Source organism: Condylostylus longicornis, unplaced genomic scaffold (assembly GCF_029603195.1).
Source record: "Condylostylus longicornis isolate FDR11 unplaced genomic scaffold, ASM2960319v2 ptg000018l, whole genome shotgun sequence".
In the NCBI taxonomy this organism is placed as follows: Eukaryota; Metazoa; Arthropoda; class Insecta; order Diptera; family Dolichopodidae; genus Condylostylus; species Condylostylus longicornis.
In genome coordinates this window covers 2,888,926-2,960,721 of record NW_026577987.1, presented here as the reverse complement: position 1 = coordinate 2,960,721, position 71,796 = coordinate 2,888,926, and the positions used below count along the sequence as shown (strand labels likewise).

The 71,796-nt window shown below is 26.7% G+C and overlaps 7 protein-coding genes and 1 long non-coding RNA gene across 11 annotated transcripts in view; 5 read left to right on the top strand and 3 right to left on the bottom strand.

Moving 5' to 3' along the window:
- Positions 1–4,751, bottom strand: part of LOC129606293 (DNA topoisomerase 2-binding protein 1) — a 5,863-nt gene extending 1,112 nt beyond the window's left edge. Inside the window, exons 1-11 of the mRNA XM_055516537.1 lie at positions 4,408–4,751; positions 4,186–4,343; positions 3,994–4,126; positions 3,350–3,884; positions 3,030–3,292; positions 2,678–2,974; positions 2,063–2,623; positions 1,749–2,004; positions 870–1,418; positions 717–808; positions 1–395 (exon numbers count right to left, since the gene is read on the bottom strand). The exon at positions 1–395 is cut by the window's left edge and continues 133 nt beyond it. Of these exons, the coding sequence (XP_055372512.1) occupies positions 1–395; positions 717–808; positions 870–1,418; positions 1,749–2,004; positions 2,063–2,623; positions 2,678–2,974; positions 3,030–3,292; positions 3,350–3,884; positions 3,994–4,126; positions 4,186–4,343; positions 4,408–4,506 (3,338 nt within the window). The 5' untranslated portion in view covers positions 4,507–4,751. The remainder of the gene's footprint in view (positions 396–716; positions 809–869; positions 1,419–1,748; positions 2,005–2,062; positions 2,624–2,677; positions 2,975–3,029; positions 3,293–3,349; positions 3,885–3,993; positions 4,127–4,185; positions 4,344–4,407) is intronic.
- Positions 1–4,890, top strand: part of LOC129606294 (glycosyltransferase-like domain-containing protein 1-like) — an 8,958-nt gene extending 4,068 nt beyond the window's left edge. The window contains exon 6 of the transcript XR_008696759.1: positions 4,772–4,890. The gene's annotated coding sequence lies outside the window, so the exon portion shown is untranslated. The remainder of the gene's footprint in view (positions 1–4,771) is intronic.
- A 5,193-nt stretch (positions 4,891–10,083) lies between these two features.
- Positions 10,084–15,277, top strand: LOC129606338 (DENN domain-containing protein Crag). The gene is made up of 2 exons (XM_055516610.1): positions 10,084–13,174; positions 13,238–15,277. The coding sequence occupies exons 1-2, from the start codon at positions 10,183–10,185 to the stop codon at positions 14,914–14,916; spliced, it is 4,671 nt and encodes a 1,556-aa protein (XP_055372585.1). The 5' UTR covers positions 10,084–10,182; the 3' UTR covers positions 14,917–15,277.
- A 2,188-nt stretch (positions 15,278–17,465) lies between these two features.
- Positions 17,466–21,378, bottom strand: LOC129606274 (E3 ubiquitin-protein ligase SH3RF3). The gene is made up of 7 exons (XM_055516505.1): positions 21,086–21,378; positions 20,927–21,035; positions 19,608–20,876; positions 18,980–19,550; positions 18,528–18,674; positions 18,283–18,456; positions 17,466–18,218 (listed from the first exon to the last, which is right to left on the bottom strand). Exons 1-7 carry the CDS (start codon positions 21,194–21,196, stop codon positions 18,044–18,046), a joined length of 2,556 nt encoding a protein of 851 aa, XP_055372480.1. The 5' UTR covers positions 21,197–21,378; the 3' UTR covers positions 17,466–18,043.
- A 3,545-nt stretch (positions 21,379–24,923) lies between these two features.
- LOC129606261 (uncharacterized) lies at positions 24,924–32,619 on the top strand. 4 transcript variants are annotated; one of them, XM_055516482.1, is made up of 7 exons: positions 24,924–25,041; positions 26,853–26,887; positions 26,951–27,247; positions 27,308–27,463; positions 27,519–28,108; positions 28,437–29,529; positions 29,635–32,619. In XM_055516482.1, exons 3-7 carry the CDS (start codon positions 26,953–26,955, stop codon positions 30,936–30,938), a joined length of 3,438 nt encoding a protein of 1,145 aa, XP_055372457.1. In that variant the 5' UTR covers positions 24,924–25,041; positions 26,853–26,887; positions 26,951–26,952; the 3' UTR covers positions 30,939–32,619. The 4 variants fall into 4 exon arrangements, with proteins under 4 accessions (XP_055372457.1, XP_055372459.1, XP_055372458.1 ...); XM_055516484.1 differs by having other exon boundaries at positions 25,000–25,114; XM_055516483.1 differs by lacking the exon at positions 24,924–25,041 and adding an exon at positions 25,180–25,835.
- Positions 32,620–34,780: 2,161 nt separating this feature from the next.
- Positions 34,781–35,249, top strand: LOC129606356 (uncharacterized). Its single transcript, XR_008696762.1, has 2 exons — positions 34,781–34,969; positions 35,080–35,249. It is a non-coding gene; the product is annotated as an uncharacterized LOC129606356 (long non-coding RNA).
- Positions 35,250–35,326: 77 nt separating this feature from the next.
- LOC129606355 (pre-mRNA-splicing factor CWC25 homolog) lies at positions 35,327–36,816 on the bottom strand. The gene is made up of 2 exons (XM_055516652.1): positions 36,631–36,816; positions 35,327–36,582 (listed from the first exon to the last, which is right to left on the bottom strand). Exons 1-2 carry the CDS (start codon positions 36,716–36,718, stop codon positions 35,348–35,350), a joined length of 1,323 nt encoding a protein of 440 aa, XP_055372627.1. The 5' UTR covers positions 36,719–36,816; the 3' UTR covers positions 35,327–35,347.
- A 9,790-nt stretch (positions 36,817–46,606) lies between these two features.
- Positions 46,607–67,793, top strand: LOC129606363 (sialin). The gene is made up of 12 exons (XM_055516667.1): positions 46,607–46,961; positions 63,530–63,611; positions 64,764–64,807; positions 65,748–65,843; positions 65,925–66,069; positions 66,152–66,243; positions 66,311–66,616; positions 66,687–66,809; positions 66,882–67,038; positions 67,095–67,184; positions 67,303–67,346; positions 67,433–67,793. The coding sequence occupies exons 2-12, from the start codon at positions 63,578–63,580 to the stop codon at positions 67,733–67,735; spliced, it is 1,434 nt and encodes a 477-aa protein (XP_055372642.1). The 5' UTR covers positions 46,607–46,961; positions 63,530–63,577; the 3' UTR covers positions 67,736–67,793.
- Positions 67,794–71,796: the final 4,003 nt, after the last annotated feature.

Here is a 71,796-nt window from a genome sequence, read left to right as displayed (position 1 = left end):
TCAGATTCATATCTTTGCGGTAAACCAACATTTTGAGTTTCTTCATCAGTGATTACTCTTGTTATTGGAGGATTTTTTATTGAATTTGATTTACGAGCGCTGTTATTTTTTTCTTCTTCACAGGTCTTTATAAAATCTTTTAAACGCTTTACTCCTGGCGAAGCTTCATTAATATTGTTATGTTTTTTTTCTAACAAATCAGAATCTAATACTGGTTTTGTAACGTTGATTTCTTTATTCTTAGTCATTGACTTTTCCTCTGCTGAAGTATTTTCTGTACTAAGTTGGTCTTTTTGTGCAGACATCTCTGAATCATTTCTAAAACTTTCCAAATGAGCTAAAAAGTCCGCAGGTAAAGTTTCTCGCCACAGACGTCTTTTAATTTCACTCAGAGGCTAAAAAAAGTATAGAAACACTTTGATTTCTTGATAATGGTAACTAAATTATTATATACACTACAATTTGAGAAATAATATGGTATTGAAATATATAAAATTTTATTTTGTCCATTTAACTGGGAGATGTTAACGATTTACTCTTTTCTGTTAACTAGATAAGGATATTTAAGAAAACAGAAAACATAAACAAAAGTTAGCCACAAAAAGAAGAAAAAAAGGGTTTACAAAAGCTATTTAAAGAGATTTTCATAAGTTCTTTTATTTTTATTATATATTCAAATATGTAAAAAATTTCAATTGATTGCCTTTTCGACTTACTGTATCAGGTTTTCGTTTTTCTACTGATAAGTGCCACCTCTTTTCAAGAAGATCAAACATTCTTTTTCTGAATTCTGGTGTTTTACAAAAATCTTTAATAAATAAAAGAACTTACAATATTTTCTAAATATTAAGTAAAGATTCAGCAAAAACCTGGAATTGTAACTGGAGAGCCAGGTGAATCTATTCCTCCTGGAGTTTTTACAAACTTTTTCAATCTCTCCAATTCCGGGGTCTCCGTATTTTTAGCTTTAAGTAATATTTGTTTGCAACAATCTCTTACATCTTCATTTGAAATATTACTCAAATATGCGTCCAAATCATCAAATACGTCAACAAAAGGTGACACAGGTGAAGATATTTTTGGCATTAAATTTTCATCTGCTAAATTTTTTTCATCAGTAGGAGATTGTTGATGTTGAGGTCCACCTGCTAGTTCCGAAACACGTCTATGACGTAAAGGTGTGACATAAATATCATCATTTATATTTTTTTGGGGACACCGGTCAGGTGTAGAAAGTTTTATTTTTTTGAATTTTGTTGACGTCGGTGTTTCTTCACCTAGACTGTTTATACTATTTTCATTATGCAAAGAATGTCGGTCATTAACTTTGCTTTCCCCAACTAAATATGGGTCCATTTCAACTTTTGTTCCCGTTTCAGCGCATTTGATGAGCCAATCACTTACAACTGCTGGGTAACCTAAAACAAAGTTCATATTGATAAAATTAATATGTTCCACATTAATTTAAACAACAACTAAAAATCAAAGAAAATATAATTAACTGGTATAGTACACATATTTGCCTTTTATATTATTTTCTCTTTTCTTAAAATAACGTTAAAAATATACTTAATAGAAAACACATAAATTATGTATTTGCAAGTAAATAAAAAGCACCAATTGTCCACAAATATTAAAAAAGTTTCCCATTTTGAATTTTTATTCTTAAGCAAAATAAAAGTACAAAATGTAAAAATTAATTTCAAGCGCAAAAGTTCTAGCTCATTTTATTTAAAAATATCATATACCCCACTTGATTGCAGCCTTATATTTCATTCCTTCTGGATACGGTACAACAAGTAAAGCTTTATCTTTTTTCATATAAGTATCTTTATACGTAGCCCCAAGCACAATACTTAATTGTTCTAAAAAACATCTTTGTGAGCCTCCATAAGAGCTTACTACAATTACCATGCCCTTTAGTGGTTTTTTATTTGCACTTAATGGTATTGGTTTATGGAAGTATTCAATAGGTACCAGTTCATTTGCAGTAATTGCATCATCCTAAAAAAAAATATTCAACATCAGTTTGTACAAAAGAAATTAAAAGTCAATTATATACCATCCAAAGCCCATTAACAATATTTTTTGCACTAACTGGAATTTTTGAGATATCTACTGCCATTTCATACGAAACTATAACATAATCAACTTGATCTCTGTAGCTATCACTTACAAGTTTTCCAAGAGCCTGTTCACAGTCACAAACTATCTGAGAATACAATTCTTGATCATAGTTTTTGTCAACATATATGGCTAAACCATCAAAAAAATTAACGTTACTAAGATCTTGAGTATTTGATTCAAAACAAGAATTTAATTCTGGAACATTTTTAGTTTTGCCACAATCTAATTTTATTTCTAAATTTTCGTTATTGTAAACTGTTTCTGATTTATTTGAACTCCCTGATATGTTTGATATGCAAACATTGTTTTTCGGAGGTACTTTATCCTTAGGAATGTGAGGCAATGAAGCATTATCAGGTGAATAATGACATAATAAGCCATTTACTTCTGCTTCATCAATTATGGAGTATTGATCTTTAGAAGTTGCTGTAGCTGCGAAAAGCTTTTTCCGTGGAAGTTCCGGTTTTTTAAAACTATGGTTTAAGACTTGTAAAGACTGTTAAAAAAAAAAGAAAAAATCTAATCCACTTTTATTAAAGCATTACCAAACCTTTTTACTCCTTGGAGAGGGAGCTTCTAATTCTCTTTGAATAGGCAATTTAGGACGGTACAATGAATCATTTAAAATTGGTTGTTTAGCTTTTATCGAGTCAACTATCCAATCCAACGTGACAATTGAAGCCTCTGTGGTCATAGCATTTAGTTCATTGAAATCACTCTCGCCCAAATCCCCAACTATTACGTGAGTTATTTTGTGATTCATTTCTGAGTAATAGTTTGCGCCACTAACGCCCAATATCTTATTTAATTTATCTTTTTCTTCATCAGTAAAGCCACATAAAAATATCTAAAAAGAAAAAATTTTAAAATAAATTTTTTTATTATGATTATATTTATCATACAGAACAGCCATCCAAAAAATTTCCAGCTCTTTTTGCTTGTTGCGTATTTATGCTACATAAAATTTTCTTGTATAATTTTTTATCAGCTGCCGCCGTTTTCTTTGCTTCATGATTTGCTCTAGTTGATCTATCATTAAGAAGCACGCTTTCTACGCTTGCATTACTGCAAATTGACATTTCATTCTCTATATGCTGATTCCCCAGACTTTCTACACGTGAAATATCAGATAATTGAGTAAAATTCCCCACAAAATCCGGTATACCTTAAACATTTCATCACATAAAAATAAAATTGGTCATATTATAAAGAAAATTTTTACTGTTATCAATTTTTGTCGGTGTTGATATTTTAAGACTTTTAACCCTATAATTAACTATTGGAAGCGCATAGCCTTTAGCTACGCTATCGAAAACCCAATCCGGCTTCAGAACATCTTTTTTGCATTTTACTGCTGCTTTGAATTTCTCAGAATGGGCACACTCTCGCACAGTAAGCAATATATCAGTTTGCGTTGATTTGAAAGTTCTTTGAAAGATTCCGCCATTATCAGTAACCAACTTCATTATTTTGTCTCGAATTTCTCCTGAAAGACCTGTTGTGGTTATATTAACTGCATAAAAAATTGGTAACTTGTATTTATCGAAATGTGCATCTGTAGCTGAAATGCTTTCATTCTTGCTTTTCTCCCAGACTGCAGTTACCCATTCGGGTAACATAACTGGGATTGAATTTAAAGTTGCTTGTTCATATTTCGTTGACTTAATTGTATTAGAAACAAGATACAAGTTATCTGTTCTTCTCAAATCTTTTATATAATGTCCTCCCATATATGATATTAGTGTTCTTAAATTTTGCTAAAAATATATAGTACATAATGTGTTAAAACATACATACATGTTATATGAAGTTATCTTAAATTTGGATTTGTAGTTCTAATCGATCTTGAAGCAAACCATTAGTCACCTTTTCACTGTCCTTTAAACCAGATATGCAAATTGACATGTCTCTCATTGATGTTGCAAAAATAGGAGAAGTTCCTAATGGTACAGATAAATCATCGAGTATGCATGATAATAAACATCGAGGACCAATTACACTTAAATAAAATATGATGTTTAAATATATCATTTTTTTATATCATGTTTAAGTACTTACAGCGCGGCTGTAGTTTGCAGTTTTTCAAAAACCTCCCCCTCAAAAGCCTGCAATACAAAAATATGTTTTTTGGTCAGAACTTCTTTCTCCACAAATTCGACAACATCTTTTTCAAGTATCCAAGTTATTTGTTTATTATCAATATAATTTTGCAAATACTAAAATAACGAAAAATTATGAAAATATCTACTTTATTTGTCAAGGTACTCAATTTAAAATTACTGTAAAAGCTGAGTTCATAACTTCAGTAATATTTGCTTCCAAAGGTTTTTTTTTATAGACAAAATATACGTGAACACCAGTATCTTGAAAGCTTTCCATTTTTAAAATAAAAATATACCCCGAAATTTAACTAAATATTAAATGTTGTCAAAAATGCCGCCAAAACAATGAAATGAAACTAGGTATGTAAGTTCGGTGCTGCCAACTAACTTTTTCGTTAATAAACCCCTAAGAAACTGATATCTATTTGTTGTCTAAATTTTATTTAAAAATTAAATTTTAAACTTGTTCTGCAAAATCTATGCACAAATATTGTAAACTTTTTATATGGAAATTGTTTTTGTAATACTTTTTTATTTAACAGGTCTGTCCGGGATAAAACTTGAAAAAACTTTAAAAAGAGAAACAGTGTCATTTCAAAGAAAGAAAAAAAATGTAATTTCAAAGAAAAATGAACCAGAAGGAAAAGTTGAAAACTTTTAGACTTTTTAAATAGGTGATATATGTGTGTCAAATTTCAATATATTTATCAAACATACACAAATAAGTTATACAAAAAACCGAAAATTTTTATTTTATATTATGAAAGTGTGAAACTTAGAAAAAAACATTTGTGAATCCATTTCGTTTCTTTTATTTTTAATTAAAATATTAAAAAAAAAATGATTGTTAAAGAAATTTTTTTGAAAAATAAAACCTTCTGACATAACCTAGAAAAAAATATTGCTTGACAGCTAAGATTTTAAAAGTTTCTAAAACACTAAATTTTACTTTACAAAACTTGAAAAAAATTTAAACATTGAAAATTGAGAAAATGTACATTTGATATTAACAAGTTTGTCAATTTTTTATGGTATGTCTCCCACAATGCATACTTCTTATATAATTACATATATATCTGTAAAATACACTATATTAGTCAAATTAATTTGCTTCATAATCACGGTTGACAAAAATACTGATTTTTTGTAATGTCAAGTTCATAATTCATAAAAATTATTGCATATGTTAATGTCTTTATATCTAACAAGTCCCAATACTCAATTTTTTTTACGAAATGTTATGAATTTTTGGCCTCGTTGTTGGTTTTTTCTTTAAATGCCACTGATCGTGTCATATTTTTTATTATTTTTTTCTTTTTTTTACGTAAAAAAGAGATTAATATTTTAAAAAATCTCAGGATATTATACACATTTTTTAAAAAGCTTCCCATTTAAATTCTATTGCACGAAAAAGAAAGAAAGGTAGGAGGAAAGAAAAAATGAAAAAAAATTTCAAATTCATATTTCAGTATGGTTTTAAATGTTAATGAGGAAGGATGTATGATTTTTTATGCACATTTTGTATTTCCCAATAAGGTAAGTTGAGTAGTGTCGGCTAACAAAAATGTTACTAAAAGTAATATAGGTTGACACATTTCAACAATTTGAATTATCTCATTTCGATTATTCATACGTTACTTATAAAATTGTTTCAAATAATTTCAGTTAGTTTTTAAATTATTAAAAATAAATATGTATGTACCTACTTCCAATAAATTTTCTTTTAAATAATTATTTTAAAACTATTTCAAACATGTTATATTGAGTGCTTCAAAAATTTTGCTGTGCTCTTTTTTCATATTTTATTAGCAGGTAAACAAGAACAATCTATTTATAAAATGTCCCTGCATGTGTATGTATGACCTATCTTAATTTTAAACGGAAAGAATTTTAAAATACCCGAACAAAAATTTTAAAATACCTGTTATTTTACAGTCGGAATTTTCGAGTCACTTGGTAAAATACCATTTATTTCAAAAATAGAAAAATATTCAAATCCGGTCATAAAAATATATGATTGTTTTTTCCAAACATTTTAAATATTTTTTTTTCTTAGGTAATTGATATAAATGATAGTAAGTTTTTAATATTTTTTCAAATAAAAATAGACGTAAAATTTTGAAGTTTATATAAAATTTGTATTTAACAAATAATATTTGATTGTATTTTAGATATTATTTTCTAATTCCCTCTTCAAATTTTTTCTTTACTATGTATTTATATCAATATTTAAGAATTATCTTTCATTAATTATATTTTCAACTTGACACCACAGGTACTTCCCATATCTTGCGTTAACTTACCCTATGAGAAAAAAAAGCTGTTCACTTAAAAATAATGAAATGCTTTCAGTAACAAATAAAATGTTGAAGGCGAAGGTTGTGTTTGTTGTTTTTCCGCTTTTTTTTAAATTTTAAAATAATTATCAATGAAAATATTAATATATTTTTTTGATTTTTCAAATATATGTTCTAAATTTTACCTGCTTTATAATAAGTGTGAACTTATTTTAATATTTCTTCTCAAAAAATAGCCACTTCGATTTAAAAAAGGCCATATAAAATAAGGTGTGCTTTCAAGTTTCTCTCTGAGCATTGGGACTTGTTAGATATAAAGACATTACATATGTGTATTCTTTTTATAAATATTAAGTCCATATTTATATGTAATTCTTTTTATGTATGTATGTGATTTAAGTTATATAAGGAATTATATTCAAATTGTTAGTGAAGCTGCATTAACTGGTTCGTCGTTTTTGAGCTGAGCTATTCCAAGTCGAACTATTTTTTCTCTTGATTGTTCATTGGTTCGTCTGAAAAAAACTGATCGTTTTTCTTGTTATAATCAGGACTGTCGTTTGGCTATGATCGGAACCCTTTGGCACCGATTTGAAAATTTGTGTCCCCTGCGTCTCCTTTTGCATTTCGCCTCAGATTTTTTTTTTCCTCAGTCAAACCCAACAGTATTGATAATTATTCTTGAAAAAATTTTTCAGTTGAGAAATATAAATTCTAAATAAAACAGGTAAAAACGTTTCAGTCGGTATAAACCGATTAAATTATACCTTGCATCTTTCATTGTTGAATAGTAATTACTCGAACCTGTGAAATAGAAATTTCATAGAAACTATAACGGATATTTCTGGCCTATAATTGGAGACACAATTGCCAAGTTTCATGAATCTGACTTTATTATTTTTGTAAATATTTAAAATTAGCTCTTAGTGTTGTATGGCAGGTACGCGAACCTGTCAAGCAATTCCGTTAAAAATTCAGAAATATATTTGGCCTAAAATTGGATACACGACTGCCAAGTTTGATTAATCTGGGTTTATTATTTTTCGGAACATAAAAAATTTTCTTTTGGAGTTGTATGCTGACAGCCAAACCGGTGCCGCCATCCCATTAAAATTTTTAGAGCATATGTAGAATGTAATTGGACATACGTATACAAAATTTCATGTTCATACCTTACTAATTTCTGAAATATTTAAAATAAGCTTTATGAGTTTTATGGCAGCTACCCGAACCCGTTGTCCGAATTAATCAAATTACAAAAGAGCCGTCCTTGGCACAAAAGAAGAAACGTATATGAGATTTCATGTAAAAAATATTATTTTAAGTTTAAATTTTTATTGTGATACTTTTTAATTCAAATTTATTTATTAATTTGTTTATAATTTTTGTTTTTCCGATTTTTTTGTATTCGTATGGTAATAAATTGTTATTTTATGAAATATAGGAATTGGATCCATTTTTTTTAAAACGGCTCCCTTTTTTGAATATGTCTGCTCCCCATCCAAAAAATCAAACGACAGCCATGGTCATAATGCATTTATCTTTTTCGACAAGAATTTTATGTAATTGCAATAGTTCAGTTAATGGTTTTATAATAATGTCTTTATATCTAACAAGTCCCAATGCTATAAGAGAAACTTGAGAGCACGACGTTATTTTATATGGGTTTTTTTAAATCGAAGTGACTATTTTTTGAGAAGAAGTATTAAAATAAATTCACACTTATTATAAATCAGGTAAAATTCCAAAAATATATTTAAAAATCAATTAAATATATTAATATTTTCATTCATAATTATTTGAAAATTTTTAAAATACATACAAAAAAGCGGAAAAAAGACAACCACAATTTTTATATGGTACTGAAAGTAATTTAAGTAAACAGGTAACTTAACAAAGAGGGTAAGGGTAAGTTAACTCAAGATATGAAAAGTAACTGTAGTGTTAAGTTGAAAATATAATTATGAAAGGATAATTATTAAATATTGACATGAATACAGAGTAATAGAAAATAATATTTAAAATGCAATTAAATATTATTTTACCAATACAAATTTTATATACACTTCTAAATTTTACCTCTATTTTTATTTAAGAAAAATTATTAAAACTTAATGTATTACCAAAGTAAAAAAAAAATATTTAAAAGGTTTTGGAAAGCTATTAAATATTTGAATGAATAATATTTAAATTTTTGGAAAAGCTATTTAATATATTTTAATGACCAAATTCGAATATCTTTTTTATTTTTGAAATAAATAGTATCTTAGCAAATCACTCAAAAACTCCGGTTGTAATGATGTAAATTTTTGTCCGTTTGCATTTACTATTATGATTTATACACAGGCAGGACCATTTTATAAATAGATTGCTCTTGTTTATCTGCTAATAAAATATGAAAGAAGAGCACAAAAAAATGTTTGAAGCACTCAATATAACGTGTTTAACATGTTTAAAATAATTTTAAAATAATTATTTAAAAAAAATTCAAAAAACCGAAAACTTTGATTTTACTTTTTAAAAGTGTGAAGCTTGGAAAAAACCATTTGGAAATCCATTTTGTTTATTTTATTTATTATTAAAAGTTTTGAAAAAAAAAATTATTGATATGAAAATTTTTTTTTGAAAAATAAAAATTTGTGACATAACCAGGAAAAACATGTGTTTTTACAGTTGTAACCCAGCATTTACACATACAAGTTATTTGCAAGCAAGTTTGTATAATATTAATTGTCAATTAGTTTTTCGAAATGTCAAATTACTTGCTATTATGACGTAGGCGTTTAGCAAGTTAATTTTTGAAAATGTCTTTGAGAAGAAAACAACTAGCAATATATATAATTATTTATAAATTTTAGAAACCATAAGTTTGCTAAGTTTAATTTTTTCAAAACAAAATTCAAAAATTTTAAATTAAAAAAAAAAAAAAATCAAAACAACAAATTTTTTTTTGTGAATTTCTCAATATGTCAAATTACTTGCTCAAATTACTAGCAGCAAAATTTTCTTGCAAGTTGAACTGCAAGTAAACAAGCAAGTAGAAATATTTCAATGTGTCAGTAAAATTTTTGTATATATTGCAACTTTCTTGCAAGTAACTTGTATGTGTAAATGCTGGGTAAGATCCAAAAGTTCTTAAAACACTAAATTTTACTTTACCAAACTTGAAAAAATTTTAAACATTGAGAAAATGAAAACGTCATCATTTTCTCTCATTTTTGTCCAAAAAGGCTTTGCATGCAAAAACTTTTTTAATAAATTTTTTAAAAATTTTTCATTAGATGACAAATATTATTTAAATATTTTTGTATGTCTATTAAAATAAGAAAAAAGATATTGCTGATACTTTACTAAGTCCCCGAAATTCACATATTTTCGTATTCGATTTCTGTAAAAGTGACGTTATTTTCGAAACAAATGATAATCAAGCATAACTGCAGAATTTACATCTTACATATTGTGCGAAATGTTGACCAACATTTGTATATGCTCTGCTTGAACACTATCAAATAATTAGTAACATTTCATTATTGCTAAAGTAAGTGTGTTTCGTAATTTTCGTAAGAACATTTTAGTTATTTATTGAAAAACAAAAAAAAAAAAACAACAATATTTTTAATTTTTATTTGACCTAATGTGTAAATAATTTATGGAAAATGGAAGAAAAACGTATCGCAGATTATTTTGTTGTAGCTGGACTGCCTGAAAATCCACAATTATTGCAAGAAAATATATTTAGTGACTCAGGTCATTTGAAATCGGCTGGTAGTGTTGAACCAATTACAGATATTGGGGTTTTTTTCCCCGACTTAGGAGAAGAGCCTCCCCAAGGTTTTGATGTTTTAAATGAAACTGTTTCAGGGTTATACGCAGATTTAAATTTTGGGTCAGTTAGATCTTCGCAGTGTCTTATATATTACCGACGCGGAAGAGAAAGTCCTCCTCTTGTTGATATTGGTGTTATGTACGAAGGTGCAGAAAGGATTATGGCCGATGCTGAAATGGTTTTAGAAACACCAGGGAAAAGGGTTGCAAATGTTAACAATTCCACAGCGAAAACTTATTTAACATTTAGAAGAGCCAAAGCGGACATGCCTTGTAACGAGCTAGTGGTGACAGATCTATGTGTTATTATTCCCTCAAAAGGTGAGAAACCGCCACATGCTTATTGCCAAATACATAAAACTCTCAATAAAGGCATGATGGGGTGCGATGTATATCTTTGTTATAAAAAATCTATGAATAGACCAAAACTTATAAGTTATCAACCTGAAATTTTACTGAGATATCCGACATCAGATTATTTAGATTTTCCTCTAAATTTATGCCCTAGTGTACCCCTGTTTTGTTTACCAATGGGAGCATCACTCGAAGCATGGCCACATGTTGAAAAAACAAAGAGAAGAAAAGCTAGTGCACCAATTTTTAGCACATTTGTTTTAACAGTAAATGATGGGACTTATAAAGTATATGGATCGGCGTTAACATTTTATGAAGATTTTGATCCACATTTGTTAAATGAAAAACAACAAGAATTATTAGGTTGGAATGACGAATTTCAGCAAACACATTCTTTTCATACAAATAAAGCTATTTGTTTGTTATCACATTACCCATTTGGAGACACATTTGAAAAATGGTTAAGATATTTACAACGTTTATCAATTTTAAATGAAAATTTGCCGATTCCCATTGAGAGATATATTGTGCAATTATTAGATGAAGTTCCATTTCCATCTCCAAGTATACTACTTCAGCTTTCCAGCGAAAGCAGTGACCGAATTCTGTTAACCCAACCAGAAGATTCACCTCTACCGCAAAGTGGAGCAGGATTCCAGCATCTATTGTCAAACTTAGGTCCCGAAAATTGTCTGCATATATTAATTCTAGCATTAACTGAGCAAAAAATTTTGATTCATTCATTAAGACCGGCTACATTGACAGCGGTAGCTGAAGCAGTCATATCGTTACTGTTTCCATTCAAATGGCAATGTCCTTATATTCCACTTTGTCCGTTAGGCCTAGCAGAAGTGTTACACGCACCACTACCGTATTTAATTGGAGTTGATTCCAGGTTTTTTGATCTATATGAACCTCCACAAGATGTAACATGTGTTGACTTGGATACTAACACAATTAGTTTATGTGAGTCTCAAAAACATTTAAATCCGAAGCTCTTACCAAAAAGAGCAGCACGGCTACTTAAACAATCACTAAAGACTTTAGAAGATCTCAAGCAACAACATAACATAGAGTCAACGAATAGTTTGGATAGAGATTTCAAAAAAAAGAAAAGAGAATTAGATTTAGAACAACGAATTCAAGAAGCATTTTTATTATTTATGGCTTCAATTTTAAGAGGTTATAGAGATTATTTAGTACCAATATCAAAAGCTCCGTCAATTGGGGCAACCGATCCTAGCGCTTTATTTCAACTTAATGCATTTCTAAGATCCCGCGATAAAGCTCATCAAAAATTTTTCCAGCTTCTTATGAAAACGCAAATGTTTATTCGTTTTATAGAAGAGAGATCATTCGTTTCTGAACACGATCATGGTTTAACGTTTTTTGATGAATGTGCTGATAAAGTTAGTCTATTCGACGAATCAACGGTTGATATTAGGCTAATTGATAATGAAATTGGACATAACAGTGAAAGGACTAAATATATTTTACCTCCGGAACCAGTTTCTAACAAAGATTCTAGCACAATGTATAATTATGGAACTTTTACTTTAAATCGGGGCTTATTAGTTGAGGTAAAAAAGAATCATTTTACGAAAATAGCTCAGCAAAATTTTAATCATATTCCTGGTTCACCGGTAGCGATTGCAAGACGAACGAAACATGAAATTAAATCGGCCCAAAAACTAGCTCGGGATTGTCAAAATAATCCAGAAACTTGGGCAAAATATCTTTTGGCCACGTGTTATTCATTATATTTTTTATTATTGCCAAGTATGTTAATAGAATCGCCCGGGAAAGTACATTCTATTTTAAGATCAGCCTATGATTTACTTGTCCGCGCCAGCAAACTTAAAATCAATTGTGATGAGTTCTGTTATAGAATTATGATGCAATTATGTGGAATGCACAATTTACCCGTATTAGCGGTGCGACTGCACTACTTGATGAAGAGATCTGGTGTCCAACCAAATGCTCTCACATATGGTTTTTACAATAGATGTGTTTTGGAATCTGAATGGCACAGCGATAGCACAACTCTAAGCCAATTACGTTGGAACCGGATAAAAAATGTCGTTCTAGGTGCCGCACATTTTAAGAAAGCCGGAAAAAAGCATGTAATAAGGAAAATGTATTTAGATTCGTGTGAAAACAATTTAAACACCTTGGAAGCGGTTGACGGGACTTCTCTGACTAGCTTAGATTCGGGAAACTCTACCCAAATAAATGAAAACAATGCTCAAATTTTGGTAAATTTTACTTCTTTTGAAAAAATTAGAGACAAACGCGGAGCAATTGTGCGAACTTCTATGCAACAAGAATCGGATAATGTTATAAGCAGTGCTGGACTTTTAATATCCGGAGAAATCAACACAAAATCGAATCCCGAAATCAGAATATCTCAACCAAAAATAGACTTTCCTGAAAATGAACCTACAGTAGAATATAGCTTAATTGAAAAAGGTAAGTAAACATATTAAAATTTTAAAAAACAAATTTTAAAGTCATAAATATTTTTATTTTTAGAAAATAATATCTCCAAGTGCTTATCAAGTAGATTGCAGAAAACTCGAATATATGACAAAATCGGAACATCTTTTGATAGCATAAATGAAGATAACGCCAATGGCTCAAGTCCAACAAAAATGTCTCCACGTACACCAGTTACTCAAAATGACCCATTAGGAGCTTTAAATGATGACATTGTGCAAACTAAGTTGGTTGAGGGAAATAAAGTAGAAGAAAAGCAAATAAATGTGAATCATAATTTATATTCTGATACACCAGTGCTTTTTAAAGGACAAAGAAGTGCGACCTTTGATGGCGGAACTTTCTTAAACAAAGGAATGCATCGATCCGAAACAATGCCAACTTCAAGAGTTACCTCAAGTCTGTCGAATTTTGGATCGTCCTTAAAGTTTAACTTTAGTCCCAGCAGTTTAGTATCTGGAAAAAAATCAAATGAAATTTTGCAGGGTAGCATCAGCAGTATTAAAAATGCAGCTACATCATTTTCAAAAAAATTAGATGAAATAAAAGAAGCAATTTCAACTCCTATAAAAACTAATTCTTCTTTGTTGAAAGATGTTAGCAGTGAGGACGATTTATTACATAATGAAGAACTGAACAGCATGAAATGCCGTCGTGTAACAAGTGAGCATGATTTAAGAGAGAAGCAAAAAGATTATTTAGCGAAAACTTCAATTTTGGTGGACGGAGGACCTTCATTGATATACAGTTCTTACCCTGCTTTACAGGAAAACTTTTATAGTCAGTCAAACGAAATTCAGGAGAATAGTGATGCCGAAATCTTAATTCAAATCACATCTTGTTGTCAATGCAGACAGTGTTCAGTTCTTTTATACGATGAAGAAATTATGGCTGGGTGGGCTGCTGAGGATTCCAATCTAAATACGACCTGTCATGCTTGTAACAATTTAACAGTGCCTTTTTTAACTGTAAATGTTTATAATAGAAAAGGGCCAATAGAAAGCCTTAAACCAATTGAAAGTTTTACTGTACCATATTTAAACCCTGTCGTTTTGCGTAAAGAATTAGAAAACATTTTATCTCAAGAAGGTGATCAAGCTCTAATAAAAGCTTCATTTGTCCAAGATCATCGTATTGTTTATTGGAACTTATTATATTGGATGGACAGAATTGATAGTTCAACTCATTTGCCAAATTTATGTTTACACAAACAATTAACAGACAGTTTTGATCCTTTGAGTAATATGAAAACTATTCAAGTTCAATGTTTGTGGGATAATTTAGGATTACATAAAGAAACGGGACCGCCGATGTATATCTTGTGGAAAGAACATCAACCGTCAAGTCCATTACTTAAAGCTCTCTTAACAGATCAATCATTCCTTAATCGAACTACAATACAACAAATTATTTCTGCTATTAGATGTAGCGATTTATCCATACCGATCAAGCGTTTGGCTAATGAAAGGCAAAAGATAAAAAATTCTAATGTTTCAGATAAAAGCTTATCAATTTATAGAAATTTATTATTTTTAGCTTTAACAGTGATAGGACGAAATAACATTGATATGAGCTCATTCCACCGAGAATATGCATCGGCCTTTGAAAAATTACGTGACAAAGAAACAAATCTAAAATGTAGAACAGAAGATTTTCCTCCTTCACTTGCTGCAATATTTTGTCGAGTTTATTTTAAACCGCTGCTACTTCCTTGACTGCGAAAAACAGTATTTTTCAAAAATTACGTGTTTTCTACATCATACATATATTTCAGAAATTAAAATAAAGTAAGCAGCAAGCTTTCAGAACAATATAAACAGGCAGTTAGTATATTTATAAGGATTTTAAGAATAATTAAAAGATTGGGAATTTTTCAAATTGATAATTTTAAGTTTGATATGAATCGGTTATCAAGTGATACAAAAATTAAAATTTGAGTACATATCATACATAATTTTTTATTTAAGCAATTAAAAATCATAAAACATTGTTTCACAGAATTAAAGATAATAATTGCATTGTATTATTATAACAATTTATTATTAAATGGATAAAAGCGCTTTATGTTTAAATTTTTAATAAAATTCTTGTATTTTCCGAATAGCGTATTCAAAATATTTTAAATTTATTTTCAAGCATTTTTTTTATTTAAATTATATGTACATTTATTATAGCACGTCCTCATTTAAATAAGTAAATCCTTATTTAAAAGAAACAATTTATTGTCAATTGTAACTACCTACAAGAAAAAGTATCATGTTTTTTTTGTATTATTTTATTTAAATTTCTTTACAGAACTTATTTTTCATGTAATAACGCAATATCAAATGTAAAATGCGTGATGAAAATAGTGTGGTATGAAATTAGATGTTGAAAATCTTAACAACTATGCAATTAGATATATGTATGCATATTTATAAATCTAATTTGATGAAAATGGAGAATAGTGAATTTATGTTACGCATTTCTAATACGAAATTGTATATTAACAAATGGATTGACTATATAAACACACATATGTATGTATATATGAATATATAATCGTATACACTAAGTCTCCGAGATGCCACATTTTTGGTTTCAAAAATTTATGTCGTAACTTGAATTTTCGCTTGATTAGGAAAAAAATGTGTGGAAACAAGAATAAGACAAAGGGTATCTTCGGAATTGCATCTACGCAATGACGCATCAAACATATTGCATCATCTTCTGAAATATCAACAAATTTCAAACTTTTATAATTCAAACTCAAAATTTTCGGTTTTTGGTATAACCGAAAAATATTTGTTTATGTTTGATATAAAAAATATTTGTTTATGTTTGATATAGGTATACCTTGAAATTTGACGTTCATCAAGTACATATACATATATAAAGTTTTTAAAAGTTTTTTCAAGTTTTCCGTCTAAAAATGTTGCAAGCCTAATAAAAATGGTTCAATTTTACATCATATCACGTCGTAACTCGAAATACCATATCTCGATGGCTTAAGTATGTATGTTTATGATATACATATACGTTTATGAAAAGTATCGAGTTTTAAAATGATTGACTATTGAGATTGCAAAAAAATGCATTGATAGCATTGCCTTTGGGAATGTCTTTAAATATTTAAAATTATTAAATTTAAAAAAATTCCTAAATTAAAACTGGTTTTGTACTACCAATAAAGAGTTAATAGAAACTGATTATTGAAGATTTTGAATCAATAAAAATTGATTATTATTGTAGTAATTTATTATTATTAAACATAATGCATTAAATTCGAAATTCCAACATTCAATTTACATAATTATAAATTATGTTTCAATGCAATGTTGGATTGCGGTTGTTTACACATTTAAATAGTATTTAGTTAAGTAATATGTTTTTTCAGGATAAATGGTTTTAATAAAGAAGGTTTTCTGAAATTAAATAGAATTAAAAAGTTTGATTAAAAGTAAGTTTGTAGTATTTTCACTATTTTTTATTATCTAGAATGGAAACAAAATGTATACAAAGTGTATTTTCTATCTTTCTCTTAATTTTTTTTAAGAAATGAATTTCAACATTGTAGCTTTGGGAACAGATGAAATGAAAGTTTTGATTAAAATTTTATAAATTTTATTTATTAATAGTTAAAGTAGTCAGGTAATAAAATAACAATCTTAAACAATTTACAAAAAGTTCTATCAAATGAAGTTAAAACAAATAAATTTTGGTGTCTCTTTTTCAAGCTCTCAAAATATAATATATATCACAAATTAAAAAAAGAACAATTTTTTAAATTTTATAAATTTCCTCTTTGTATATTTACTTGAAAAATTTTGGTTTTTGCAATTTTTTTTACCTAACTACTAAATTTACTACATAGTTTTTAATTTTATAACTTAAAATTCTTAGTTTAATTATATAAATTAAAATTTTTGAGCACAAATGTATTTAATTATAAATAAACATTTATTTTTGTTCAAATCTCAAGTACTCAAATTATTTCTATTTACTTAACATTAACAATGATATTTTTTTAATTTCCTTTTTAAGCAATATTAAATAAAATTATTATATACCATTATTATTACCATAGTTGAATTTCTTATTTAAGCGTTTGATATAAAAACATTTTCTTACTTATTTTTAGAAAAGCGTAGCGCAATTTGATTTCATTTTGTTAAAATTGCATAAATTTTCCAATAAAAATAGAACAAGTTAGTAACACTTTTTACAAAAAGAAAGTAAAAAACATTTCCATAAAATGAAAGATTTTAAATTATTAATATATATATACAAGTAAAGACCCTTTGTGCAATATTAGAAAATTATAAAAAAATTATGGTTATGTTATTAGAAATTTGCATTAATAATTTTGTCATTTTTGAACAGAATTTCACCTAAACAATTTTATTATTATCAAATTTACATTTTTATCTTATTAGCGATTAAATATAGGATTTTTTTTATTTAATTTAGTGAAATATGTATTATATTAATATGTTCAGCCTGAACTTTAAAAAATATTCTTTTTTATCAGCTTATATCTTAATCTTACCAACTATTAAAATTTTATAAACTAAATATAATAACAATATTACTAGAACAGTGTTAAAAAAATATTGAAGATTAGTATAGCTAGATATATTACGAAATATTAAATAAATAGACGTGAAAACTGCTGTTAATAAATCAAGCAAAATTTAGATCTACTATTACTTTCATAAAAAACTTATGCATTTAATTCCAAACAATAAATTTAAAAATCTTTAGACAAATTAATTTAGACACATAATTTAAAATGGGAACCTTTGTATAACAAACGTTTTCTTGAATTTCAAAATACATATAAGAAAAAATACAATCTGCTTTTTATAAAAGAGGCTCCACAAAGGAAGCAGGAAATAAACCTGTTTTGTTTGTTTTTGAATGTGTGCCTTTGTACCAGCCATTTTTTTGTTTTCTGTGCACGAAAACTATATCACCTACGTTAAGTTCCAGCTCGAACTCGCTATTCGGTGGATATGAAACAATACATCGGAAACGTCTAAATTTTGGAAGAATAATTTGAGAAAAAAAAAAAACAATATAAATATAGTAATCCGTATTACCCTTCACGATTATTACTAGTTTTAATGCTGTTATTCACTGTCAATTGGTTCACTTTGCAAGTTGCATCTAAACTTTGAGTTTTACGATGAGTGATCATATTTATTGCAACAGAAGGATTTGAAGTAATCACCGCTTCAGCATTTCCAAACAAATTCTGGGCTGTTGCACAAACGCTTTTAAAGACAATATATAATTGCAAAAGATTTGTTATAATTGTAAAAGAAATAAGGAAAATGTGTCTTACCTTTGAAGAGAAGGTCGCTCCTTAGATCCTTTAAGTCTTTGTGAAGCAAAACAAGGTGATTCATTTTTTGAAGACGTTTTAGTTATATATTCTTTTGCTGTATCTCCTGGGAGAGTTTGCAACAACTGACTTGGACACGACCCAGACCTGAAACATAGTGTTTTAAAATTCAAAATCATTTTATAAAATGAATTAATAATTTTCTGAATCTGATTTCTGAGAAGTTTTTAAAATGAAGAAAAATTTTCTTTGAAAAGTACACTTCATACTTTATCAAATATTATTAAATATTCATTGTTAACAACTGGAAAAACACTAGATATTATAATTTAACTTTTAAGAATTTGACCATCAAACATTTAAAGAAAAATTTTAAAGACAATTTTCCAAAAGCTATAACTGGACTTATATCTAATTCAATATTAAGAAATATTCTACATTAATTTTTTTACCTAACGTGAATCGGGTGCGGTAGTAAGCTTATTTCTTTACTAAATAAATTTCCCTTGCAACCCACATCATCATTATGTGTACTTGGTTGTGTCGGAGACTTTGATCGTTTAATATTAGTTAAGCGTTTAACTAAGCTGCTGACGGATGATGAAGTAGTTGCTATTATTGGATTATTTTGAATTTTGTTAGGTGCGATATCCTTCACATCACAAGCACCAATATTTTTGATTTCTTTCGATTCAGTTGTAAGATTAGAATGCTTATCTAAAGAATCCACATGACCGATAGTATTTTCGGAAAAACTTGCATTAACTGCTCCTACTCCTAAAGCATTTGGAGTTCTTGGTGGTAATTCTGGTAAAGTATTATTTAGAAAATTTAATGAATTGGAACTGTTTAGTGGTTGAACGTTTTCGCTATGTTTCGCAAGCTTTTTCTGTTCCATTAGTTTTTGATGATCGTTACTCCTTAAAGCCGCTACATAATTTCCTGGGAAAACCCCTGATTTTTCCAACCAGTTTTTTCCCTTGAACCATCCATCTAAGCAACGTTCAGTAACTATGTAAATACCTAAAATATGTTAAATATTACCTTCTACTCTAAATAAAATAACGAAAAATTCCTTACACCCTTTTTTAAGTTCTAATTCATCAACCTTTTTCGGTTTATATGGATATAAAGCTATGTAATACCATGGCAAATTTGGGGGAACATTAGGTTGTTGCTTCAAAACATTATCTCTGTAGATTTGACCAAAATTTTGCTTTTCTACTTTTTGAGAACCATCTGTGGGGACAATTTGTTTGATATTTTTTGAAGGACCACATGCATTAACAACGTTCAAACCACTTTGTTGGAGTGATTTTTGGGTGGGCTCATGTGATGTGCTTAAAATTTCTGCTGAATATCGGTTCGATGCAACACTAAAGTTTTTACTTCCAGTTAAACCGTTGAGAGAATTTCTCTTTTCTTTATTAATATTTCGATGCCGAATATGAATATTAGAATTATCAGTCATTTTATTTTGAATTTGATTGATGGGGCTGTTGGAAACAGAATTTGAGCTTGAACTGCAAGATGAATTAGGACTTAAAAGTGCGGACGAAGACGAGGAGCTTGTTGTAGAATCACTCAGATTTGTATCTAAAGTTGGTAGTGGAGGTAAACTGCGTGCTACATGCTGAAAAATTCCGACTCTGCTGGTATTTGTATTTTTCGAGCTATCGCTTGTAAACATTTCTTCTTCTTTCTGTTGTAGTACATGCTTTGCGAGAGAATTCATTTCAGCAAATGCTATTGGAAATATTCCAATACTCGCACCGATACGTCCTTCAGCCCAGTTTTGATCAACACGTCGTAATACATTAATAACAGTGCCTTTTTTAAATGTTAAACATCCATCTTCTTCATTTGGGCCCATTTTAAAATCATACAACGCTATACATTGGGGTACAGGCAGTGGAACAATAATTTGAACATAGTTAATAGGAAACATTCCTTCTTTACCATTTGATATACCATAAAGCCAATTTGCATCAATTTTTCTTTTAATCAAAACGACATCTCCCTTATTAAATTTCAAATCTCCCACCTCTTTCGACTGAAAATCATATAAGGCAAGAGCTTTCGGTATACTCTGAACTCCAGATGAATGGTTTTCACGAATTTGTGGTAAGATCTGACGTTGACTAATTGAAACCGGATTAGATACATAATTTTTATGACATTCGATCAAATTTAGTGAAATTGATTGGCTAGATGCTTCGTAATTTACTTTATTATTGTGACTTTGAGGAATTTGACGTGCGTTTACAATTTTTTTTTCTACTTTGGAAGAGTTTGTTTCTGGTTGTTTACTAGGGGTTGACTGAATATTTGAATTAGCATTTTTTAAACCTTTAAAATTCAGAATTTTAGTGTTTAATTCTTTTTAATCTTGCAATTACCTTCTAAAATTCTCATCAACAAGACATTAGGCGGTAAATCGTCAATTTTTGAATCTACAAGAATTCTACATTCTGGACATCGTAGTTCCTTTTGGCTTGCGACTATTACCTGGAATATAATAACTGTTAGACTCATGTTTTTTTTTTTTTTTGTCTTACTTCAAGACATTTTTTGCAGAACGTGTGCTGGCATGGTAAAACTTTTGAATCATCCAAACGATCTAAGCACACACTACATTCAAGCAAATCGTTTAAAGTTGATTCATCCATTGTACGTTTTTTTCACTTATTTCTTTTAAGTATTAAATAAACGATGTTGGAGTTATATATTTTTTAATATCGATATCAATTTTCTTGTTTTTAATACATTCATATTGAACATGTTTATTATATTTTTAAATTCTTAACAAATTCTTTAAGAAAACGCCATCATGAAATTTCCCATATCTACTGCCAATAATGAACAAAAAGAAACTGAAGGACAAATATGTTGTGACCAACTGTCATTTATAGAAAAAGGAAAAGTGTAACTGGTCACTTAATCGGTTTATTTGCATTTATGTAGAAATAAAATTTCTATCAAGGTTCTCTGTCACTGCTTCAACTTATTTATATGCATACATACATTAAATATAAATTAAAAATTATTCATTAATGAAAATTTTGCGGCAGAAAAGTTGTAAAAGAGTGAAATAAATAAAATTGGAATTTAAATAAAGAATAAATTATTATATTTTGAAAACGTTCATTTTATCATTTTATCAAAATTCGAATAAAATTTTTTAATTTTAACCAAAAAAATGGTTGTATGTATGTACATACATATGTACAAATTTAGTCACCATCCACTTAACAAATTTTTGATTAAATTTTAATTTCAGTTCTTTTCTAATTTTTCAATGTCACAAATCATCTTATAAACATTGTTATAAATTTAACAAATACATTAACACATATCTTTTGATTTTTGTTTTTCATAATAATTTTTAAGATGTTTTGCTATTAAGGAAAAAATCAGATGATGTAGAGTGTAAACGAAATAGAGGGAGAAGTAAAATGGCCATTACAATAAAATAACGAGCACGAAAGAATTAATAATAAATACTACAAAACTGTTAAAATGCTGCTAATATTAAATCGCCAAATTGCTTTATCTTCAAAAAAAAGTTATTTGACAAGGACGTACCAGAAATATTTTGGTGTAAACTAAGCGTAACATGCATTAGCTGTACATTTTTTTTATAGTTTGTCCGTTTTCGTTGGTGAATCGTCTTTACCGCATAGTGATTTCTTAAAGAATTTACTATAAATAACAAAACTCACATTGTTAAAAAAAGCAAATTAATATTAATTATGAGTTTACTCGTACAAAAAAAGTTGACTTAGTATAATAATTCTACTTTAAGCCGCTGGATACTTTTTGGATATATTTTTTTCTCGAAATTGGATACATTTTATTTTTAACGAGTGGGAACACTGCTACGGATCAATAAATTCCCTAGTCCACCTCATGACAAAAGTCAACTTCGAATGATCCATATATATATCGAAAACTGCGCTATATTCGTGTTCTTAAACAAATTTTACTAATCAAGTTGTTCATCAACATTGCTAGCTTATCACAAAAATATTTACCTTATTATGGCAATCGCAGTTAAATCAGCTGTACCAAAAATAAGTAAAAGATTCTGAATTGAAACATATTTTGGTTAGATGTCATTTACCGAAATCAAATTTTTCAGAAACTGGAAATTAAAAAAGAAATTTTTTCTTTTGGGCACAAGATAATCATAAATATCAAACATAAAAAAAACTGAAATTTAATATTTTGAGGATTTTAAAAATCATGTTGATGAATTTGATGCTAATGATGTTGATCATTTTGTCTTTCATTTATTTCCATTTAATTTTTTTAGAACTCTTCAAACTTTTGAAAATAAGTGCTTATAATTTTCCTCTGTCCATGTACACGATTGCAAAACTTCTACACCCTTGAAGAAAGAAAGTTGAATTTTCATAAAATATAAATTGATATCTCTTATAATTGAATATTAACAAGAAATGGCGGCTAAATTTAACCGTTATCTAAAGCCCGTTCCTCTTTAAGTTTTTGATATCGGTTTTCTTTTATAAAATAGATTGTAGAAGTCTGAAACTTTTCTAGCTTTTAGAAACTAACAAAAAAATATTTCCCAACCCCAGACCCTCGAAAGGTTTCGCCTCTCCAAATTTCTAAAAGTCGCATTTTTGACAGCATATATTTCCGAAAGTGCAAGCTTCTATGAAATTTCTATGAATGAAAGCTAACAGTAAATGACGCGATCAACCCTTGAATTCGACTTTATTTAATTATTTTACTAGACATTTAAAGTTTGAACCAACTTTATAAATTTTGTGAGGTACTTTCAGCAAGTAATTTTTTCGATTTATAAATTATTTATTTTGTTCATAAAAACAAATTTCTATATTGAGTGTCTACACATACTATAACAAAATGTGTAAATTTTACCGCAATCAGTACTTTTAATAATAAAAAAAAAACATAGTGTTCTTTCGAAAAAGATTTAAAATTTAAATCAAGAAAAAGATCAAGATTTTAAAAATTTTTAAATTTTTGGAAAATTTTTATATATATTTATTATTAGTATGTGGTGATGTGTATTTCCACTGACGTCTTTATATAGGAGTCTATATTTCTAACAAAAATATTTGTATTTGTATTTTTCATAAATATACGCATACATAAAAACTCTCTTTTTTTAATTTTTTTAAGGAAAATTTTTATTTTTCCTTCTAAAAAACTGAGAAGTACAATTTAAAAAAGCCGAAAAGTAGGAAAATAAAATGTTCATATTTTTTTGTATGAATTTTTAAATCTATATAAGAGTTTCTGGCTGTACTTTCTTTTATTAGTTTTTGCAATTTGGTTTTACATTTTTAATTGTTAATTATTGTACTTAATATTAGCAAAATTTCTTTTTGTTTCATCTTTTTTTTGTTTTTCTTAATTTTTATTTTCCCGAAATAGAATTTTTCACTATTTGGCCCAAATTAAAAAAAATTTTTTTTGTTAACGGCATTTTTGGTTCATGAACCCAATACTGCAAATTCAAAATAGCATGAGCATGATTTTTAATTATGAGTTCATGAGCAAAATTTAGTTTTTATTCAACTATCAAAAATATGTTGCGCATGTATCACATTATTGTTTTGCAGTATTGTGTTTATGAAAATGCCAATCATGTTCATATAAGACCTATATTCAACCGGCGATCAAGCATTATTCCAACATCACAAAAAGTCCTTACCCTCTTTTATACCACCTATATCATTTCAAAGACTCTGTTCTAGTAAGTTAACTTTTTTGCGGGTAGGAAGAAAAAGATAGGTGTATCTAACCTTTTCCCCCATTAGAAAGAGTTACCCAGCATTTACACGTAAAAGGTTCTTGCAAGAAAGTTGCAATATATACAAAAATTTTACTAACACATTGAAATATTTCTACTTGCTTGTTTACTTGCAGTTCAACTTGCAAGAAAATTTTGCTGCCAGTAATTTGAGCAAGTAATTTGACATATTGAGAAATTCACAAAAAAAAATTTGTTGTTTTGATTTTTTTTTTTTTTAATTTAAAATTTTTGAATTTTGTTTTGAAAAAATTAAACTTAGCAAACTTATGGTTTCTAAAATTTATAAACAATTATATATATTGCTAGTTGTTTTCTTCTCAAAGACATTTTCAAAAATTAACTTGCTAAACGCCTACGTCATAATAGCAAGTAATTTGACATTTCGAAAAACTAATTGACAATTAATATTATACAAACTTGCTTGCAAGTAACTTGTATGTGTAAATGCTGGGTTAGTTTCATATTAAGAACAATTTTTTCAAATTTACTTAAAAGGTTTTTATTCCAGATAAGGAAAAAATCTATTACATTTTCAATTGTCAAAATGCTAAATAATTAAAAATTTTGTCAGCTGTCATTCCTTTCATGTTTTATTTAATCTTTATTGTTGTTTTTGTAATTTATTGTAGTATCAAGCAGATTTTGTGGTTTATATTTACCTAAATTTTTAAAATACGAGGAAATAAACTATTTATAATTTTACATGTGAGTTACATATATCTTTTTTTTGATTTGATTCAAGAAGAATATTTCACATTGATGTAGTATTTTCTGAATGGTAAGCAAATCAAATATAATTAGTAGTTCCTCCATTTTGTATGCAAGTATGGATATTCGTACATATAGCTTGAAAGTACTAAAAAACAATTTACTCTAAACATATTTTCTGCTGTAACACTCTTAGTATCAGTTGTAGGTAATGTTTTTTTAAAAATTTGATAGTGAACTTTGAATATTATTTTTTAAATAAATAAATTTTAATTTATACACGAATAATAGTTTAATAATGGTGAAGGAAAAATAAGAGTGAAATACTTGTTTAATTTTATTCTGAGGATGAAAGAGAAATAAACTTAAACAGCTGACTGAGACATATGTAAAGGGCAAATTTTTCTGTCGGCACAATGCATTATATTCATAATCCATAAAAAAAAATACAAAATTATAACGATTATTTCAAATTCCATTCATATCAGTGCTACCATTTTGATAAATGTTCTTCGGCATTTACATAAGAGAAAATGAGATACACACATATCGTTTGAATCATATAGAAAAAAAAGAATAAAAGAGAAGCAAAATAAAATGGCTATTTCTTTGAAAGTCGGAACTGTAGTGTGATTTTATTTTTTTTATTTGCAAATGAAAAGTATATTTTATTTTATTTATAAAATTTAAATTCATCATATAAAGTTGTGTATTCAAAATAGTAACTTAATGCGATTGTTAAAGTTGAAACGGGTAGATATTCGCATAAAAAACGCATGAATTGTTTGGAGGTACTGAAAATTTCCAATAATAATTAAAAAAGAAAAATTTAGAAATCAATATGTTATTTGTTCAATGTTGAAAGAATTGTATAAAAAAATATAAAAAGTTTAAAGCGGCTTAAACAATAATTTGTAAAGATATATAAGTCTTAATGTATACATGCATAGGGATTTACTCTTCAATATTTTTTTTTTAATAAAGGAGAATCGGAAGGAACATTGATTTTTTGAGTTTGTATTATATAGGTATCTACATTTATGTATGTATTTCATTAATGTTATAATTATTCGGTTGGAATACTTTTTCTCTTAGTAAAAATTTTATTCATTGACAACTCAACGGAACTTTTCCATTTCTTAATTGTAAAAACTTAATTAAAATTTTTATATACCAACGTATCTCTTTTTATGCACATTTTTGAAATGGTGTCCACTAATGTAAATTTTATTCAAAAATAGATAATACAACTACCATCATTAAAGGTGAGTACATAATCTTGTTTAAATAGTTGATTGAATAAATGCTAGTATTCTTATTAGGTGATTAGTTATTTTTTCTATGCGATTACACACAGTATTTTACATTTCACTATTCAACTTTTATTAAATTTTCTTTAGTCAAGACTGAAGAACCTTAATATAATAATTCCAATTATACTTCTAACTTCAATTTTATCACGAGTATTAAAGAATATTAAAAAAATAAATGTTTCATAATAACAATCTACCTAATACATACTTATATATTTCCTACTGAGTTTAATCGAATATTACGCTTCAAATAATTGTAAAACTTATTTTTTTGTGTTTTTAAAAGCAAAATACATTTTTTTATATTGCTAAAATAGTCAATCAAAAAGTATTTACGTTTAACCTTTTTCAATATTTTTAAAAATTACTTGCATTGATTTCAATTTAGCTGTCATGTCTAGGGCTGAAAGGGATAGCAAAATACCTATTATATTTACATTCCTTTCTTTTTTAGAGATAATTTTAAAGTTCCCAATTTTATTACATTATTTTCAGAAACAATCAAATGTAAAGGCAACCGTGACTTTCAAGTAAGTAAAAATAATTTCAAATAGTCTTTTTTATAAAGAAAGTTTGAATCACAAAAAAAATAGGAATGGGTAAACGTTTGGCATCTGATAATCATCAAATTCCACCAAAAAAGAAAAGATTAAATGGATATAAAAAGCAGAAACGCAAAAACAGTGGTTCTTCAAACGAACAACCCAGCTCTGATGAAGATTCTATTGGTGATACAACCGAAAATATTTCAATAACGAAAAAAATTGATGTGCATATGAAACAAAATGATTCTTCACCGAGACCTATTTACCAATTATCTGGAGATATTGTCAACGGAACAATTCTAACGGACATCAAACAAAAACAGTGGAGAATTGGGAAGCCTGTTGGTAGGCATAAAAAAAAAATATGTTTTTTTTTTTATTTTAACAGAATTTTTGTTTTCGTAGGTAAAGGAAGCTTTGGAGAGATTTTTCTTGCTTCAGACAACGTGAAAACACCAGTGACTAAAGATAATGCAAAATATGTTGTTAAAATTGAACCACATTCAAATGGTCCATTATTCGTTGAAATTCACTGCCTAATTAATGTTAATAAAAAGGATGGTATGTAATTTAATGTAATTCCTTATTTAATATTGCTAGCCTGTTTTTATTTCAGACGAGAAAGAACCTATGCCTCCTGGAGTTCCTTCATATATTGCTTCTGGATCACATTATTTTCGTAATGAACGTTACAGATTTTTGGTATTGCCCAGATTTGATCGTGAATTGCACTCAATTATAAAACATTGTCGAGTTAGTCAAAAATCTTTAATCGTTTTGGCTGTTCAAATTCTGGATATACTACAAATACTACATGATAAAGGATATTGCCATTCGGACATTAAAGCAGAAAATTTAATGATTAGTAAATGCACTTATAGAAAATCATTAGTTATGCGGTATAGGTCAAAGGATATAGAGTCAGATCATGAAAGTTCGGAAGTCGAAGACGAAAGCAATGACGAAAATAAAAGTAGTGACGGAGAGAGTGACTCTGCAAAAACAGATACTGACAGTGGTGAACAAGAAAGTGATTCTGATGGAGAGGATAATTATGAAGATGACGAAGATGGAGAGGAAACAGAAGATGAATCAGAAGACGAAGCTAATGGAGAACAGAGTGACTCAGACTACAATTACAAAACGCCAGTGAACAAAAAGACAAGATTAAAAAAAAATTATGTTCAATTTAGTGGTTCAAATCCTGTGAGTTTTTTTTAAGCTTTAATACAACAAATTTTAAAATTACCATAAAATAGCAAACGTCATAAGTTACCATTTTCCCAAAAATCGTTACATTTTCAATAGGAATAATTTGCATTTATTTATATTACTTACATTAACAACGCAAATCTGTATTGTTTGATATCATCTCTTATCTTCAAACATCTGTACAACTAATTCTTTGAAGATTCATTAAAATTAAAAAAGAATTTTAAAACTTTATTATTAAGATTATTGTTATTTTATTTTTAATAAAAATAAAAGTTAAAAGTTTCAATTTTAGAGATTAATAAAAATTTCATAATTTTAGGTGCGTTCTTGCCGTTCTAAAAATAGTTCTGCAAATACAACCTACCAAGAAATGGTTTCTTCACACTATTTGCGACCATCTAGAAAAGTTAATTATTCATCATTTTTCAACGATGATAATTCCAAAAGTCCAAAAAACTCAGATTGCAACGACGAAAATGATGAAATTTGGACAAATGCTAATTATTTATCCAAAAATTGTAGACTGAAATATCGTAATAGCAACAACAGTTTAACAAAATCAAATCGCAAATTAAATACTGGCAATAACCATCACAATATTTCTAGAACAAATGTATTATCTTCAGGAAGTGGAAGTGAGTGCATCACTGAAGAACGCTTATTTTTGATTGACTATGGACTAGCTTCAAAGTTTGTGGACGTATCTGGAGTACACCGTCCATTCTGTATGGATCAACGCCGAGCACACGATGGTACATTAGAATTCACATCACGAGATGCTCATATGGGGGCTCATTCGCGCCGAAGTGATCTTGAGTGTTTAGGATACAATTTAATATTTTGGTCACAAGGATTTTTACCATGGCGAGAAAAAGCTGCCTTGCAACAGCCAGAAAAAGTTCATGGCATGAAAGAATATTTAATGGCCGATGTGCGCCAAATGTTGAAACATATATATGGAAAACAAGTTCCTAAATATCTGGGAGAATATATGTATTATGTCGGTAAATTAGCATATGATGAACGACCCGATTATGAAAAATTAAAAATGATATTTCTGAAGGAATACAAAAAGCTAGGATTCAGAGTGGAGCATATAAAACTAGATTTAGAAGATTTATTGGAAAATTCAATTAACGTGAAAAAAGAAATGCAAGACAAAAATATATTAGAAATGAAAAATATTAAAAGTATTATGAAAAATTTAGGTGTTATTATGCCATTCCAAGAGTCAAACGTTAGTAGGGTGTCGCCCAAAAATTTGCGTTCTAAAGAAAAAAACTCTTGCAAGAAGAAAAAGAAATTTTCATGGGCTGAAATACTAAGTCAGGACCCAGATCAAATTGCTCGAGAACGTGCTGAAAAAGAATTCGAAAGAGATTCGGCAGAGACACCAGTGATACGTTTTAAAGGTAACTATTTAGGAATTTTATGTTTCTGTTATTGTCTTTCCGGTTTTTTTATTATTTGTATTAAATTATATTAAAGTTACACGTTTTATATAATTAAAATTTTAGGAAAGCCGACATATGCAATATTGGAGATACAAAATCGAATAAGAAAATTTAAGGACCGTTTAGATTCTGTTCCTGAAGAAGGTGACGAAAGTGAAAACTTGCGTATAAAGGGATATAATAAACAAATGATTGATGTTTTAAGAAAACGTCAACAGTCATTGTTTGCAGATGTTACAAATAGCAATGGTAAGAAAACGAATAAAGGAACGGCAAACAACATTCAAAATAATGATACATTCACAACACCGTTAAAAGAGCCTAATAGGCGTTCAAAAGATATCAAACGTTTAAAAGAAGTTATTTCAAATAGTGGACCGGAAATTGTTCGCACTAGAAATAAAGAAGGGTTAAGAACTACAATTACACCAACTAAACGTAGCTTAGATTACACATATACTAATCAAGCTAGGAAGCGTGCAGGAAAAAAACTAAACTTGGAGGATGTGAACTGCATTAGTGCTAATAATTATAAAATTGCCAATGGTGTGGTCGGAAATTCGAAAAACAATTTTGCTGATAATTCCTATATTAAGAATCGCTCATTAGGATCAAGTATTAAATCTTTACGTTCAACGACAATTACAGCAGCTACTCCAACACCGTCAACAACAAAAACTGCTGCAAATAATTTTAAAAGTATTCAAAATAATAATCCTTGCTATGAAATAAGCGGGACTGATGATTCCTCTTGTAGTAGTATTCACTCAATTTCAAGTTTAAATGAAAACAGTCGCAGTAGTGCTAGCAACAGTAGGAAATCAACTAGATCAAAGTCTTCTTCAGCTTCATCGAATTCCACAACAGCGTCGACATCATCTTCAATGGCAGCGGCAGCAGTTACAGTTGCTCAATCATCATCAACGACACAGAAAATTTTATCACGTTATCAACAGACATTAAAAAGAGTGGGCGAAAATGAAAATAGTAATTCAAGTACCAATAGTAACAATAGTTGTAATACTATCAACAGCAACAATTCATTTCCACCAGCAAGTCTTAGTGATGAAGATACCCGTGATGTAATGGTTAGTTTTCCACCTAGATCAACACTAAAAAGCAAAAGCAGTAACGCAAACAATAATAACAGTAATAATAAACCCCCAATCAATCGAGTACGAATACGGATTAATGGTACTGCATCAATTGTAAAAGAGCTGAGTCCTATAAATTCCCAACAGAAGCATCCTGTTATAATAAATGGTGAAAATAATGCTTCAAATGGAAACATTACTAGCAGTAGTCGACGTAAAAAAAGTATTCCACAAAAACGTAATGTGAAAAGTGAGTATTTGCGATGCGTTTAGGATTGATATAAAAATAAACCTCTAAAAATTGGTAATAATTTTTTCTGTAAACGTCAAAATGTAAGTCAAAAACAATATATTTATGCAGAGGCAGAATTTATAAAATAAATTATTCTTTTTTAATATAAAGAAAACAACAAAAGCATATTGTCTTTGCTTACTTCATTGAATTCCTAAAAAATTCCTTGTTTGAGTTGTATGTATTTTTTCTAAATAAGAACTGTAGCAAAAATATTAACACAATACCGAATATATGTTATATTTGTATTTAATAATTTAAATTTATGAAAACATTAATAATTGTGTAGCAGATTACACAACTATAGGTAAATTATATTTTTGATTAAAATACATTATGTACATAATTTATATATTTGTTTTGATTTTATAAATTAATTTTTATTAAAAAAATTACTTAAATTATTTTGTGGAAAAATCTGCAATCAAAATATTTTGCTAAAATCGTCTAACTTATTAAAAATTTTAATATTTTATTGCAATGAAGACTGATGTAATAATGATTTATGTTTTGCTTAAAACATTATAAATCTTTTTCATAAAAGTTAATGTTGATTGCAACCTAAGAAATATTCCAAGCAAATTTGATATTCTTTGATACACATATGCATATGCGTAAAATATGAGAAAGTGAATTAAAAGAAAAAAATATAAAATAATTAACTTCGTAATTCTCCAATTAACAATTAGCTGATTTACAATTTTTGTTGAATTTTATTTAACTTTATTTACTTATTTGTATTGATGTGCATATATTTAAACATTTTTATAAAAACTATATAAATACACGTGTATGTAAATACGTATTATACAGTATACTATTACATAATACTACATTTATAAATATACTTACATGTACGCCCATATGTATATTTACAATAAAATGTAATATAAATAAATTTTTTTTAGTTATAATGTACCTAAATTTGAAATATTTTAAATAAACTTCTAAATTTTCTTCCTTTTATCCTAGTGTTTTTTTTAAAGAATCGTTTGCTTCATTCTACGTTTATTGCCTTCCTAAGGTCTATGAAAAGATAGTTGAATATTTTTGAAAAAGAGCAATTGCAATTTTAATGTTCTAATGAAAACTTAAAAATCATTTTCAAATTTTAATTAATTTATTTTTATTTTATTAAGAAAAAAAAACGCATATGTATAAGTTATCAGTAATAAATTTTTATCAAAAATTGAATTTGGACTGTTTAAAACTAAAACGCGAAAAGATATAGAAATGAAAAAATAACTAAAGAAACTTAATTTAAGTTCGTCTAAGCAGTATTACATTTAATTTTATATTTAAAAAAAAATCAGTTACAAAAATATCAAAATTATTAAATTTCCAATTTTATAAGTAGATATTAATAATTTCGTTTTGTGTTAACTTAGGGAAATAAATATACATACATAACATAAAATTAAACTCGGGTTCGATATGAAGAGTAATTCAAAAAATTTTATAAAAAATATGTGAAATTAATTTACATATTATATTTGAAACGTTCTTTTTTTAATTTCTGATACAACAATTTGCTTTTTTTTTTAATTATTGTACGTAAGACAAGTATATTATAATAGAAATTAAATTTTACTCCAAAATAAATTCTTATTAAAATTAGTAAAAATAAAAAAAAATAAAAGTGTACCCCAAAAAAAAAAATTAATAAAATCAATGTGCTAATTGTAAAACTTAAAAAAAAAATAAACATAAAATAAACATTATAAGGAGTATGATTGCGTATTATAAACAGTTATATAATTGTGGTCCGATATATTTTCAGCAATTAAGTGGTAGTTATTAAGTTTTTTTCCTAAAATGCAGCATAAAAGTTAATGTTCTTAATGATGCGATAATGTTGTTAAAAATTAACATTTGCACAGAACTTTGAATTGAAATTTACAAACAAGTACGGTAGTACAATGTATTGTACCGTACCGTACTGAAACTTTTTATAAAGCAATATGGAAGTCATGGGTATTTTGGTTTTCAGTATAAAATTTCAACTTTTAGAAATAAAAACTGTTATTTAACTCAAAATTTTTAAATAATGATTTGCCGCTTTTGTACTGCAAAAAGTCAGCGTTTTTAATTGTAGAGATGTAAAAGAGCTTCACTAATATTTGTTCATTAAATTTTGTGCTGCCATTAATAAGAAAAAATTTTTATCTTAAATTTTAAGTATAAGACAGCTTAAAATTTCTCAACAATTTTAATTTGTTAATAAATAAAAACCTTTTAAACATAAATGCAAGTCAGGCAAGTTATTTCAGCAGAACGTTTTTATTTTTGGGACTGCTTTTTCCAGATTTTAGATTTTCTGTTACAGAATTGCGCTTTTTGTAGTCAAACTGAACAATCTGCAAACTTGAACATACTGACGAATCTGCAGAAAGTTAGTATGTATTTTACTTTTTGATTTGTAATATACTCGTGCAATTCTTCAATATTTTTCTATTATACTCTTGTGATTTATAATCATCTGTCGTATCGCATGCAAATGTCGCATGAAATTATGCTATCATGTTTATTGTTATTCTAGTAGTCGTAGACTTGAAAATTAAAAGTGGTACCAATCTTAAAGTGATAGCAGATATCAAAATCGCGTATGCTCTTTTCGTAATACTTTTCATACGGAAAGAGCACGCGAATCCTTTAGAACTTTAAACACAATTGTCACTTTCGAACATTTTAGTTTGGATTTTTCGGCCTATCATTCAGATTTTTCGTCTCTGAAAATATTATTGCGAAAGTCTAAGTTTTTCAAAAAATAAAACTAAACAATGTAAGTGTTACATTTTTGCTTTATTTTGCTTTATTAAATTAACAAAACCTTGAATTTCAAATATACTGCAATTAACCAAATTTTTGTAATTAATAACTATAATTATATGTCAAAATAAAATACAAAACTATTCGAGTTTAAAGAAATAGCAAAATATCACTGTGCCAAATTTGCTTTGCTTCTCTTTTCTCGACTTTGCTCCTTTCCAGTTTTATCCTTATGGAGCAGAACTTTTGATCAATACAAAATTCGGTTATAATAAGTAAAATGGTTTGCTGAGCAAGAGCAATATTTAAATCTTTACTTGTATAAAAAGTCTTTTGCTATCCATATTTGTTTAAAAAATTAACAGTAAGCGCCTCCTTAATTTATACATACATTTATTTATGTATAACTATTTTAAAATAATTCAAATGTTTTCTTTGAAAAAACATTAAGAAATGTCAAAAACATAAATTTTAGAAAATGCTGCCAGTTTAAATTTTTTGCGATACGATTTTGTTGCATAGTACCAGTGTTCCCACTTGGTAAAAACAAAATGTATCCGATTTCAAGAAAAAAATTTATCCAAATCGATCTTATTTTTTATAAATAAACTCATAATTAATATTAATTTGCTTTATTCAACAGGTTGAGTTTTATTATTTATAATAACTTCTTTAAGGAATCACTTACAACTTCTTGTGCCTATATGTGCCGTAGCTGTAACAAACTATGCGGTACTAGTGATTCTTTAAAAAATGAACAGAGCCCGGAAGGTTTATAATCAATTTTTTAATGTTTTAATAGCACAGAACTTTAACTGTTTGAATATAACCACTTGTAAAGTAGCTAAAGATTGAATTTTAGCTATTTCTAATTAAAAATTTGAACAAAGTTGATCTTGCGACAGATTTATGATGTTGACCTCTGTAGATACCATAAGAATATGTATAAATCACAGCTGATGAACTGTCTCTTTCTTTTAGGTTCAGGCCTGTATTTCTGTCAGTCGTGCTATAAACGCAACTATTGTTATCATAAAAAATCAAAAATGTCAATATATGATGTTAGGGATTTGGGATGTCATTCTAATTTTATTTATCAACTTGTGAAGAGGTAGGGAAAAGAAATTGAGCTTACGATTTTTCGCTTAAGTGTAAATATTTTCTTTAACAAATTGATAAAATAAATCTGCAAAATGATTAGAATCCCTTTTGGTAAAAAGCATGTTCAAATCTTAACTTCATTGTAAGTATACATAACTTTTTTTTATTAAAGTCAAATGTTTTGGGTTATGTAATATATAATTGTCTTATTACTTGTTTTATATTTTTGAAAAACTAATATTAATTTTCAAGTGTACCATCAGCTGCAACCTTTGGAGGTGCGGGATTTTTAACATTATTATATTTTACTGATTGGAGAGCTGTATTGGATCACGTTCCATATTACAGTGGCAAATTTGTCAAAAATGATTAAAAAGAACATGAATTGTAATATTAGTTAAATAAATAAATCTTATAACTCAGTTAATTTGTTTATTATAACTAAGGAGAAATTAAGTTCTTTAGTCTGCAGTTGAGTTAGATAATAAAACCAATGATATAGGATCTTAATTAGTTAAATTTATTTTTTTGCAAAATTTGAATTCATAGAAAAAGAAGACCTTTGTATATTGTTTATTTTTGACTTAATTCTTGATTCCACAGAATTGTTCGAAGAAAGTGCTTTTTTAAATTGGTTTTTCGCGAACTGCTCATCGTATTGGCGATTCTTTTGAGCTAATTCTTCTTCCTCACAGTCTTTGCGATACTTCCTAACCTTACTGGCTCTTTCTTCATCGCGTTTTGCCGCATCTGCCATCATTTCTTCTAACCGTTTCTGCTTTTCTTCTGCACTTCGCTTAAATTCCTTTTTGTCGTTAATTTTATACTTTGGACTACGATCAACATAAGTAGTGTTTTTACTTCTATGAGTTTCAATCCTTTTTGTTCCATAATTTTTGCCAATAAATTTTTTATCTGCATTTCTTCCTAATTTAAAAAGCATTCTTTCGGAACTATTTGATCTACTTCTAGAAAAGTTTTTAATTTTTCTGTAAAATTGCTTCGTATTAGGTGAACCGGACGGGTTATTTCTAATTTTTTTAGTGTTGAGTGGATCATTATGCAAATTATTCCTTTTATAGTCTCTTTCCTTGCATTTGAAATTTTTGTCAGAAGAGCTGACTGAAGTGTTCGAATATCTTCTAACCCTATCCTTTTTCAAATGTGTCAATGATTTATCAACACTTATAACATCATCAATGTTCCGTTTTGATTTAGTTTTCTCTTTTTTATTCAATTTTTTTATTAAATCATCCAATTGCGTATCTTTTTTAATAGCTTGATCTAATGAATTTTTGATTTTTTTATATTTTTTTTCCAAAAGTTTATCTAAATCCTTTTCATTATCCGAATTCAAATCACTTTCACTTGACGATGAAGAGCTGGAGGACAAATATTTTTGTTTTTTTTTAGATTTCTTTTTCTTCTTACTTTTTCGATTTTTTGTTCTCGAAAGCAGCACTTGCCTTTCCGTTTTTAATATTTTGTGAATTTCTTTTAATTTAACGGGGTTTTCTAATATTTTACGCCTTGTTTCCATTTCCTTTTGTTTAATTGCCATAAGAGGATCTTCCATTAACTTCCTTTGTATATCGACTTGCTCATTATTTTGAAGATTTTTATATTCACGGATTGAAAATGGAATACATTCATATTCAACATGATTTTTTGGCACTTGAATACCAAATACTTTCTCTTTTTGCTCAGCTTTTTCTTCACTATCCAATTGTTCAAAGTTTCTATCAATTGGTCGACCTACAAATTTGAAAGTTACTTCATATCCCCTTTTTATGGTTTACTTACCAAGCAAATATTCTTCGCGATTAAGCAAATCGGAATTCCCTTTATACATCCATTCTAATTTTTGGGTATCGTCCTTTTTTGATGTCATTTTAGTACTTTTACTTAATATTTTCACACAAAGAATTAATTTGGGTAAATAAACAAATATTAGAAATTAGAACCGATTCAATTGCTATTGTGAGTGGTCAAGAGCAATTGACAGTACTATCGATATCATCGATACTTTTCAAATATTCAGACTTGATGTTTTAAAAGTCAATATAACGGAATTGTTATATTACTTATGTATTGATTAAAGTTTTGTAGAAGCATAATTAAATTTTTTAAAATGGAAAAATTAAAAGGCAAGAACGTGACAAATATTCAATCAGTTTTATGAATACTGAAACAATATTTTTGCGCACATATTTTAATAAAATATTATATTCGTTTCCCCCGGCTATTTGAATATTATATTATGGAAAGCTTTATTAAGATTATTCTAATCTTTATAGGTTTAACCAACAAATTAGAAATACTAAAGAAAGGAGCATTTTTGTTTCTATTTCGCTTGCACTCCCTAAAAAATTGTAACTTGAAAAAAAAAAACACATTGAAGCCAAAAAATTTATGTAAGTTTTTTCTTTGTTCTTAGCATTGTCAAATTGAAATTGAAATTGAATGCCAAATGTTTTTTTTCTACCAAAAGGCGACTTTGGTATAAATAGTAATCAATGAAATTTTTGTGATTTTATTCGAAGCATATCTATTTAAGAAGCAGTTCGACTTTCCGTTTACATGTCATCAAAGATTGACCATCATGATTGAAATTGATGAATATTGACTATGCAAGCATCGTCAATCAATCATTCCCTTCAAACTTTTGATTGACGAAAAAATAGAAATTGATTCTATTTTCGTTAATCATTTTTGACAGAAATAAAAAAAATATGGCATAAACATAAGTTTTTGAATAAAATGGTTGTGGTCAACTGTTCTAATGTTTTTTTTGGTTGCGATTTGTCATTTGATAGTGGAGTGGCACTTTTTAAATTTATAGTGCATATAAAAAAAATAATTGATTGACGATGTTTACATCAACGAATTAGAAATACTAAAGGAAGGAGCATCTTGAAAAATTAATGAAGTCAATTTTTTTCTAGTTGTCTCTTTTTTTGTTTTTTATTTTATTTCCTTGTCTGGCATCTACTAAAAATATGTAAGAAGGAGTAGTTGAAAAATTTTTTTAAAGTAAAAACTAAAACATTATTTCAAAGTATTTTTTCGTTTTAGATATCTCTAAAAAAATCAAATTTAAACAAAACTCATTATTTTTTTTTCTCTTTGAATTAATTTATTTTATAAATTGCAAATAATTATAAATATTTAAATATCAGAATATTTTATGACCCTCGAAAATGAACATATTTTTTTAAAAAGTTTGGGATATTACCATTTTTTTTTGAAAATTTTACCGAACAACTCTAAACAATAAAAGTAACAATAAATATAAATATATACACATTTTAATGACTCTAAACCTGTCTATTTTTTATTAAATCTTTATTAATACTATTATTTTATTAAATTTTAATTAAGTACATGGTATGTTGTCGTATTCTGCCTTATTCAAGCAAATTTTTTTTTAAATAATTCACGCTAGTATTTTATTTTACTTACTGAAATCAACGACATCGCCGTCATCATACATTTTTTTAGTGACCAAATCTTCACTCTATAATGGGAAATAGTATAACAAATATAAATTTTTTTTTTCATCAATTCTAGGTAAAATGTGCTTATACAATAAGATCAAATTGAAATATTTGTTTGTATGCTACATTTTATCAATCACAAACTCATTTTGCTTAAAAAAATCCGGTCCTGGTAAAATTATCTCATCTGAAGTATTTATAATTTAAAACAAAAAAAAACTGTTGAAATGTTTTCTTTGCAAAATTAAAAATTTAATTAAATTACAAATTATGAATTAATCAAAGCACTATTGAATAAATATTTCTTATATTATTGAAATGAATAATATTTACATGTGCATATATGGTATAGTAAAACTAATTTAGACCTATACAAGTTTTTAATTTTCTACAGATATTTTTCTTTTTTTCATTTGACACATTTTTTTATAAGTTTTTATAAAATAATATTCTTTTTTTAATGCTAAAATATTTTATAATATTTTATGATTTCTTGTTCACAAACTGCATTAATTTTATAAATAAAATAACAAAATTTCCTTTGTTTACTTTCTATACAAGCGCGACGTACTTTTCTAAGAAAAAAAAACAACAACATTTGGATTTAATTTTAATTTCAGTTTGACAATGTTTAGATCAAAGAAAGGGACTTATCTGAAGGTTTTGTCCAAACTCTGTTTTTCTTCAAAATTCATTCCAGTACAAGGTGGCAAAAGTGATGTATTGTGAAAACAAAGTGATTGAAAAAAAAAATTAAGCATAAAAATACAAAATTAATAACAATTTATATGACATTTAAAAAAAAATAAATTTAAAAAAAATTAAATATTTTTTATTGTTTTGTTATTATATAGTTTAAAAATATTACCATCTTCCACTGCGGATTTTTGCATCACTTCCATAATTTTTTCCCCTTTCATAGTTTTTCGGTTCTCTTTTATGCTCATCGTGTAATGGTTTTCTACATATCAATTTTTCCAGTAAGAGCGGTGTTATCCAACTGTTATTTCTGTCTCTAAAACGGAATGTTTTCTTACTTACTTCTTTTGCTTCTTGAATACCTTTAATTAAAACATTAATTTCCGTTACCGTTGTCCACCTATTTTCTCTTTTACAGTCTGACGTAGTCGAGCATAATCTTTTCTGTATTATCCATGTTTTCATAGGCAACTTTTTGGACATCCCTCATTTATAGCAACTATAGCTAATTGATGATCCGATAAATTATTACTGTTACAAAATAGAAAAACTGTTCGTTTTTCTATTTTGTAACTAATAGTGAAATTATTATTAATATTTGTAATTATATCAATTAAGCTCTTTTTTTTTGTTGTGTTACTCTTGCTTTTTCAATTTTGTTCACTATGTAATATCTTGCAGTAGCTATCATATCTTTATATCTCACTAATATGTTATTATTTTCAAGTAAATTCAAGTTTCTACCAGTAAAGAATAAATGCTCTGAATTATTTGCTTGTTTATTTTCTAAATATTCTATAAATAAATTGCTGTTTTCTGCTAGAGCTTAATAAATGTACCGATTTTTATTTTCAGTTTAACATTTTGAATTTCATTAACCGTATAATTTTGTTTTAGTATTCGCCTCTTTTTTGCACATTTACAATTTAAAATTTTGAACGTCTCCATTTAATTTTGACTTAAATAATATCTTCAAAATATAAAAAGCATTCAACTGTGATTCAACTTTAAGTACCGTTTTTCGAAAAATAGTGGCTTTGCAACAGAAGTATTACTGTTAAAATGAATGCGGATTCTTGTCACCATTGTAAGGGCTCCTTTAGAACGGATCATGGTATAAATTGCGAAGGAGTTTGCGAAAGTGTTTCCATTTTGTTGTAAAATGTTCCGGTTGGATCAGTATGTGTGAGGATTGCATTGTTTATATTAAAAACCTTGATTTGGTCATGAAAAATGTGCAAGATAACGTTAATAAATGTGAGAATTATTTAAAAGAACACAGCTTGTATTTTGAGAGATCATTGAAAAATCACGAGGAGGAAATCATAAAACTGTTAGAGACTGTTGATCATGGGTATGTTGAAAGACTGGACTCCGTAAAATCGGTGTAATAGTAAACAAACTTTTGACTACGTATCATTTGAGGATGCTGCCAAATCAAAAGGTAGCGTTCTACATAAAAAAAACTATAAAAGAGGTGCCACATATTGAAAAAGATAATTCTTTAATTTTAAGACCTAATAATTTAAAGGTAAACAAAATTTATTTAAAAAATAAGGAAGATATAACAAAAAATTTTGATCCCATAAGCTTAAAAATTTTGAATATAGAAAATAGCAATAATCTGTTATTATTAAGTCATCAGGTATTGAGGACAGAGAGGAAATAAAAAACGAATTCGAGAAGTCCCTAAATGGTAATTATGATATAAAAATGCCAAATAAGTACATACATACCAAAAGTAATTATCTCAAATATGAAATTTAAGCATGAAGATCTCGAACTAATAGAAAAGTTAAGGAAGGATAATGCGATTTAAGCGAATGCGAAATTGAGGTACTTAGATAAAGTATGTATTGAATTAAGGTACTGAATAATAATGTTTTCACTAAAGTATTAATGGGAGAAAAATTAAACATTGCTTGGAAAAGATGAAAAGTTTTCGATGGTTTAATATTATGTTTTGCTGCAAGTGTGTTGTGTTTCAACCACAAGACGTCTGAATGTAAGAAAGATAAGATTTGTCTGAAATTTTTTGGAAAACATGCTACTAAGAACTGTGATAAGGAATCAAAAAAGAATGTATAAATTGCATTAGAGAGAATGAGACTCTAAGTTTTGATCTTGATATTTGTCATTTTACTTTCAGTAAACAATGTCCTGTTTATCGGAATAAATTTGAAGTTAAACGAAAAAAATACGCTATTAACAATTAATGAATGCAACAAATGAAGAAAATAAATATTTGAAAGCAATATATTTAAACATACAAGGTCTAACCAGTCATATTGCTTCACTCGAGGAGTTTATTATCTTGATAATCAACTCAACATTTGACTTGATTATGTTGACTAAAACACATATCGCAGAAGATATCGGAAACTGTGAATACAATTTGAAGGGATATAAATGCTTTACGTGTCTTTCAAATTTTAGACATACTGGTGGTGTGATTATATATATTAAAAATAATTTGAAACCAATTGAAACTAGCTCTTTAAGTATTGATTTTAAATTGATGACACATATCAAGTATATTGAAAGAAAAATTTCAGACAAATCTTTTGATCAGAAAATTATGTGGAGAACGATTTAGAATTTAGTTTTGAAATATTTTAAGTGAATATTTTAAGTGAAATCAATATAAATGATCATATTATCAATGAGGAAACAGAAATCGCAACTAAATTAAATGAGCCTTTTATAAAAATGTTATAAATGTTTTATATATAAATTAATTATGTTGACAATATACAAGAAGTAAATAGTTTGCTTAAATTAAGACAAATTTATATAGACGAATTAGAAAGTGTTATACGTGAAATGAATTCTAAAAACGAATATGTTGGTTTAAAGACAAATATTATCTTAGACTGCAAAGATGTTTCTCTTCCAATTTTGACTGATATTATAAATAAATCCCTGAACATTTAAGGCTAATAACATGTTCATTTTTATTTTTGAAAAAAATTTGGAAAAAGTAGTATATCTATAGGTTGAAAATTATTTAATGCAAGTAAGTATTCTGTGTGAGGAACAATCAGGTTTCAGAAAGGGTCACTCTACAGAAACATCGTCAAATTGGATTATTAACGAGAGCAATGTTCTTAGATATTAAGTTAAATTACTAAAAAAACTGATTAAATATGGCATTAGAGGCAGTAAGCTGAAATGGTTTGAAAATTTTTTGCAAATTAGGAAACACAGCACCAAAATTAATCGTACTATTTCAACAAAAAATCAATTGAATTAGGAGTTCTCCAAGAATTTATTCTGGGAGTTATTTTATTTTTAATTTATGTAAATGACATAAAATGTAATATAAGGTATTCGAATGTCTCACGTTTTGCTGATGATACTTTGGTTTATATTGTTGGAGATAAAGTGAATGACACGCAATCGAAAATAAATAATGATCTACATAATCTTTGCAACTAGCTGTGTATGAATAAATTAAAATTAAATATAAATAAGACGAAATGTATGCTTATAAATAACTCTAATTCAAATTTAAATATTAAAGTTAATGACGAAAAATTGAATGTGTGCCAATTTAAAGTACTTGGGAGTGCATCTTGATAACAAGCTGAGTTTTAAATTGCATGCAGATATGATCTGTAAGAATATTGGTAAAAAATTGACTTTTTGGCTAGAATTAGGAAAAAAATGTCCAAGAAATGTGCAATTTTAATCTCCAATTCAACAATTTTTTCTCACTTTGAATATTGTTCATCTATTTTTTTTATGTGTAACCGAGACAAATTGAATGGACTACAACGTTTGCAAAATAGAGCCTTGAGGATAATTTTAAAAGTTCAAAGGCGCATCAATGTGGATTACATGTTAAAAGAACTTTGTTTTGTGAGTGTTATCCAAAGATTGAAGTTTAATGCTTTGATATTTGTTTTTAAATTAAAAAACGACATGCTACAGGCATGTTTGAAAAGAAATTTAAATATGGTTGGCGGTTTTTATTATTTAAGAAATAAAGGGGACTTAAGACTTTCACTCTACCGTAGAACTTGATCGCAAAACAATGTTTTTTACCTTGGAGTTCAAGTATTCAATTCTCTTCAGATGCTCGCACCATGTCTTAGAAAATGATTAATAAATTACCAGTTAGTTTGCATGCAACTAGTCTTTAAATTTCATACTTATTTAAACATATTAATTTTTATAGCTTTATTATATTTTTGTAACTTTTTCACATTTGTTATCTTTAATAATTTCAAATTTTGTATTAAATATAATTGAGCTAAAAGAAAGATTATGCAATTATTTGTAAATAAAAGTTTTTAATTAAATTATTTGTTGAACCTAATAAATTAATTAAGAAAAACCGTTTCTCTTCTTTACAAACTACATTAAAAGGAATGCTTTTTTTCACTAAAATTGCAGTACCACCTCCCCTATTTACTTCTCTGAAATTATATACCGCTGTGAAATAGGGATATAGTGTGAATCAATTTCGTTATTATATACCTATCCACACTTCTTTTAACACTACTACTAATTTAATTTAAGTATTCATGCTTATATTTATTTCAAATAACTTAATTTTCACTTAAATTGAGTTTTCTTATAATTTAATTTTAAAGTCCTCTCAAATATCATATCAAAACCATATCAAACTTTGACCCATGTCTCAAAAGAGCAAATTTTTCATGAAGAACGTTTTGCCCCACGTGCGACTTTATATCGCCTATTTATGAAACTCTGGGGAATTTAGTTCAACGCAGGTCAAAAAAAATTTAAAAATAAAATAATTATATATTAACAAGTCTATGGAAATTTTGAAAAATTTTATTTTAAATGTTAATTGACGAATTTATGTTTAAATGTTAAATGTCATAACTAATGACAAAATAACTCCGAAAACATAAGATTTATCTAATGATCGACCATGTAAGTGGAATGAAGTTAATGTGATTAAAATTGGCTGTCAACCTCAATCCCGCTTTATCAACCGGCTTAATTTTATTTCTCGAAATAGAAAGTGGCACAATTTAGAAAATGCTTGATATAACACGATTTGAAAATGACGTAATTGGGCATACTACAAAGAGCCCACGGTTATTTCCATGTTATTGTAATTAAGTTATTGTATCTTAAGATACCAAAAAATATCAAAACCCGAACCACTTTATAATGTATTTTCGCGAAATTATTTTTCTGAAGCTTAAATTTTTTTCTTCTTTTTTTGCTTATTTTGAAAAAAAACCAAACCTAAAGCCTAATAATTTTTATATTGATTTCATAATTATTTTTATATTTACATATTTTTAATTTTATAAATAAAAGTTGAATTTTTCTTTGAAAAATTCATATGTATCAAAAACTTAAATTTCAACTTAAAATTTTGACTAAAATTTTAGCTAAATATACATATTTTCGAGTTTTTCTGCAGGAGGAAAAAGAGTGCCATTTTCGTTACTAATTTAAGAAAATATTACCAAAATAACATCTGGACAAAATTAAAGAAAAAACTGATGGAAAGAATCAAAACGATGAAAAATCCAGGATGTCCTTGAAACACTCTTTTCAAATTTTTTTTTATTAAGCTACCTAGGAAAAAACAAGATTAACATACTTAGAAATTAAAAATAGAATAACATACCTAAGAAAAAATAAATTTGGCTCTTAGTTAAAGTTCACTTTATTTTTTTTTTTTCCTTATTCACTCCTAGAAGGAGCATAGGGCTAGCCTGCGGTAGTTTTTATTATTTATATTGATTTACAATTATTTGAGGTTATTAATATTTACTGTTTATTTTTCTTAGTTCACTTTATGCGATTAGAAAACTATACATACTTAGCTATACATAAGGTGGCAAATAATTTTATTTATACATAAGGTGGCAAGTACTCGTTTTTGAGCTACAGCCTGTTGAAAAAAAAGGTACCGGACCTTTCCTGCATATAAATAAATGTTTATAACTTCTAGACCAAACAATACAGAGTTATCATTGGGAGCTTGTTTTACAGGCGATTTTTGCAGAACAATCTTAATTTTTGGTCCACAATTAATATGATTTGTTCGAGATATAGCTCGTCAAAGTCAGAATTGTTGTTTTTTTGTTTTTAATTTTTTTTTACAAAACTATGTATAGTCTTTATGGATAATATAGTCTTTTGATGTAATTAGATTATATGAAATAGCTTTTATGAACAATAGACCTAAGTACTAGATTAATAAACAGGTACTACAGAGGTGAAAATTTTGACGCCCAAATAGAAAATGAGCTGAGTTCCCATTTTTACTACTAATTTAAGAAAATATTACCAAAATAACATTTCCTGCTAAAAAATTTGGATTCTTATCATAGCATTTCTTTCTCATTATTAGCAAAATTTTTATTTTTGTGATAATCTAATTAATATTTAAAAAGTTTTGTAACAATAAAAATTAATATAAGAAAAAACTATAACTACATTTAATAAACTAAAATATGTAATTGAAAAGTAAAAAAATTAAATATTTGGAGAATAAAGGTAAACTGCTGCGTTAAAAACTGTAGAGTTTATAAACATTTCCTTTAAATAGGTAAATATTATAAGATACTGACACTTAAACAAATTTATTTTTTAAATATTGCTTAAATTATTTGGAGTTAAAAGTAAAAGCTTTTAAGGGAGAAGTTGCCTTAAAAATGGACTCAAAATATCAATAGCTTAAATAACTAACATTTGGGCACAAAAAAAGAAAGAGAAAAAATTGTGTCTTAAAGATGTCGTTTCTATAAAAAATTTTTTAATAATATTTAAACAAAGAATAAGCCTCTAGGTCTAAATTGTCATATCAAGGTAAAATTACATGCAACACCATTTTTGTGTTTTTTTTTGAAAAAAAATTTGTTAAATTGTTTTCAATAAATTTGCATGACAAACGAAGATAAGTAAACTTCGGCTTTAAATGGGTTAAAAAGTACATACATATAATTCTTGGAAATTTTAAAAAATAACTAAAGTAACATAAAACATAATTTCAAAATGTGCATATGCATGTAATAGGTCTTTTTAATAAACGCAGTATGGCGCGATATATGTATGTATAGCGAAACCTGAGTTCTATTTGTGTTCATAAACAAATTAATGCGAACCCAATAGCGAAATTATCACAAGTAGCGCAGTTTAATCATATGAACAGCTTTGGTTTTATAGAATAGTTAAAAGTATATTCCACATTTATCACGTTATGTTTTTGCAGTATCGTGTTTTGTAGTTACCTATTTTGCAGAAATATTAGAGCTTGTTAATATTATAAAACAAGTACGAGTACATTAAACTTATACAGTTTCTTATAGATCGACTTAAATTATGCCGTTAAACTGCCATAATGGATAGTAAATTTCAAATTATTCAATTTAAATATAAAAGGTAATCTCATAAAAAATATACACCTGATCTCTTAAATACACAAAAATAACAAAAAGAGAAAAAAATTTTCAAAACAAAAAAAACGAAGTACCTGCCGAAAAAAAACTTTAACAGAATTCGCGTTAAAAAATTTCGGGGTAAGTATATTTATAACGATTAAAATTAGTTATTTTCAGTAGAGCTTTAACATCGGATGAGTTGTGCGTTAAAAAAAAAATATAGCCTGAATTTGATTGCTGTGGATATTATTTATTGTTCGGTTCAAATGAGATTATAATCGTTATAATTTAAAAATTTAACAATCTATGTAAATGATTTAAAACATAATAAAGTATTTGTTTCCTGTATCAAATGTAAAAAGAACGTTGTATACAATTGAAATGTACATCTAATAAAATTTTATAAATTATATTATTAATTTAATGTTTTTAAAAATATATCGCAAAATTTTTTTAAATAAGGAAAATAAATAAAAGTGTTTATTAAAGTGTAGTTGAATATAATTAAGTTAAAATGACTTTGTGTTTATAATAATTATATTATAATAGTAAATCAATAAAAGTGAGTATATACGCAGTGAATGATGAATTCATGAAGTTAAAATTAAAAAAAAAATTAATTTTTCTACAAAATGCACTTACTTACTTTTAATTCGAAAATAAAGGATTCGGAAATTGCTTTTGTATTGAGAAAACGCTTTTTTAAGTAAAAAAACTTTTTTTCGTAATTTCGTTTAGATTATATTTTTATATATTTTGGCAGTACGCATTAATCAAAACTGAATAGAAGTTTAAATTATAGTAGTAAATTAAATGTATTTTAAATTGTTTTTTTTTTCATGAATGAATGACTTTCAGTAATGCAAATATGTACTTTTAGCAAGAATAAAAAATGCAAGTATTTTCAAGACCTTTAAGTTTTTTTGAAATTTTTGATTTGCATAATATGCAAATATCAATTAAAATGAAATCTTCTCTATAATTTTGGATAAATTTTAAGAATATTGTTTTTCTGATTTCTTCTTAATTCAACTTTAGTGTTCTTTAGGATATTGCATATTCGAATAATTCAAGTTAATATGTTAGATCTGCATTTTAATAGATTCCTCCTATCAAAATTTTGCTGGATTGATTAAGTAATCTTGTTGCAATTGAAATTGATTATATGGGATTGTAAAAGTTGGTAAAAAAGATTTTTTGTATTGCTTTGTACTTTTTTAATATATTGTTAAAAGTATATACTTATATTCACAAACTCTTACGTATGTAAAGTTTTACATATGTAAAATTTAATTTAAATCATGTACAGGAATAATCTCGTATTAAGTATAAAATATTAATGCTTATTTGTTTTTTATATTCTCATATACACGCTTATGTGTGTATGCCTTTGTCATTAAAAAACATTTAAAATCTCTTTCTTTTTATTTCCAAAATGTTTGATAAGATAGAAAAAAAAATTGTTTTAATATTTTAATTACTTTTTTAATTTAAAGAAAATAATATAAACGATGTTTTTTTACCTTTTTCAAGTATGTAAATATTTATATCCGTATAAGGGCGAAATGAAATATTAAAAACTAACAATATTTTCTCACAGAGATTGAAAACAAAATTGAAAAAAAAATAGTTATTTGTTTTGGTTTATTTATCCGCCCATAGGCAAATAGGTACTATTTATAAAACATCTAGTTATAAACCCTTTAGAACTAAAATTTTTTTATTCAAATGAATCCTTCCGAGAAAAATTTTTTAGCGATCATTCTCTTCTGAAAGGTACTATCAAAATCACAAAAATTTCATTTTTTTAATTATTTATTGTATCAGAATCACAATAGTATATGTTAATTAAACATTACAACAGAAAAATGGATATCAAAATCAACAGGTATTTTCCACCTTTGTTTTTGAAAAATTTGGCATCACTGTTCTATTGGTGAAGATGTTTAAGACTTTCACGGTTTGTAGAAGTTAATAAATGATTTTCTTTATCGGAACAATTTTTTTCCAAGTCTTTCGCTTTCAAACTATCGCCTCCCAAACAATCAACGATTAATGCCTTAGCATAAAAAACTATGAATAATAACTTAAAATATCTGTCATTTTATGGCCTTTTAATGCTTTTTCCTAAAGTTTTGTTTTAATTCGAAAAGCAATATTTTTTGTATATTAAAAACAATTTGAGTATATAATTACTCGTTAAAAAGAAGAAAGTACTTTCATTTGTTTGAGGGAAATGCACTACTTTACAAGTCTTTAGTTTGATCCGAATTTTTTTATCTGTGATATAATCATCCTACTATAAAATCTGTTAACATATGTATGTACATGTTGTTTACAAAACAAAAAATATGTACATTCTTGTATATATAGTTGTATATACACATTTAAGCATGAAAAACAAATAAAAAATCTAGATTATTTAATCACGTTGTTGTACCTGTAAGTTCATTTAATAATAAATAATTATTCGAGGAATAATGGCAATACAAAGTGTGAAATTTTTTCATACTTTAATTTTTAGTAGTCATTTTTTTGTTACTTTGTGCAATTAGTATTATATTTGCGTATATATATACACACAAATTTTTCTCAAATGAAATTACAGCCAAAAAAAAAACGAATTTGATAAAACAAAAATACTTGATAGCAAAAATTTATATTTTTTTTCGCTTCTATTACTTTTAATTATTTTTCATTATCTTGCTATTAATTAAAAGTCAATTTTTAATAAAAGAGGCAAAATTATACAATAAAAGATAAAACAATTTATATTATGCAAATTAAACCTTAAATTTGCCATTGAAATTAATTTTCGGTAAAACCGGCACAAAAATAAAATTTTTAGCGGTAATAGTTTTTATTGATTTAACATTTTCCAAATTATAAATTTTAAATATATATACGTACATATTTATGCCCATATACATATATATTTTCCCTTTTAATTAACCAATACATTCCCTTTGAAATCTATAGTTATCATATTATAATTATTAAGTAAATTTGATTAACAAGCAAGTGTATTTAGTCATAATAATAATTTTTGATTGAACATTATGTTCTTTAATTGCATCTATTGATAAAATTGTTTATCGAAAAATTTTTATGTGCCAAATTTTGTTAATGAGCAATTTGATTATTGATAAGGCAATTTTTTTAGCGATATTGTAAAAAGTCGAAAGAATGACTTTTTATTTTAAATTAAATAATTTCACCGAATGGTTTTTTTAATTATCTATACAATAATAACGTATTGTTTTCTTAAAAATTTTTAATACATATAAATATGTACATAACTCTTTATTTTTTATATTTTTCTTGCTGATGAACAATTTAAATTATTTTGTTTAAAGTTTGATTTCGTCTTATTGTTAATTTATCGATTTTTTCTTTGCACTTTTAGTACATTAATAAATCTGCCCTCAAACAAAACAAAAGAACCACAATTATTCTTAGTGCTAAATTTTGAAAACTGTAGTTTGTTGGAGTTGTGAATTAATTATGGTTTCACACTACAAAAGTACTAACATATGTTTAATTTTAAAGCATTTTCTAAAGCGGCAGCCTTTATCAGTATAATATCTTTATATTTATTTTAATATCAGTATAAAATTTTAGTATAGAATCTATTTTGGAAGTTGAATGGAAAGTGTGATAAGAACTACCAACAGATTTTCATGAAAATAATTTCATGTAATTAAATGTGTATAAGAAAAAATCATAAAAATTAAACAAAAATGCATGGTAATATTCGTTATGTTTGTATGTGCACACATTTAATTTAAGATATTGTTCGACATTTCATTAAAATATCGAAAATATAGTTAAAAATTAATATAAATTAATAATATCGATGCACATTTCTGACTGGTTACATCTTCTCCTATATTTTTAAATAGTTCAAACACAAAATTGCCTATGCTTACGTTAATTTAAAATTAAGTACAGTAATTGAAAAATAGGGTAATCAAATGTTTAACAGGAAGCATATTAAAATGAGAAAATTTTTTTTTTTGTTTTTGTAAAATGTACTTATGAATCATTATTGTAGTATATTTTAACAATGATAGTTGCATAAACAGCATTGTATATAAAAATTAAAATATAAATTTTTAATTGTAGAAAACATACGCATATATATTGAAGTTTAAAAAGCATGTGTAATTTTTTAACTTTAAATCAATTAAATTTTGAATTTTTCAAGTAATCAACTCATAATCTTCTAATTTGAAAACTTCCCACCAGTAACAGCTGTATTATTTAAATGATGAATGTGTAACAGATTTATTTTTTTTTTATACAACTAAATTCCAGATATTTTAAATATCGCTATTACAATGTTACATAATTATATTAATTTTTTATTGAAGAGTAAGGTAATAAATTTTAAAATTTGTTACAATTTTGAACATTTTATAACATATAAAAATATTCTAAACAATAATATATATTCATGCACATACACAAGGTGTTTCGTACAAGGTGGCAAATAATATCGCTGATGATTCTTTAATTAAGTTCCAGCAAAAAATTATATGGGTTGGAGGGAGGAGGGGTTCAGGTACTCTTGTTTTTGAGGTACAGCCGTTTAGATACTGATTCTGTACAGATGGTTACTGTATGTCGCATGGTTTCGAAGTTATAAGCATTTATTTTTATACTGGAAAAATACGGTAATTTTTTCTTCAACAGGCTGTAGCTTGGAAACGAAAATATCAGCAACATTCCCCACCCATACAACTTTTTCCTGGAAATTGATCAAAGAACTATCCGTGAAATTACTTGCCACTTTATGTGAAACACCTTGTATAATCAATTGTATTTTCTAGGTAATAAATTATTTAATAAATTTTAACAATAACTTTATCGTCGCATGCAACTAAAATTACTCTAAAATAAATTTTGGTTAAACCAATAGTTTGTAATGCAGCACTTTTCCTTTCAACAAGTGAAATTACATAGCTTTTAAAAACAATCTAGCTATACGCATTATTAAAATTATTGTCATTTATATACGAATATATTTCAAAAATTGCATACCTTTGCGATGAAAAATGTTGCAATTTTTGAAATAAAAGAAAAAAAATTGAAATACTCGTTAACATAATGCTTGGAACTATAAGGGTTAATTGCACGAGTTCACGGAAATAATTATATTTTTTAATGGCATGTAATTTAATGTTAGCTTTTGGCATTTACAGAAATTTCGAAAACCTTGCATTTTCGGAAATATAAGGTTTCAAAAATTAAAATTTTACAAATTTCGAGAGGATATAACTTGAGAGGAGGTGGAGATGGAAAAAGATTTTCTTCTAACAAAACTGTTAAAATTCCAGTCTTCTACAATCTACGGTATAAAAGAAAGACAATATTAAAAATTTGAATAAAAAGTATTTTGGGTAACGGTAAAGTTTAACGGCTCTGCGGCGGTAGAAGAAGCCAGTGATTACTCTCACGCGTTTACAGAATTTTGAAAATGTTTGTGGTTTTCTTACTATAAATAATTAAAAAATTACATTTTAGGTCTTTGAGGCGCTACAATTTTAAGAGGGGCGGAGACAAGTAAAAATTTTCTTCTACTACGAAATAAGTTTCTATTATAAGCCTATGTATGTACGAAATTTCAGCTTTCTTTTTTTTGAATGTAGAAGTTTTGCACACATGTCTACGGACAGACGGACGGACAAAGTTAAACCAATAAAAAGTTTTTTTCAAAAAATTTTTGGAATAGTTCTAAAAATATAAATTTTAAATTAATATTTATACGGTTATTTTAAGTTATGTGCATAAGTATATTTATATTTGCGCTATAATATGCTATAATATATGAACTAAGCAGTGTTAACATATCGCAAATAGGTTTTTATTAATTTAAAAATTATTATATAAGTGTTTTCAAATAAGTACGTATTTGTTTTGGGAATTAATATAATTGTAAGTATATGTATGGATATGTTTTTTGCTTTGCCAGAGCATTAATTTTCTGGTTGAAAAATTCTGAAACATATAATACACGTATTAAACGAATTACTTGGATGTGCATCTAATGTATTTCTAATACTCTTTTTCATCATTTTGTTTTAAGAAAATAATTTGTAGATATTTTTTTTGAAACCGAATTGACAATTTATTATTTAAAATACAAAAATTAAACTTGTAACAAGATTAAATTTTGTTCTTATACGAAAATTAAACTTCCTACCTATAATTTAATTTTTAAATGGTTTTATTTCAAAAATTATGAGATCGGTAAATAATTTCATTGAAATAATTTACCTATCTTTGAAGTTTGAAAGAAATAAATATTGTATATACGACTGAAGGAAATAAATATACGGACGAATAGACAGATATTGCTAGAATGGCTTCACCGATTAGTTACTGTAAAACTGTTTCAAATTCATGCAATATATTCTTGAGATCTTTGGCTGGTTTTGTTACGTAAAAGTGAAAGTTAAAATACATCACTTTGAAATAACGTGAAAGTATGAGTAAATGAAACTTTGATTTTGCGCTCAAAGACCTCTTCATTTTTCTTGACCCGTCATATTTTCCGATTTATCAATAAAAATGTAAAAAATAGACGGCTTTCAAAAATTTTATCTTTGAGGCCTCATAACTCAAGAAGAAGCGCCCAAAAAACGAAAGTGAAAGGTTTTCTTGTTCGTCTGGGGACATTCTATCATACTGCCTTGGATCTTATATCAAGTTTCGGACACTTCGGATATGTAGAGGGCTTATGAGAACATTGATTCATTGATATTTTATATCAGAAATTTATGAGATATTTATAATGTACTGAAAGTAATAATTTTAAATATTTTTATAGCTTTTTTAATAATAGCCAATTATTAAATAAACATATATGTATGTACAAACATACTTGGGTGTAAAAAGTAAAAAGACAGTTAATTATTTAAAAGGAGAACAAAATTAGATTTTTTTGTTTTTGGCATTTAAAACACTTTTACAAAAGTATTCCCGTTACTCGTCAAATTTGCTTTCTTTTTTTTTGTGTATTAGTTAAATAAAGATATCATCCTAATATTTTATGTAACATAAATATTATGCAGAAAAAATATAAGTCGTTACATTTTTTTTGGTTTCTAATTTTTACAAACTTTTTACAAAATTTTCGGTTTTAGTGTTTTCTAAATACAACCAGCAAAATCTAGTTATTATTAAGTAACAATACAACAATTATCCCTAATTTCTATAATTAATTTTGCTCGTTTTGTTTTATTTAAATACATATAAAGATAGAGGCAAAACCAGTTTTGGTAATTCGTATAAACGTACAAATATTTGCAGAGGCTAGGTAATGTTCTAAAATGTTTAGGTAGAAATGAATACATATACATATGTATTTATATTTCGAAATGTTACTTACTCAAAAATAACTAAGGTAAATTTAAAATTAATTAAAATAATATGATAAAATTTTTGTATTATAAATGATATAAAGTTTAAAAAACAACAAACAATACATGTAAGTAGTTTTAGCCAAAAAACAACCTAGTTTCCTTCTAGGCAAAATGAAGCACCTCGAAATATTTTCTAGCATTCATAAACTTTTAAATTAAAAGCAAAAAACAATTAAAGAAATAAATCAATAATAAGGTAACTTGCTAAAAATTATTTATAATGAAAAAACGTTATTTTTACGACAGGAAAACTTCAGGATATGGTTTAAACCTATGGTTTCATAGGATATGATTTTTGAAAAAAATATGATTTTTTCAAAGTCATGTTTTGGTATATTTAAACTTACATAATATGCTGAACAGTGCAGAAAATTTGTGAAATATATAAAAATGGTGTATGCTGTTATACGCAGTAGTAAATTAAAAAATATATGCATATGAAGCTAAAACCATGTTTGATATCAAAAATGTAATATCATAACGGCAAAATGTTATTACATTTAAACTGGTAAAAAAATCAACTTACTCCATTTATGAAATGTCGTACATTTCTAAAAATTTTGAAGAGGTACACATTCATATGCGCATACTATGTAAAATCCAATTAAAGTTCCCAAATTTGCTTTTCTGTCGCAGAATCAATTCGCGAAATAATTTAGGAATAATAGTTTAAAAAGTTTTTTAAATTTCTAAGAAATTTAAGCTTAATGCGGAAGTTTTACTTAAAGTTATTATAGTGTGGATAAGGTTGCACAAGCTTAAAAGGCCGCTCTCAACATACTTGAAATACTAAAAATAATTGTTTATGACTTATAAAGTAGAAGTTTAAATATTAGATCTGTCTAGTATAACTTGAAAAAACTTTAAAAAGAGTAACAATGACGTAATTTCTCGTAAAAAAAAAATCTGATTGAAAAGTTGAAAAAATATTTAAAAACTTTAAAACGTCAAGTTTCAAAATATTTATCAAACATAAACGAAAATTTTTTGGTTATGAAAAAACCGAAAAATTTGATTTTCGATTATAAAAGTGTGAAACTTAGAAAAAACCATTTGGTAATCGATTTTGTTTATTTTATTTTTAATTAAAAATTTTTGAAATTCTGACAAAACCCAAAAGAACATAAGTTTCGACTGTAAGATTTTAAAGTTTTTAAAGCACTAAATTTTACTTTACAAACCTTTTAAAACTTTAAATATTGAGAAAATGAAAACGTCATTATTTTCTCTCTTTTTTTATTTAAAAAGTATTATTCCAGACGCTTTGTGTGCATGAACTTTACAATTCTTACATGTTGTATGGCGAAAAAATAATTTTTTCTGTTAAATCATATGTAATTTGTAAAAACTTAACCTTTATTGATTTTAAGCGGTATTTTTTTAATAATTAAATAAATACAAGAATTTTGAAGTTTGCGACACAATTATAAAGAAATAAAAAAATCACCTCGCTGTTATAATTAGGTTTCTAGTCATAAAATATATTTTTATAAAACATGAATGTAATTTCTTTTTGTATACATATAAAAATTATTAATAAACACACGTAAACGATCTGTTAATAACTGCACCTGAATAAATTTGCATACAATTAACGAAAATATTAACCTTTTTTTTTAAATCAAAAATTCGTATTAAATTGTCATTGTTAATTTACGTGGCACTTAAAAAAAGTCCTACAAAAAAATAATTATAGATTAATGAAGTTAATGACTGAATTACAATTAAAAATTAAAGGTTGTCTGATAATATTTGTGAAATGCTTTAGATAAACTGTAAAGTTTAATTTTTTTCCTATTTATAGTTATTTATTCAAAATATTTGTAGCCGATTGTGTTATCACATATATACATATTGCGTTTTTTACAATTTACTAAAAGGTAAATCGATTGTAAAGTGATTTCTATTTGTGGCATTTAAAAATACTTTTGATGAAGATTTAGCTTTAAATTTATTGAATTTGATGAATTTATTTATGTCTATATACAACATATATATATATATATATATATATATATATATATATATATGCATAATACATTTAATGCTTCACTTTTTGAAGTTCGCATCATGCAGTATTGTTCAATTCATAGAGTTTTCTCATAAAAGGTTAATTAAAATATACATAGTTCTTAACTGTATGAGGGTTATTTTTGAAATGAGGGTTATTTTTATTTATTTCAAAAATTACTTAACAAATTATAGCACTCATTTTATAATTATTGACCGCATTGCATACAATAAGAAAGGTAATTTTGTGATGGCACTAAATTTCTTATATTGAGTTTTCAGCGGAGATTCATTAGTCCAAGCCCAAGGAAGCACAAATAGAGTATTTTTAAAAAGATATTTGCTAATCTGTCTGTCTGTAAAGACTTGTATCACAAAATCGGCTAAACCGATATTCACAAAAGTTATGAGTTTAATCCGGGGATAGGATGGCTTAGTCAACTTTTATGATATGCCAGGTCTCAGAAACTCAATCTTTGCTATGGGCCGATTTTATGTCTTGTTGTACTTTTTAGGCTCATTAACGAAAAGGCGTCTATTTACTCTTTCATTGAACTTTAAATATGTATATATAATTTTTTGAAAAACATTTTACTTTTAGAATAATTAAATTGAAGAATACTTTAATCGTCTTGTGTAACACTTTAACAATGTGATCTGTTATGTGTCTATAACTAGAAATTTTTAAACTCTATTTTAAAAATAATTTTTTCACATGTACGTTATACATTTTACATGGAGATTTTTCAAACTAATTAGTGAAACTATAAATTGACAATTAATATAAGTCTTTAAAAACAGGTTATTAATAATTATATGCTAAATTATTTAAGATCATTATAATTAAATAGCCAAAAAATTATAAAAACAATAAATTGGAAAAAAAAATTAACAACAATTGTTAATTTTTTTTCAATGTTTTATTTTTTCAAGAGCTTCGAAAATTTTTTTTCTATCATAGAACTCTCAACCAAAAAAAAATTGCGAAAGAAATATTTATTGAATTTGTATATAACTTCAGTATCTGTGTCTATAAATAATGGTTTAGGTTATATATACGAAATTAACATTTTGAACTTTAGTATCAAAAGATGTTTTATAATTTAAAAACAAAGAGTCGCTCAAAAGTCTACAAAAGTTTTTCTAGTAAAAGAAGTAAAAGTACTAAAGTTTTTCTAGTAAAATTTCTAAAGCATTTTTACAAAACTTTTGTTCAGTTTAAGTTAATTAAAAATCGAACTCAGCATAGATGGGTCACAAAAGATCGTTTTATGCGATATCCCAATACTAGAAAAAACGCCTTCTTGTGTGGTAACTAATTCGTACATATTGGTGACAAAAGGTGAATACTTCAATTGCTTTTTTCTCTACGGTCTTTTTATAAATAGATTCAAGTATCATAAAAAACTAATTGTGCGAAATGATATTGAATCACTTAGTACACTAATCAATGACTCATCGAAAATTTTAGATTTTTTGTGAAAGCTAGATTTTTGTAAATAATAAATAATAATTTAATTTTTCACACATAATTAATTGTTCATTATTATTCAGGCTTTTTATAAAAACCTGTAGAAATTAAAATATAATAGGTATACATAACATTTGACTACAGAAAAAAGGAAACGTAAATTAGGTGGTTACTTTTGAAAGACCTTATAGTATATTTACTATGATACAATAATTAGAGAAAGTTTCGTGAAAACCAGAAAGTCGTTAAAATTTAGATATATTTTTATTTTTTAAATATCTTTGATGTGCTAACAGCGATGACGACTCGAATGAACTAGTAAACAAAAAAATGTAAATACGTGAATATCTAATAAATAAATTGTCGAAATTTTCTATTTTACGAATACGTAATACTAATCAGTATGCATGGGTACAGTTATATATATACATTTTAGTTTAGTCTTGTGACCAAATAAACAAAAAAAAACGAATTTGTAAATTATAGCAAACATTCAAAAAATACGTCTAAAATTTAATTGAAGGTTTCTTTTTTGTTATGCGTTTATCTAACGTTAAATAGAGAAGGCATATAATATTTGCGAAGGCAATAAAATTTAGTTATGGTAATTTTTGAATTTTTTAAATAATTTGTTTTTTGAACAGATTTTACAACTTTCGCGCTTCTTCTTTTTAATAAAGTTTACCGTTTTTTCTTGCATATTTATAACTTATTTATATATTTATTATATATATAACAATGTTTACATTTATAAGTATATATAAACGCTGTTATACCTATAAAAAGATAAAAGAACAGACATGCTTTGAATTTTGTTTTCAAAAAAATTTAACTTGTGCGGTTTTCTGCAAGGACTGCGTAAATATGTTTTAAGAAACAAAAATAAAAATAAAAAACATGTAGCGGTTCGGAAAGAGTATAAATAAAATTCATTTAACACAAACAAATTAAAAACTATCAATGAATGGTACACTTTGATTTTAAAAGCTTTGCTTCAATTAAATTGCGAATAAATTCCTGATGAAACGAACGATTTGCAAAAATGCCAATTCCCAGCATTAGAAATATTAATATGTTATAAATATTGCGTACTTTTAAAATGAGAATCAAATTAAAAGAAGACTAGGTTATTGGTAAATAAGGTTATTTGAACTGCATATTTAATTACATTTTATGATAAGAAATATATAACTGTTGAGATGCGTTGTTGAAAATTGTTAAGAATGAGGGGTAATAACTTAAAAGAGACGAAGAAAGGAAAAAGTAGAAAAAAAATGACTCTTCTGTCTTGCAGGAATAAGTATAAAATGAAGAACGAATTTTAAAAATTTGGGCCTTTTTGTTCGGATTTTCTTATAATTATAAGAAACGAATTCGTTTTTGAATGTTCAATTAATTAAATTCGCATTAATTATGATAGTATTTTAATTTAATTGCAGTTCTACGCAGTATTCTGTTTACAGCTATTTACAGTTATCTGGATTTTATTGGAAAAATGTAAATTTGGTACTTAGTGAATTCATATTTTGTGAATCGATTTAGATGCAAATTCCCAGTTAATTTCACAAATAACCAAAACTCAAATATTTAACTTCCAGAAATTTTATTAAGCAATTTCTGAGATATGATAAAATATGTAAAAACTGGTCTTAGTAAAAGTTCTGTGCGCAAGCCTTCATATTCCTGTAAAATTTAATGGCTCATTGTTTTTATAACCAGATATAAAATTTCGAGTAAATTGGTAAAAAATTAAAAAAAAAATTCTTTTTCGAATCAAAGAAAATTTCCTCTTTGCTTTCAAAAAACATTTTTGGGGTATTAAGGATTTGGAAAATTATCTATTAATTTTGTAAAATTCCTTTTTACATTACTACAAAATTTTGCTTATCTTTTAGTATGCCATGGTTTTCACGTATTTCAAATTTTACAATTGTTTATAATTTTTTAAACAATTTGAAAGTGAAATTGGAAGTCAAATATATATATGTATGTATATAACTCGCAAGCATAAGTGTCGTAAAAATCACCACGAATGAATTAAAAACAAAACTGTTGTATTAAAAACAATGAAACTTGTATGTACAATAAATTTTTAACAATTATTATATATATACAATTTTATACATAATATATATGTATGCGTCCAATAAAATATTTTGATAAAAAACTACATATTAAATTAAGTAATTAAATTAATTTAAGACACCCTTTAGTATAAATATGACAAAATCTAATCAAGTAATAAAATAATATAATCTTACTAAATAGTTTTTAAAATTTCGATTGAAACGAATTATTCACAAGTAATCAAACAGTTTTTTTTTTTAATTATTTTGCTCTTATTAAAGTAATCAGTACAATATATAAATCATATGAAGATATATGTATGTGTATAATGAATGAATTTATTAAACAAAGACTAATTTCAAGTAAAACTGAAATGAGAAGAATTGCTCAATTTTAGAATATTTTTTCGACTTGTACATATTACGTATTTCTTAATTAAAATAATTAAAGATGAATGATTGTGATTATGTTCTATTAATATTTACAATAAGAATTGAATATTTATTTTGCATATAAAAATGTTAAAGAACTGTAATAAATGTGTACGTGAACACATTTAAATATTTGCGTGCTAACGAGCCTGCATGGACTTGCAATATTTCATTTCTGCAGTTTTCGTAAAAAACTTGCGATTCCTTAATTATATAACATAAAACTATATATGTACATATTCAAAATTATATGTTTTTCAAGAAGGTAAGTTTTCCTCCAAAAATATTGTTATTAAATGAAAGTTCTTTTAACGGATATAACGATTAAACATACCTCTTTCCCGTCCTGCAGAAGTTGTTTCATTAAAAATAAGTACATTTTCAATATATAAATGAGAAATAAATACAAAATTAAATTTTGGCCATAAAACTAGCTTGATTTTATGGTAAATAAGTTCCTTTTTGTCTTTTAATTTTCTTTTTTTCTTTAGTGTTCTAAGTTTTATTTTGGTATTTCTTTGTCAAACCAATTCCAAAAAAAAGTATTTGCATACTTTTCGGATTGAAACTCAAAAGTATTTTCAGTTTTTCTCGCAGATAAATTTGTGTAACCTAATTATTATACACATGTAATAGCAATGAAACAAATATCTTCTAGATAACTAAAATGATAACAACAATATTATTGCCATAATAATATCTTCATATGAACTTTGTAATTTTAAAATTTGAGATTTTAATGTATTTTTCTATATATTTTTAAAGTTCCTCTTAATTAAAGCTGGTTGCCTTTCTTCTATTTTATTCAACTTATTTAAATCTTTGGAAAAACAGCTGTTAATTTTAGTCTATATTAAAAAGGTAAAAATTAAAAAGTTTTTTAAAACATGAGCAAAATTTTGACTAATACTTATGTTTATGATAAAATTTATGACAATAATAAAATAAATGTATACATAGTAATTAAAGTAATTCCAATGGAACCTAAAAAATATCTTTTGTTGACAAGATACCTATAATATTTTATCTTTCGTTATCATCATTATTAATTATTTATGTATATAAAATTTTGTTTTGGTTGAAAAATTAAAAGCAAATCGAGTTTGCATGCCACTTTTACTACCAATACTTAACACGCAATATAAATTACACAACACCCACATGCTGAAAAATATGACTAGTTCTTTCTAATAAAATATAAAAATCATGCTTGCATTTTTGATACAAAACACATTTCCATGTAATAAATTATTGCTTTTTTTCAGCACATTATCCAGTACGATGATTTGAAACCCTTTTTGTTTTATTGTTCAATCTAAATTAATGCTAGTTAAATCTATGTAAATGTTTTGATTTTGTTATATATTTTTTCGTTATAAAAAAATTTTTTTTTGCTGTCTGTTTAGAAGAAAGAGTAAGCTGTCTGATATGAAAGCAGGTTGTGTTAGATATGGAATGGTGGTGCAATTGGTCGTTTAACAAGTATACAACTGTTTAAAAAAACTAATTTTGAAATTTTTGAAAACAACGGTTTTGCCCTGTAATTTTGTCAATAACCCCTTTTATCTTAGCTATGGCTGTTTGCAAAATAAATAAGAACAAATTCTAAAATCAAAAAAAAAACTTTAAGCTTTTTTTTATAACTCTTTATAATTTAGGACTCTTAGTGTTCTATCTACCAGTTGATCCTTTTCGTAGAATCAAGCGATATATTTCAATGCACCACTGCTGTTTATTATATGAAGCTATTATATCTATTTTCTATAATCAGCCGCATATTATGTTTTACAACATACATACATATAATGTAGATTAAAGAGAAGCTTTAGAAAAAATATAATTATTTAATATGGTTTTTATTTCTACTATTTTTATTATACAGGTCTTTGTGCATAGGTGACCTTTTCTACAAATTATGCAACGACTTGTTTCAAAGCAAATAAAAACTGAATTTTGATAAGACACATGGAAGTAGTATTGTTTAGTTGACACATTGTTTTAACTGACTGACATATAAGAAACAATCGCTCAAAGAAACAACAACAGATTTTACATGACTTGTTTCTCAAAGAAACAACTTCGAATTTTATATGTTGCCTCAGTTTAAAACTGTGGAGAGCACTGTGCGTGTAATAACACCCAATTAAATTATCACGATTCAAAAAAATTTTAAAGTGTCTCGATGTCATTTATCCTTTTCTAGTCGTAATAAAGTGTATGTATAATAAATTTCTTTTCGATTTGCAAAACGTTTTTTCATAAAATGAAATCTTTCTAATATTGTCGGATATTAGTTATAGATTGACTGAAATTCATAATGCGTAATGCGATGTTTCTTAACAACAGTCAATAAAATTAAACAAAAAAACATGACTTATTTTTAAAATTAAATAAGAACCAAATTATGTATATGTCCTAGATTGTAGATTGTTCAGGTGGGGTCACAGTGCACCGCGACCAGCATACGAGGATGTATTGTGCTCTTTATCCCCGTAAAATCTGCAAGCGCTCTCAATCATCAAGACGCCGGTGAAGATTCTCAATTGATTCTTGCCATATTCTATAATATCTTTAAATGTATATGTCCCAAATCAAATAATGTTTTGTACATCTTTTTTTAAATATCTTTACTAAACTTAATGCAAATATACACGAGTATGCCTCTCGTGTTAAAAAACTTTATCAATAGATAATGATTTAACTGCATGGTACTTAAAATTAATTTTGGTATCTTTTATATAACTAGTTACCTGTTCCATCATAAATTACTATATTTTTTTATATTAAAAATTAAAATTATAGTGTTATCTATAATGATTTGTGCCTTTTGTTTGGAAAAAATATACAAATTTATAACGAAAAAGAATTCCAGGAAATTATTTTTCTGAAGGTATTATTTATATTTAATGAGCATATTTTTTTAATCAGTAATATAATATTAATCTTGATTTTATGTCAAGACAGTATTCTATAAGTTATAACACTACCGTACCCTATAAATGCAAAAGTGCCCTAATGTTTACAATATTCTGCATTCACTATAATGTTTCCAATTTCCAATTTCCATTTGCAAAATATTCTCTGAATAACATAACGTATAGTTAAAGTCATAAGTTGAAGATTGTTTGGCTTGTTATAGAAAATGTAAAAACTATAGATTTCCAAAAAAAAAATTCTCAGTATCTGCTATACAATTCTTTTTTATGAGAAAGTCCTTCGCTGGAACTAATTAGAATAATAAATAATTTTATTGAATCATAACTTCATATACATATATAAATTATAATTACATATTCGTAACGTATATATAAAAAGATTTTATTCCTCAGATATTTGCCACATTTGCACTTATATAAATATTTTAAAAACTAAGAAGTTTAGTTACATTACAAGTTTCAATAAATATTTCGAAAAAGATACATACATATAAATTTTCATAATAGAATATGATAAACATTTACACATAAACTTATTTAATAATAAACATATTCCGCATGTTAATAAGCAGATTTCTAAGCAAGAAAACCCTGGAGGTCTTTTTGAGTTTTTGACTGTAATTAACTTTATTACGTTTTTTATTTAACAAAAAAAATCAAAAATTACATGTCAAAATTTAAATTACTTGTATATGATATAAACATCACTATTTTACAAACTTTTATGTGCATACATACATACATATATGAATTTATATCTAATAATATTTTTTTTTATTTATTTTTAGATATTTTATTTTAAAATTTTCTGGTGGTTCTACAAAAAATTTTAAAAAATGATTATTTCAGCAGCCACATATTTAAAAAAGTGTAAGTATAAGGAATATATAAATTTATTTCTATTTGTTAAGCAAATATATTATGTATATACATATAGCTATGCTTATATGTACATACGTACGTATGTACGTACATGTAAAAGGGAGCTGTTTTTTAAAACTTAACATTTTAAAGCAAGTACTAAAACCAGGAAAAATTATTTTACTTCATTGTTATGGAACAGACTATTCCGTGAATGAAAGCTCCGTATGGAATTAATATAGATGATACAAGAACACGATGTAAATATGTATTTATACTATTAAACGATGACTTATTAATTGGAAGACATATTTGAACATATTATTGAATCGTCTGGGAAACCAATTGGTTTTTATCCGTTTTGTAACGATCGAAAGTATGAGAATTTTGTTCCTTATTTTTCTGAAAATGGAAGCTTTACTAAATCAACAGTTAATGTCTTGCAAGATATAGTTTTTAATCTTAGCTCACCTAATTAGACGTTAGGTTCCATTGCTGTGTAAATGCTTCTTTTAATTTTTTCTTCATCAAAAATTAATAACTTTGGTAATCAAAACAACTATTTATTTGGCCAATTCGATTAATGAGAATATTAAGTAAATAATCCCAAAAAAAAACTTTTCACAGGAATATTTTAAGAAGGTTAGACCGACTGATATATGCATATGTGTGTAAATATAGACAATATAAATTTAAACAACACTATTTGTTAGTTGTTAATTATTTTAAAGAAATTGGCACATTATTTTCTAATTATATTTATTCACTTTTAATTTAAAGATTTACCAAAACCGACTTAATGTTAAGGCCAGGCAATTAATTCTCAAGAATAATTATCGTATCATATGCATAATAATTTTAACACTATAACAATATTTTCTTAATTATTCTAAATTTAAAATTGTTTTTCACGTTGATGTTAATTTGGAAATAAATTCTCCTATATTATTCATCAATCCCAAATTGAAAATGTTTTTATAAATATATATGATAATTAATTTAACGTATGAATAAATAAAAATAAATAAATTCCTATTAAAAATATTATTTATATTAGAAACTCCCTAATCAAATCATTATAGATGTCAATATAATATAATTAACGATTAACTAATTTGGAATTGAAAATTGACTATTTTATTTTATTACATTATTCAATAGATAAACCACCTACAAGGTTTTGGGTTGCATCCATGCTATTTATGGTAAGTATAAAAGTGGTCTGAAACTACATGTGGAAATTGTAAAATATCCTGTGTATCATTTATAAAACGTCTAACATTTTCTTTTTTAAAAGAAAAAAAACAAGTAAGAATTCTATTATGTATGTATTTCCGAAAATTTAGGGCTAAAATATAAAATTTCATAAAGTGTATGTACGAAAACTTGTTTTTTGATGCTTTATATACATTATGTTTATTTTAGTTAACAATTTAAAAACACTTGTTTTTCTACTGAATTATAAAAAAACGCAGTTAGGATTATACAAAAATTATAATTTTATGTTTATGTACTGGTTTACAGAATAATATATTATTTAAGTTAACAAAGCTTGAAATTACAATTAATAAAACAAAAAATAAAAATATAGACGGATACATTATTTATACTTTTCAACCATAATTTTTTTTTGGTTCAACTTTAAAAAAACGCTGGCAAATTCACTTTTTAATTATACAATTTAAATAAGAGTATATAGAATTTTTTACTGTATTATACTGATTTTTGTATTGTATATAGTATGTATATATATGTATATGTAGGCATATAGTGTGTATGAAAAACAAAGAAAATAAATGAATATATTTGTAGTAATTTTCTGCATTTAAAAATTCGAGTATATATATAAAATTTAAGTGTTTAAATTTAAAATTCTCAATACTTAATATTAGTAGACTCAATTGAAATATTGTTACAGGGAAATGGTTATAAAAAAATTGTTAAAAATTAAAAATAATAAATATTAAAAATAATAGTTCAATGCTATTATTCGATAAATAAATAGCGATGGCTTTGCTGAAATTTTGGCAATTAAAATTTGATTAGTGATTCGATTATAAACCGTTTTTAAACTAAATAAAACGGACAAATTAAGTGTCCAAACAGTATAAGAAATATAAATTAAATTTTAAAATTCTTTCCTAGGCCTGTCTGTTAAATTATATGATGAAGGTAAATTTCTCCATAAACCTAGTAGCAATGGTTGAGCCAACAAGCAACGATAGCACACCATTACCTGATGTAAGAAAAGAATATTAAATTTTTAAATATGTACATACGTATAATGCACATTCTATACCGATTTTTTTAATTTGTATTTAGTACGGTCAACGTTATAATTGGTCACAACATGATCAAGCTAACCTTTTAGGAGCATATTTTTACGGCTATTTGATAACAAGTGTTCCGGGAGGAATTCTAGCAGAACGCTTTGGAGGAAAAACAGTAGCTGGAGCAACATTAGCAGGTATAACATTTTCTATTTTATTATACTGCATTAGTATAGTACAATCCAAACATACTTTATTTCTTCTCATTTTTTATCTCAGCAAGTGCAATTTTAACTGTTTTAACTCCTTTATCTGCAAGTTTAGGAATGGGAGCTGTTTTTGCGGTTCGATTTGTAATTGGTCTATTAGGAGTATGACTAACCAATACTTTTAATATTTTACGTATAACTTTTAATTAAATATTTTATGATAATTTAGGGTGCAACATATCCTTCTTGCCACAATATTATATCGCAATGGGCCCCACCAGATGAAAAAGGGAAATTCGTAGCAGCTTTAATGGGTGGCACGTTCGGTACTGTTATAACATTGCCACTCAGCGCTGTTATCGTTGAATCGATGGGCTGGAATTGGGCGTTTTATATTTCTGGAATTTTTTCCTTTGCGATTTGCATAATATGGTTCTTAGTTGTTGCCGACACTCCCGCTAAGCACAAACATATTAGTATTGATGAACAAAAATATATCGAAATTTCTTTAGGGGAAAATTTATCAAAGAAAAGGGTACGTAAATTTTCTAAGGTTACTTTGAACAGTAAATTAAAATTCATATTACTAAAATAACATAAAGTAGAAATGGCCACCTTTTTTAAAATTATTGACATCACTACCATTCATTGCATTATTATTGTTACATTATGGAAATATGTGGGGTCTAACATTTTTAATAACAGCAGCTCCCAAATTTTTAAGTGAGGTAAGATTTTATTTACATACTAATTTTACTTCAAGTAATAAATAATTATGTATATAATGTATGTATATCTAGGTTCTCAAATTTCAATTGGCCAAAGCAGGATTTCTTTCAAGTTTACCACATTTAGCGCGTTTGCTGCTAGCTTTCGGTTTTGGTGCTGTGGCAGATCTTATAAGAAGAAAGAGTTGGCTGCAAACAACAAAACTTAGAAAATCATTTTGCCTTTTTTGTAAGATTTCTATTTTGAAGCATAGTAAGTGAAAAATAAAATGATATTACTTTCAGCTCATATTATACCGGGTTTATTTCTGATTTTGCTTGGTTTAGTGGGAAGAGATCCGTATGTTTGTGTGACAATTATTACGTTATCATTAGGTAATGTTATTTTTAATAACATTTTTATTATTTTGAATAACTGCTTTGCATTTTCAAAAAACAAATTTTCGTTATAATTTTTCTTTAAAAATTTTTTTATATAAATGTATGTATAAAGGATTTAATGGGGCAGCTTCTGTTACTAATTTACAAAATTCTCAGGTACTTTTGCTTGTTTCAAGTACAATTAACTAATTCTATAAATTTAAAAAAAATGATTTTATTAAAATTTTTTTATATAACTAAAGGATCTCGCACCTAATTATGCTGGGACTCTTTATGGTGTTATAAATCTTTTTGGAACAACACCTGGATTTTTCTCACCTCTGGTCGTTGCTTCCTTTACACATGACGAAAATACTTTAGAACAGTGGAAATACGTTTTCTTTGTAGGCTCAGCTGTGTATATTACACCCGCCTTATTTTTCATGATTTTTGGAACAGCAGCAGTTCAACCATGGAATTTTGATAAAAAAAATGATGATAAGACAATAGAATTAGAAACTGGTCAAACGGTTGCTCCAGAAAATAAACAAACTGTTCCAAAATAGTGATATTGCTTTAAGTAACTAAATTCTAAAATAATTTGTAAATATGTAATAAAAGAAAAAACGCATGGATATGTATTTAATATACAAACACATTTACGTAGGTATATTTGCATATTATGTACATATATTAAATAAAGAATATTTTACATGTGTAAAACTTTTTTTTTGGTTAATTCTTTAGAATAAACAAAAGCTACATTTACTTCGAATTTGAGACGCTTTCAGTTACAAAACATGTCTTGACGGGTAAAAAAACGTATTTTATGTTTCCTTTGTATAAAAAATATTTTCTTAATATTTAATCTTTCCTTAAATATTTTGAGAAGATGCAAGCATATTTTTTTTATTCAAAAGAATGAGCTTATTATAATGTTTAAGTATTATATCCAAAGAAGTCATTATGTATTAAATGAGTTCCTTATAAAAATCAAACTATTGTTTATACTTATGTGATATCTAAGTACCATTACACCATATTTCTGTAAATTTCTGATAATTTTTAATAAGCAGGCGTACGATACTTTTCTTTTAATTTTGATATTGATGCACAATTGATGTGTTGAGACATATTTTTCATAAACTATTTTTTCATATGTCCATTATTTCAAAAATTGTTTGAATAACGTATAAGATGAACTCCATCACCAATTTAAGTTTGAAAATCTGGTTTTGATTAGCATTTTACTTTCAGTTTATCGGATTTTCCAATATATTGATTGCTTGTAATCTTTTTTATTGGTTTGGTAATTTTGAAATTAAAAATGTTTACTTAATAGACTTCTGGGGCTAGTTAGGATAAACTGTAATAATACATAAACTGTTAAACTGTTTCAGTAACATTAACAAATTGAATCAGACAGTTTTGTAAAAGTCTTTAAAATGATAAGCTCGTCATACGTAAACAAGGCAATGCACAAAATGAATTGCCAAATTAACAACTTTATCAGATGACGTTATTGGACACAATTGAATGCATTTGTTTGATAGAATTGTTCAGATAAAGAAAAAAAATAAAAATTAAGTAATTCAGAAAAAAAGAATTATAAATTAAGTTTTAGAAGTTACCTAAATGTAACTTCTAAGTTCTAAGTTAAAGTGACACTTTTTTAAAAAAAAATTAGAAATAGGAAAGTATAAAATAAAAGCTATAAGAATTTTGAAGGTAAAAAACCAGAAAAGCAAATTATTTAAGTTTTTTAATCAGATAACTAATTAAAAAAACTTAGCTTCCCAAAGATGGAATAATGTGTGCAAAGTGGTGCAAGCTTGTGCTATAAATAAATAGTGTTCTATTAATGCTGTACAAGTGTGTCCAGATCATTTGGTAGAATCTGATTATTGTTTGAAAAATGTTTTATTCAATACATCAGCAAAAAGAAAAAAACATGTAAACAAGGAAGCTATACCGAGCCAATTAAGATTAAAATATTAAGAATTTTCCTAAAAATATAGGTAAAACTAATAGGAAAAACAATGATGAACGACTAAATTTAATAATAGTAGTTTTGAAAAATCATGGAGGTACATTTAAAATATTTAGAACCATGATAACATTAGTATTAATCCAAAACAATACCTTTAGCTTTATTAACAATCACTCTCAAGCCTACAGATCTTTGATAGCTGGATTAAGGGTGTTAAAAATTACTGATGGAGCCGGCGCCTAGGAATGGCGTATTCCAAGAAATTTGTGAGCCCTTCAGGGAGCGGAGGAGAGACCTGCTCTCGTTGAGTCGTCGGGACTTGAGACTGGTGGTTGGAGCGAATCTGAAAAGGATGGGTAAGGTTTAGAGTGTCGTCATGGAAGCATGGAAGAGGATGAGTCCCGGTTAAGCCTCAAATGCTTCGAACGGAGTTTTGTGAGCTCTTGGGAGATTTGCCATGGGTCTAGAAAAATATGCTCAAGTAACAGCGTCGCGAATCATTTAGAGATGTTAGTTTAGTTTTATTTATAAGACACCGCCACGTTACGAGTGTGAATTAGTTTATCAATGTTTAAAATGAAGTATAGAATATTTGTAGAGTAATTGGTTCATATATTTGTAATTGGTCTATATAAATTTGCCTCATTCAAGGGTTACCCCAGTTTTCCTAATAACTTCCGCTACCTTTCAAGAACTAGGAGCATACCTCAGGTTAATTGCTGCATTTATCAATTTTTTCAAAAATGTCATAGCCCTTCTCGGCAATTCTCTTAATATCTCAGCAATAATGAGTCAAAACCATTCAGTTTAAGCAATTTTTTCGATTGGCAAATTTTTTTTTCATTAAATAAAGCCATAATTCTTTCATCCAGATTAAAATATTCTACAAAACAAGCATTAGAATTGATTCGATTTTAATGAGAATCATAACCATTCTGTTTAAGCGATTTTTTCGATTGGCAAATTTTTTTTTCATTAAATAAAGTCATAATTCTTTCATCCAGATCAAACTCTTCTACAAAACAAGCATTAGAATTGAAATAATTTGGTGGAAAAATTCCTTCTAAATGACCAGCAAATAGTTCAGCTTTATCCCTGTTGCTTTTTGCCCATGATCCATCTTCTTTTTTCAGTGGACGGATTTGCTTTATCAGTTTCTTGGTACTCGTCGTTGCTTTCCACTATGAATAATTCGCCCTTTAATTCTCGTATAATACTAATTTAAAATTTCCTATCTTTCTTTGAGTGTTTGAGAAAGTCTATTCAGAATCATTTTGTCGTCTAGGTGACTCTTGCCATTTACATCTAGCCCTTTGTTTTTGTACTATTAAATCAGTTCTGTCTTTAGGATAATTACTTGATACAGGTTTCAATTAAGAGAATCTTGTATTTTTCCAGATTGCTCTCTGTATCAGTTTGATAAAACCCCCCACCTCAAAATCCAGTTAATTTCTTGTCTGCAGTTCAACATTAAAATTTATATGTCTAATAACATCATGTTTGAATCCTACCCAATCCGTGGTTTTATTCACTAAAGTAAATAGGCTCCGTTTGTTTGGTATTTTCTCACTAAGCGTCAATATTACAGCAGAGTGATCGGATTTCAAATTAAAATTATCTTCCAAGTTCAAAAAATTCTTTTAGATAAAAAAAAGTCATTAAAATTTTGGACTTTGTTAGCATCAGTAGGCCAATAATTCGGACTGCCAGTAGAATGATAGAAACAATCCGATTCCCAAATGCCTTCTTCGTTTTTTTAGCTCTAATTGAGATCAATCTAAAGCTCCAATTCAATTGTTTGGAATTATAGTCACCTCCCAGTAAGAATCTATTTTCCCCCGGGCATAGCAGATGCTTAAAAATATCATTTTTTATGTTCTCGGTGGACAATATAATGAACCAACATCGAAGTCCTGCTTGGTAAATTCAACTTTAACCATAACAAGTTGAACCCCCTCCGTCTCTATTTTGGATTCCTCATCATGCTTCATGCTTTCCGTAATTAAAATAGCACTTCCTTCTTGAGTGGTTGCCCTACAGCATATATACATCCAAGTCTTTTCCAAGTGAATTTCTGACATACATCGATATTTTTATCTCTAAGAAGTCTCCAATTCGTGCTTCCTACTTAGAACGCCATTACCGTTTCACGTACCAATTCGTATTTTATTTACTGACACTTTTCAAAAATCGCTTCGGTGTCAATTCCTTATAATCGACTTCGTCAATTTTTTGTAGCACGTCTTGCATAATTTGCAATATGCTACCGTCAATTTCTTTAGGTTTTTGCATTGTATTGTTTCTTTATTATTCATGCCTTTCTTAGGTCTTTAATCTATATAATTTTCTACCATTTTGGAAGCCACATGTGAGTATGTAACACAGTTTTTTACCTTATTTGATGTAAAAGCATTATTCGTTCTTGGGGCCCCTTCATGATTACCCAGGACCCGCTTAGGCCGATTCCTTTTCATTCTCCTTTTTTTGCAATTCCTTAGCTACTAAACAACCTTGGTAACTACCAGGATGCCTCGTTGCAGTTTGCGCACTTGGCCTGAAAATTATATTTCGTATTATATTCTGTCGTCATATGATTACCAGCACATTAAACGCATTTAGATCCTCTTTGGCAAAACC

Excerpts from the sequence above, each read along its gene's own strand:
- LOC129606338 (XM_055516610.1), top strand. The coding sequence starts at position 10,183 with ATGGAAGAAAAACGTATCGCAGATTATTTTGTTGTAGCTGGACTGCCT. Across the intron at positions 13,175-13,237 it reads ATATAGCTTAATTGAAAAAG|AAAATAATATCTCCAAGTGC; the intron begins GTAAGTAAACAT and ends TTTTATTTTTAG.
- LOC129606274 (XM_055516505.1), bottom strand. The coding sequence starts at position 21,196 with ATGGATGAATCAACTTTAAACGATTTGCTTGAATGTAGTGTGTGCTTA. Across the intron at positions 19,551-19,607 it reads ATTAGAACTTAAAAAAGGGT|GTATTTACATAGTTACTGAA; the intron begins GTAAGGAATTTT and ends AACATATTTTAG. Across the intron at positions 18,457-18,527 it reads GAGCGACCTTCTCTTCAAAG|CGTTTGTGCAACAGCCCAGA; the intron begins GTAAGACACATT and ends TGTCTTTAAAAG.
- LOC129606261 (XM_055516482.1), top strand. The coding sequence starts at position 26,953 with ATGGGTAAACGTTTGGCATCTGATAATCATCAAATTCCACCAAAAAAG. Across the intron at positions 27,248-27,307 it reads GAGAATTGGGAAGCCTGTTG|GTAAAGGAAGCTTTGGAGAG; the intron begins GTAGGCATAAAA and ends TTGTTTTCGTAG. Across the intron at positions 28,109-28,436 it reads AATTTAGTGGTTCAAATCCT|GTGCGTTCTTGCCGTTCTAA; the intron begins GTGAGTTTTTTT and ends TCATAATTTTAG.
- LOC129606355 (XM_055516652.1), bottom strand. The coding sequence starts at position 36,718 with ATGACATCAAAAAAGGACGATACCCAAAAATTAGAATGGATGTATAAA. Across the intron at positions 36,583-36,630 it reads TCGCGAAGAATATTTGCTTG|GTCGACCAATTGATAGAAAC; the intron begins GTAAGTAAACCA and ends TCAAATTTGTAG.
- LOC129606363 (XM_055516667.1), top strand. The coding sequence starts at position 63,578 with ATGATTATTTCAGCAGCCACATATTTAAAAAAGT. Across the intron at positions 64,808-65,747 it reads TTGCATCCATGCTATTTATG|GCCTGTCTGTTAAATTATAT; the intron begins GTAAGTATAAAA and ends ATTCTTTCCTAG. Across the intron at positions 66,244-66,310 it reads TTGTAATTGGTCTATTAGGA|GGTGCAACATATCCTTCTTG; the intron begins GTATGACTAACC and ends ATGATAATTTAG.